Source organism: Emydura macquarii, unplaced genomic scaffold, assembly GCF_026122565.2.
Source record: "Emydura macquarii macquarii isolate MOO-44397 ecotype Brisbane River unplaced genomic scaffold, CSIRO-AGI_Emac_v2 contig_2636, whole genome shotgun sequence".
NCBI classification, from domain to species: domain Eukaryota; kingdom Metazoa; phylum Chordata; order Testudines; family Chelidae; genus Emydura; species Emydura macquarii.
Window position 1 is genome coordinate 1423684 of NW_027132773.1, and position 72089 is coordinate 1495772.

At 42.2% G+C, this 72089-nt stretch overlaps 1 protein-coding gene across 1 annotated transcript; it reads right to left on the reverse strand.

Moving 5' to 3' along the window:
- Positions 1-917: 917 nt before the first annotated feature.
- Positions 918-27018, reverse strand: RAB21 (RAB21, member RAS oncogene family). Its single transcript, XM_067564019.1, has 7 exons — positions 26649-27018; positions 8422-8481; positions 8022-8129; positions 6494-6557; positions 4472-4526; positions 3813-3901; positions 918-2431 (listed from the first exon to the last, which is right to left on the reverse strand). Exons 1-7 carry the CDS (start codon positions 26799-26801, stop codon positions 2292-2294), a joined length of 669 nt encoding a protein of 222 aa, XP_067420120.1. The 5' UTR covers positions 26802-27018; the 3' UTR covers positions 918-2291.
- Between the last annotated feature and the right edge of the window lie 45071 nt (positions 27019-72089).

Consider the following 72089-nt stretch of genomic DNA (forward strand, 5'->3'; position numbering starts at 1 on the left):
AGACTTGATGAAGACCTGTTGGAAACAGACAATGAATAGGAATTCCACATTTGTCTTCCCTAGGACATGTAATATTTGAATCAATTGATTTGTTTCTGGGCCAGCATTTGAAGAAACTAAGATCTGAAGCCAGCATGTACCACCTTTCTTCCTGAGGAAAGGAAAGGATGCTGCAGTCAGACCTCTGTTGATGTTCTATTACACAGCTATATTCTCATTTATGTTTGCTTGTTTCATTAAGGAAATGAAACAAGATGCAGAAAAAGAGCTAGTAACTAGGGAGTTTAAAAAGTTGCTATTTTAAAAGGATCTGTACATTAACCACATTAAATTTATTCCCAACTAACCTGAGGAAAGAACAGGGACAGACCTACAGCAACAGATGTACTAGTATCACAAGTTACATCATGCTAGTATTTTGAGAGTTACTGCTACAGAATTATGTACACTTAATTTCAACATAAGAATATGGTTGTGTAGCAGGTAGTTTACATGGTCCTTTAATATACTGTTCAAGTCCCATGATCAGAATTTTCATTAACATTTTCCATATAGTCATTTATGCAGGCCCAGCATTACTTGTTTTATATTCTCTTGCTCGTTAAGATAGATCAGCCATTTACACAATGTGTGAAGAGTTACCTAAATGGACATTTGTCAGGTTTAAACCAAATGTGGCTAAGTTGGATTGCAGAAATATAGGTTCCTACTATTTAAGTACTTCATGACAAAACTTTTCATTTTGCAGCAGGGGAAAAAGGAATAAACTGAGGCTATTCAGTGTACTCTTTTGTAATACAAATTGATTTGCCATCACCTATAATGTATACTAGATCCTTCCGTACACGCTTCAGTGCATTTGCAATTGCTCAAGTGATTCTGAGTCTGCCTTTCACAAAAAGGAAATCCAAAGAATATTCTATTTTGTCATAGACATCACCTTTACTGTTTTTCCAAGCATGACAAATTATGTAAAAAGTCAGAGCACAACACTTTGAAATTTTAATTGCCACCATTTGTGTTCTGTGTAGTTTTTTTTAAACACCTTAATATTTCCAAAAATCTCTGCCCAAAACCTTAGAGTGGGCTTCAACAAGCCTTACAAAAGAAAAAGCAAAGCAGGAATATAATTTAGTCCTTCCTAGTTCTCCTGTAGTTACACCGCACTTGTAAGTTTTTACATCTTCCACCTATTGTCAATAAACCACACAAATTCAAAAGTAATCCAGGAAAGTTAAGTTTCATTTACTTGTTCACTCAAGCTTTGTAGTATGACCAAACGCTCATTAAAGTTTAAAATGCTGTCTTAGCAGGCAAGGTTAATACAAGTGAAAAACTTTCAACTTGTTTAGTGGCTACCAGATGGACAAGGGCTAATTTAATTAAGTTTAGGCTTCCCTGGGAGAAGATGAAGCAATTGCAGACTTGAGATGGCAATGTGCTCCACTACTCAGCTGGGACACAAATCCCTCTTGGTTAAATGCAGTCTAAGGAAGCATTCCCTCCCTGCCAGCAGAGGCGCTCTGTAGCTACCTGCCAGGAAGAGGCTTTTAAAAGGAGCTCTTTATAACTGAATATACCGAACAAAAAACAAAACAAAAACACCACTGTTAGAAGTCTGCATGAAGAGGGAGTGAATAAATGAGCAATTTGACAAAGTATGAATGAAAAGCTTGCATCTTTTCACCAATTGTTATTCACTTGACATCACTGATGTATTTCTGCACCTGCACTTGTAAAAGCAGATAAAATATTTAATATGTAATTTACAATGTATTTTATCAGATTGGCGTACAGAATGAATATATAGTATATCAAAGTAGTTGACAGTTATGGACTTATATAAGCCCTGCAAAAATAGTAGTTCGGGTATCTGCTAATTAAAAAAAAAGTCAGTTTGCAGTTTAGAAGTGATACAGTTGAATCTACCACAAAATACAAACAGCTGCAAAAATGTATACCATTCCAACAATGTATATAAGTTATTAAATAAATGATCTGATTTAAAAGAATATAAATCAAGCCTTTAAGTAGGTCTTTTCTACATGCATATTATTCCTCATTAAAGAAAAATATGTAAAAAGGCCATTGGTAATTGCTTTGTTAACCACTGTAGAAAATGCCAATTCTCTGGTCACAGACTCCACTAGTTTAGCACTTAAGGTCTCCGCAGTGTTACAAGTGATTATTTTTCAATACCATTAATTCTATTACTCCATTGGTAAAGAATGCATGACTTCAAATATGGCAGTCTTCATGTTAAGGGGGCAATAATCCACAGTTTTATACAGTTATCCAGAAGAACAGCACCCTCCACCGCTCTGCGCTTGTGGCTCATCATCAATAATCTGTACACCTCGCCTTGCAGTTCCTGACTGGCTAGAACCATTGCCTCTTGCTCTTTCATCCACTTGAGCAGTTTCTATCATTCCTGGAAAATAAGAACTCTGATCAGGATGACATTCCATTACAATTTTAAATATTTCAAAGCTTTGAAGACTTCAACAAGCTATTTATCTCAATACACAGAGCTGTTATCAACCTGATTACATTAGCAATACAAGACACTAGCATCAAACTGAAATTTTCAACATTCAAGTGTCTTTTTTGTTTTTTAAGTTATCCATCTGAGACCAACATTTTAAAACATGTTGCTACATTTAAAGTCCTAATCCATATTTAAGCCCCAGAAGTGCAGAACACCCAGCAGCTCTGATTAACTTCAATAGGAGCATATGGGTACTCAGTAGTTGAGTTAGGCCACTTAAAGTCCTTAATACAGTTGAGTTAGTAAGACTGTTTGGGCCTAAATTTATTAACTACTGCACTAAAGCCTATACACACGGGAATAAAGTTACCACTGAAAAATTCTACAAATAAAGGAAAGCAACAGCAGACAGTGAAATGATTCTAAATCTGTTTCCTTCATAGTTTAGCTCCTTTGAGTATTTAAGGGGCATGTGTTCAAAGAATTCATAGATGCAGGGAGTAAGGCACCTATATTCCCATCTATACCACTTGGAATGTGTTTTAGGATCTGTGATGCCTTGCAATGTACTCCAAGTTGAATCTGGGCAGCAAATGAATAGAGAGAATGTCACACCAGAGTTCTGAAGCCAAGTTTCTTCAGGATGGAAGATCAGAAGGTAGCAAGAATAGAAGAAATATAGTCATAGGGAAAATAGGAGACAAGTGTGTGTCTATGTACTTTCCTCCATTTTCAACCAACCAGTACTCACATTGAATGAAGGCGAGACCTTGGACAGAGTGCAGAAATAGAAGAATGTTTAAAATAGCTTACTGTAATTTCAAATACAGTTGAAACTGCTGTTCTGAATAGCCTGTACAAGCCTTTAACTTGAGTTTAAGTTTTTGCTCTGTACACTAGAACCCCTATTTTATTAACTAATTGAGGGCTGAGTTCAGAGTTCATACAACTGAATGTTTCAAAATTATAACAGGTACAACGCACAAGATAATGTAGTAATCATTCAGTGTTGTGCATATAACAAGTGTATACAGTGTGCCTGATTTTTTATCTATGCCACCAAATCTTAATCTTTTCAAACCTGCAGTCCTTGCACCAACGTTCAAGTGGCTGAAGACATTCAGCAACAGAAAGAGGACTTATGTGAATTGATCTTTTGATGCCAAACTGGTTATTCATAAAATAGATGTTTTATTGTACTTTCATTTAGTAAGTTGGAAGATAGGCTTCTCAAATATCTAACATAATCTACAAGGACTTTACTATGAGGAGGTCTCATCAACTTGTTCCAATGTAGGCTCACTACATCAAATGCAATACCTACTTTTACAGAGGTCGAGGAAGAGTTCTTCGATTCCTTTGTTTTGTTTGGCTGAAGTATGATAGTGTTTTGCTCCCACTGATTCTGCATACCTGTATGTAGTGCAAATACAGAAAAAGCTTTTACTTATGAGAACACATGGAATGTTAAAGTCATCAAAAAGTCCTTTCAAGCCTTCATATTTTGATCTGTATAATATTCTTTGTAAAACAAATATCCTCCATATTTTGATTTGTATATTTACCACACTAATTAAACTTTGCTATTTAAATTTGATGCAACTCCTGTATATTGCAAAAACACCTTTTAGTAAATAGTGTAGATTCAGAAGCATCACTGAAAGCAGTTTAAAAAAAAAAAAAAGTCTCCTATTTTAAATGTTTCAGAAGCTAAGTTTACTACAGCAGATACTGTAATTTAAGAGTTTTGTGTAATTTCAAAGTTTTGTAAACCCTTGAATACACATTTGGAGTAGAATATGAATGGAATGTTAGCTATAGCAGTAATTCTGGCAGATAATACAAAAGCTATGGTAGTTAGCTGCAATTGTTCATTAACAGCCTTACTGCACCATTAGTCTTGTGATAAAGGCACTAGTTGTGGCAGAATTGGCTTAACCAATTTAAAGTTAAATAAACTTCAATTGTGTAACAAAAACTTACGTTTCTGCTTCTTGAACTGAAACATGCCTCTCTTTTTCCAAGTCTATTTTGTTACCTGTCAGAGACAGACACCAAGCTTCAGATCTTTGTAGTGAGAGTAGAACAGAATGAAAACATCTCGAGATCGCCACTCTCTCCCTATCGCTTTCCACAGGCTGCCTTCAAACACATTCTAACATCAAGCTGGTGTTCCTTAAAATGTTTTACACTTGTTTAAATGTTATTAGGATTTAAAGATTTCCCCCCCCCCCCCAAATACTTAGATTGGGATCCATAAAAGCACTTCAGCACCCTCAAGTTCCAATTTTAGGCTCCACTATGAAGCACAGAATTCCTGCCAAACTCTGTAGGCACCAAACAAGTACTTAAGTTTTCAGGGTACAACAGTTTTCCTAGGGCCTATTTTCCTGCCTTTGGGCATTCACACTGCCGCCTCCCTCTAGGTGTCCAGACACCTATCTCTAGCCTAAGCTCCAGAGTGTCCAAAGGAAAACCAAGGGAAAAGCATTCACCTGTCTCCTATGCAGGGCCTGATCCTGGAGACCTGCTCAGAAGCTGCCTATTAATCAGGCCCCATTCAAAGTATGACCTCTGGAGGATGTGGTGGTGTCCACCTTATGATATTTAGCCCAGTCGCTAGAGCACTCCCCTGAGTGGTGGGAGACCCAGCTTCAATTCCCCTCACTGTTTAGCAATAAGAAGATATGAACAGGGAAGGGGTCTCCCACCTCTCAGGAGAGTTCTCACATGAGTGTCCCACAGCTCAGTCTTTGGGAGAGAGTCTGTTGAAGCTGTTCCACCGTAGATAAATAATGAAAAATGACTGAAGCAAGGGGACTAAACCCTGGATGTCCCACCTGTCCTAACCACCAGGCTACAGATTCATGCCCATTCTCTGACCCAAACAGTAATTTATCCACAGTGGAATGCTCCAACAGGAGATAAAGGGGAGCCCCACATCTGAGACTCCCATAGCTTAGTGGTTAGAGGTGGGAGACCCCTGTTCAAACCTTCTTGCTCTCTGATAGAGAGGAAAATTGAACCTGAGTCTCCCACACCCTAAGCCAGTGCTCTAAGCACTGGGCTAAAAGTTATAAGGTGAGCAGCACCACCAGCCATTTTATGTGGGATAAGACAGGCATGTAACTCATTCCCATAACAAACACTTAGGCACCTGAGCCACCTGACTCTAGGACACAAGTTCACATTTATGAATCATTAAGCAGAGATAAACACCTCCTAGTGGCTTCAACTTAGGCTGCTATCTCCAAAGGAGGCGCAATGCTTAGAACAGGGGTGGCCAACCCACAGCTCGCGAGCTGCATGTGGCTCTTTGCTCATACAAATGCAGCTCCACGCATGGTATGGGGCACCAAAAAGTTTTTACTTTCAAAATGTGAAATTGACCAGATGCTGCCAAAATTGAGGGATCAGCGGGAATTTTTGGGGAGGGTAAGGTAAATGTGGCTCTTTGCGGTATCTATAGTTATTTTTGGGCTCAGTCTGACTGGTTGGCCACCCCTGACTTAGAACTTCCTCTTCAGCATCTCCCAGTGGCTCTTAGGTGACTCCCCGCCTAACCTGCAGGCTTTTGTGGATTGCATTTGAAGGTAGCCATCTCTGCATTCACTGTATAGGGAGCCTAGGCACCTAACTCAGGCTTATGAATTGCAGTGTTGTTCCGGTGATTTTCCAGGTGCTTAAATGTTAACACTGAGCATCCAGTGCCTATGGATCTTGGCCTTTAGGTACTGAGGGAGTTAAAGTAAATTCCTCTTTCCACACCAAATCTTACCTAAACCTTTTAAGTATATGCCTTATTAATATACAGTATCAGTTTAGAAGTCACATTTGGTAGTAGGCTGATCTGTACAGCAAGCTTATGTTCCATTAACACAAAAGCATGTAATCCTGGCAATGTTTAAATAATTGCATATTTACAATGAAGTAATCAGCAAGCAAGTCTTTCCCATATCCAGTCAAATAGACTGCATTAAGAATAAAAAAAAACAAAAAACTTACCAACTATACATAAACAGATTTCGTTTCCCAACATTTTCCTTAATTCCTTGACCCAGTTTTTTACCTGCATACAAATATCAGAGTTAGATGCACTAATTTTAAGAATCATGTATTACTACTTTAATGATCCATGAGATCCAACTATACAGCTTTAACAGGAGTCATGTTCATTTTGCCAACTGTTTGCATTAAGATCACACATGCCAATGGTAATCTATGTTTTGGAACACTTGGAACAGAAGCTCTTGATGGCAATGTTCAGGAGGCCTTGGGATGCAGATGAAATTCACTGCAAGTGTCTTTAAAGAATTAAAAGGATGAAGTTGGAGAGAGTAATCTGGAATCCAGAGACATTATGCACCTGAGTTGTACTAAAGGTAATCCAGCATCTGTTATCCCAGTCTCCCCCGTCCCCCACACACACCTTGATCAATGACTGGTTGTGTGTTTTACTAGACTAACAGGTACCTTCTTGGAGTGTTTTACAGTCTAATTTAGAAATATAGAGGACTGTTTTGGGAGGAACAGAACCAGACAAGAGTTACTTTTGCAGATATGATTGGAGATTGGCCAATAGAAAATAAGTCTGTACACTCTGTGTACAAAGTATGAACTTCTATTTCATTATGGTTAAGTAATGAAGGAGGGAGTTAACTGCAAGGAAGTCAAAATTAGAATCCTTGATACAGAAGTAAACATGCAAAAAAGCTTCTACATGCAAAAAATCATTTCTCTTTAGACAAAGGCGTCTACATTCATGAAAGAAAAACAAAAATCCTACAGAATCTTACCAGGTAATAGTCTAATAAGTAGATCATTTAGATTTATATGCTAAAAACTCTGGAATATAATCAGCATTAAGTATATGGACAAGATCAGCAGCTCTAAACAGAGAGAAGTTCCAAAACCTTTTCTCTACTTACTATTACAAGGTATTAGTAATTAAGGGGCACATTGTTCCAGGAAACATTTTCTTTAGTGTAGTAACTTGGAAATTATGGAAAAATAGTAACATTTCTAGAAGTACTGCATTCCACAGGCAAGGCAACTAATTGAGATCTATGCTATAGCATGTTTTGTATCAAATGTTATATGCCATGTAGAACAATGAAATTTTCTACCACCACATTTTAAATTTACAAGTACAATGCTTAGAGTAGATTTGACCTAATTATGTCAGAATATAAAGAGTTAAATTCTAATGAGAATGCTATACCAGCATTAATCTTCTTGTTTTACCAGAAGCCCAAAAAAAGTTCCAACAGCACCAAAACCTAAACAAACAGTTAGGGAAGTATTTTCAATTGTATTACATAACGGAAAATAATTTCTATTCTTTTAAGTTGACCAGCTATACAAAAACTGCAGTATAGTCAATTTGTAACAGTTTATAAGGCAGTCATTAGCTAAATTAGAAAATACAGGTTTAGTTCCTGATGAAATGGAAACTTCCAAGTTGAACACTCATATTGTAGGGAAGCTTTTAACCCATTTACTTGTGGGGAGATGGATGAATCTGTCACAGTACCTTCTGAAAAGAGTCTTCATCTGTTATGTCATACACTAAAATAGCTCCATTAGAATCTCTGTAGTAAATTGGACCCAGTGCATGAAATCTTTCTTGACCTGCTGTATCCTGCATGTGGTAGACACACCTGTTAGTGTTCATTAAGACAGAGTTCTGATGACAATATTCAAGGAAATCCAATTATTGAACAATAGTGAAACTAGACATAAGTAAAACTCTTAATCCGTGGTAATAATTCAAACCAGAATCTCAATTAAGTGTGTACTTATTTTGTTCTTAAAATATTAAGCACAAACATTTGCAGTGTTCACTTAAATTTTTCACTTTTAAAATTGAATTTAAGTTTATAAAAGCACAACAAACAGGAACACAAGAGGCAGAGGCACATAAGCAAACATACCCATATTGCAAGGTTTACTCTTTTTCCTCCAATGTTTAGCTTCTTTGTTAGAAAAGATGCCTAGAACAGAAATTAAAATATGAAATAGTTTAGAGATATTTTAAAAGAGGCATTATGGTTAATTTATACACTTGACTAATCCAGAAAGATATATTTGGAATTACTTTTGTATTCCTACCATTTTAAAAGGAAATTCTGAAGCAAAATCTGTTCAGACCACAATTAATAAAGCCACCGGGAGTCACCACCAAGAGACGTGTGAAGGCGATACAGACACAAACATGTAATAATGTCCAAAGCTGCACATTAGCCTAGCTCTGTCTTTTTTTCCAAGAAGCTACTCTGAAAGGCAAACTGAAAATGTATGTCCAGGCAAGTCAAGATGAAATTTGTAACATCTCAATATTGCCTTACCATTTGGGCAGCATCTGAGTTCTAAATTCCATTTATTCAGTCTTGAGTGAGGACAGGTAATAATAAATTCAGGAATCTTTTCCCGCTACTATATTACAAAGTATCTGGCATCCCAAGCCAATTCTCTAGTACTTTAATTGTAAAATCTAATTGTTTAATGAGAAAGAGCAATTGTTCAAATCTTTGTTCAATGTTAACTTGTTTAATGTTTTAACTGTAAATCAAAACACACACTAATTAGGGTTGTGTGACTATCAGCTAGCTATTATCCTTCAATATCCATGTTCACTTCTGATCCTCCATGACAACATCCCTGTCTTCAGAGTAGTTTGTTTTCCTTGGTCTGAACCCTAGGGGATTTTTAGCTATACCACAAGCCAATTGATTTGTAACCATCACCCATCCCCCATTTGGAACATAGCAGAGAAACTGAACTTGTGACTGACATAGCCCAATTTAAGGACATTAAGAGCTCAAGGCATAGCAAGATTGGTGGCACAATGGATTTAGTTACCATAGTGACTGAAATCTTCCTTTGAGGGCATCTCCTTGAGCAGAGGGTCCCCAAACTATGGCTCGTGGGCTGCATCCTGCTCACCAACACATTTTGACCAGCCCACTCCCACCTCCCAACCCCATCCCTCTCCCACGTGGGCCCAGCGGCACCATGGCCAGAGCCATGCTACTCCTGGCCTCAGGCAGTGCTGTGTGGCAGCTGTTCCCCCTCCCGGTCCCACCCCTCTCCCACGTGATGTGGGCCCAGCCTGCCAGCCCACCATAAAAGGAAGAGGGAGGGAGGTGGCCCTGGCAGCTGGAAATTTAGGGACCCCCCCACTTTTGGATAGAGGCTTGGCAAAAGAAATCCTATGTTACAACTTTCCAACATAAAATAGCCTGGCCCTTCTGTTTGAAATATTTTCCTCAGAGTTAGCAAATACAAGGAGGTAAATATTTGTGGGCCTTTAGAGACAAGAGAGTAGAAAAAACTAAGAGTTACAGAATCCAGATTCAGACTATAGCAACCAGCATTCACATGGTTACAATACTGTAACTCCAGATTGTGACCCAGTAAAAATAGATTTTATTATCAAAATGTATGATGTCCAATCTACCAGATCACTTTAGATACTATGAGGAGGTAAAGGTGCCCCCAACAGCTAAAATTACACAAATGCCATCAAGTGACAATACACATGTTTAACAAAGCTTTTAACCACCTCCATTTTCAGGACAGTATTGCTCTTGGGGGAAATTGTGTTCATAGGTTTATAGTATTGCAGTGGTAGAGCACAAAGTTTTCCTACATATAATTTAACCAAAAGGATTGAATGGCCTGAGGCAAAAGCTTGCAGCAGCACACTTTTCTACACCAAATCTGTGGACAGCCTCAGTGAAAACTAGGCCTAGTAAGCAGTGCTAGTACAAAACTAGACCATTGCTGTGTTAGAGGTTCAGATTTAGATTTCAAACCAGATAAGTTAAAAAAAAAGTTTAAATTGAGTAATGTCTAACTCATTTATTAGTCTTGGTTCTAACTGTCTCAGACTGGTAAAAATGGCATTTTAAGTTTATATTAAAGTTAGGGACAAAAACAAAGCTAAAATTAAAGTCTAAAACAATCCAAAAAACATAGCAGAAGTGTGACAGTCACAGGAGCAAATATTTTCATGTAATTTACTTACTATAGCCCAAAAATTGGGACAGCCGTATCTTCTTTGGTGATCAAAGATAAAGTCTTAACTGGCAGTTAAGAAGTGATTGAAAGATTTTTTTACTCAGCCAGAAACTAAGTGAACATGGTCACGCTGGCTGGATTGGGGTGGGGGGCATTTACTACATTATTTAACATCAATATGTCAAAATCATCACATATCTTGCATGAATTACTATGTCAGGTACTGTTAGAAAGGCTGTAATGTGCTAAGTAAGATGATAGTTATGTTGTGTGTGTAATGGAAGTTACAGATATAGCAACCATATCCATATTTTAAACTGTGCTGTGTTTAGGCAACTCCCCAGACAGGATGGCTGCAGCAATAGCCTGCTTAATGGCCCATTAAGAAATTCCCAGGTACAAGGTACTCAGGGGGAGAAGCCAGGGATATACCTGATGAGTCACCAGGACTTACTCGTGTTACTCTGGACTCCATTTTGGTTCCTGTAAAATTCCACAAGCAGCATGGAAAAGACCAAAGGACATAGAAGGCAGCTGCCCGGGATCCATTTGGTCTTTAGTCTGTCTCTCAGTCATCACCTACCTCTGGATCAACTCATTTACTGGAGCTGTGAAACAAAGGACCGAGACCCATCCAGGTACTGGATGTATACCAGAGGGACTATATAAGCCTGCAAACTCCACAATTCTTCTAGAAACCTGATATATATATCTATATATAGATATATATATGGACTTTCAAATCATTTGTATGTATATGATTGCTTTAATCCTTTAACATTTCTCTTATGGTTTATTTCTCTTTTTATAATAAACCTTTAGTTTTAGTTACTAAAGGATTGGCTGGCAGTGTGGTATTTTGGGTAAGATCTAAACTTATATTGATCTGGTACTGTGGCTGATCCTTTGGGTCAGGAGAAACCTTTCGGGTAAAGAGCACAGAGTTTTAAGTAACTGGTCTCTTTACTGGACCTAGTGGTTGATTGGGGGCCGGAGACTGAAATGCAGTAAAAAGGGCTGTGTATATTTTATTTTGGCTTCTTGATAATCGGTGTGGAGAATCAGAAGCAGTTTGTGGCTGGTTTGGGAAGTCTGACTTCAGTGTCACCCACCAGTGCTGGGAGAATCTGCTCTCCTTTTGCAGCCTGCCCTGATCTTGGCATTTGCAGATGGCTACCCTGGGCATGGAAGGGTCACAAATGTAGACTTTAATACATCTTAAAAAATATATAACTTGGACAATGCTAGAGTTACTGTGAACCGCTTTATCCCTTTAATTTCCATGTATGGTTTAAAGAGTTAGGCAGCACAAGTAACTCACCCTGGTTAGTCAGCTTCATTCTTGGGTTAGCAGGCATTTAAGTACATTTTTAAGCAATGTCCCCTATCCACTTAGGATGTCTAGAATTTGTGGCTGTAAATACAACAGTATATTCAGTGTAAGGATGTGTTCTTAGAATGTATACACCAATGCATTTTATTCTTAGGAAAAAAGCTCATCTTTAACCTGTTAGATTTCCAGTTGCATGAAGTCTCTCCACTTATGTTTCATTCAAAATTTCAATAGCTGTAGTTCTGAGAATTAAGCAAGTAACATGGAAGATAATAGATCCTTATTCATTTCAGTCCTTTTGTAGCTTAGGCTAATTTAAATCTTAATGCTTTAAATTCAGGAATCACTCCAGTAAAGTCATGAGTTTTAATTTGCAGTCATTCCTTTCAACATGTTTTGTTTAATTTCTATGGCAATCTTTTGGATGTGGTTTCCAAAACACGAGGCCAGCAAACGTTATCTCCAAATAATCTCAAGCATCTCTGAAATAAGATGCAACTACTATTGCTATATTGAATCTTGTGATATCTTATGACTGATTTCAGTCCTTTGGCATTACAAGCCTTTCATCTGCAGTGACTGCTTCAACCTACAATTTACACCAAGCTAACAGTTACGCTTAACTCATTAATCCCCTACAACTATTAAGAGATGGTCTTTCATCTATGGGGAAATTAAGGGAATGATATTTAACTCGGAGCAAGATTCTCATTCCCACTCTAGTCCTTTTATACTGGGAAAGAGCCTGAACAGCATGAAAAAGGGGATCTAAAAGCCCAGATCTAGTTAGAAGATTCCCTGGAACAGGGACTGAAAAGGAGGTAAGACTGCCTTTGGAGGATCCCCTCAAGCCCTGATGTAGGGGGAATACCAGGAGCATGCTGGGTACAGGGCCAGTGTGCGCAGCACTGGAAATTCCAGGCAGTGTTGCAGCCTATATGACAAATCTAGGGAGACTGTTATAAGTAGCCTTGGGAACAGCCAGGCTAAGTTAAGTTACACCAGGAATGCTCAAGCCTCCAGAGCAACCCAGGATCAGGAGTGCGCAAAGGTTGCTTAAAGCTACATTAGTCCCTCTTCATCTGGGCTCACTTGTGTGCTCTGTCTTTGTATTTACTGTAGTCCAGATTTGAGAAATAAGACAAACAGTCTATTTCAGACAATTTTTTATCACTTCAAATCCAGGCAGCTTATTAGCAACTTTCACCATTTCAGTGGCTTGCTGTGCTTATCACTTCAGCAATAGACATGCATTATTAAACTATTTAAGAGCCAACTTGAAATCAAATATGACTGACATGAATTAATTAGTATATACTCATGTTCCAGCAGCATCCTGGGGAAATTTCATCTAGAACAATAGACTTTTGCCTACCAGAATTATTCCTGTAGTTTCCAATGGAAAAAATAAATTCCTTTCTACTGATCAAGAAAACAAACAAACAAACAAAAAACCTCGCTAAGTTCTGCTAGTGCAGAAAGATTACATTTCAGCATTGAGTGAATTTGTGTACAATATCACTAAGTACTATGGGACTCAGATGGAATTAGCTGGATGCATGCAATGTAATGAATCATACAGGAAGAATATTGTAGTATGCTAGGCTTAGTGATTAGTTTGATGAATTTATAAAGGCTGAATGTTTCTTCCCGCTCTGGGAAGCACTAGCTAGGGAAGAGATTTAAGGAGCCTGTCTTCCCCCAAAAAGACTAGGCACAGCCTATCTTCCATGCTAGGGAGGGAGTTATTTCTGCAAGCAATGCTAGCTGGCCTGGCCCCACTGAAGGAATCTCTGACAGGGCTATAACCTCACCACCCTCTGCCTGCTAGAATGGCTCCAAACTTTTCAAGCGTTTAGCAAGATCCACATTGTGCTGTACTTCTGCTGTCTTACCCCAGGTCAAATGGCAACTTTTAAGGAAAGTGATAGTGCTTCCTGGCCCACAAATCTCCTTCACATGGCTCATCACATGGGCCCTGATTCAACAAGGCACCTAATCTTGATCTTTAAAGGGAACTACTCATGTACTTAGGTACCCTTTGTTGTGCATCATGGCTCCAGTTCAACAAGTCCTTACTGTCTATTAAATTTGACTATAAATACTATACTAAAGATCTGCCTAAGCACAATTTAACCTAAACCATTTTATAGCTTGATCATATGTTTCAGGAGAAATGAGAATATATTCTCAATTTAAAGTCACTGCCAGTTTTAAGCAAGTGTTTCACTGTCAAATCACAACGGGCTGAGCTCGCAAGGCCTTACAGTCAATTTGACACCACACGTGTCTAATGTGATAACTTTTGAACACTGCATCAGATCACCTACAAGACCTCAGAGAACATTCTAGGCATCAGTGGCAAGAGTTCTAATTTGGGCGGAGGAGGGTGGTGTCAGAAAACCAAAAGTGGAAAAACAAGACACAGAGCCCTGCCATCTGGGTCATGCAGTCACACCTTCAAGCAATTCAATTGTCTTCACAAACAGTTTGACAGCACCCATTAGTAGCCCTCATTAGTAGCCTGTTTATCCTTCCAACAACGTTTAACATGTTGACACACTGAATGATTAAGACCTCATCTACACTTTAAAATTTATACCAGTATAGCTATGTCAATCAGGGGGAAAACACAACCCACACCACTGACCAACATTAACTAGGACAATAAAATATCAAGCAGATGAAGCTATGCCAACATGTCGAGGGAGGTGATGTTCCTATAGCTGCAGAGGCTCTCTAGCAATGGTTCTCAAACTTTTGATATTGGTGACCCCTTTCACACAGCAAGCCTCTGAGTGTGACCCCCCGCCTCCCCCTTAGAAATTAAAGAACCCCAAAAAATAGAAAAGCACTTTATATTGAACACTACGTTAAATGCTGTTGCTTAAAATGAATTTACCTTTTCCTCACGGCTTTTAAATTAAGACTAAAACATTTTTATTGAATTGCTAAGCAGAAAAGTTATTTAAGCAAAACTGTATGTAAATACTTGACTGCAATTGCGAGATGCAGCCAAAAAAAAAAAATCAGTAATATGGATGATGCTGTTTATTTGACATAAGGCTTATTCTTGGCATTATTTTAGAAAAGGCACATCTGAGGTCATCCTTCATATCAACCTGGTTTTGAGATTTCGTCTTTATTATGAAAAAGGTTGGAGAATCTACGCTTTCATTCGTAGATAGAGGGAAATGGCAAAAGGACTCCTTGGGCATTTCAGACACCAGTGGGTATTCACTTGAAACTGAGCACCAGAACTGGTTTGGAGGGAGCTGTGTGAATTTTGCTTTCACTTTATCATCAATCATGTCAAACTGTTCCTGTGTGTGAATATGCTCCATAGGTAATTGCTCAGCCATCACACTGAAAATGGTTCTTCACCAGAGAATGAAGTGCTTCTGGTAGCACTGGGAAGTACTTGTGAGAACTTTTTGTGAAGGGCTCTCAGATGTTTACTGATAGCTGACTTGAGAGCACTACCAACATTGACTTCCTCCTCCTCACCCAATGAGGAAAGTTGTCAGAAACATGCCATATCTGTGTGTCCAACTTCCTGCATCACAGATTCAATTTCATCTGGAAAGCTGATTTTATTAGTCAGGTCCATTAATGTTGAATGTTTTCCCTCAAACAGATTGAGGTCCTTAAAGCTATGACGGATATAGAATCATAGAAGATTAGAGTTGGAAGGGACCTCAGGAGGTCATCTACTCCAACCCCTGCTCAAAGCAGGGCTAACCCTCAGCTAAATCATCTCAGCCAGGGCTTTGTCAAGCCACACCCTAAAAACCTCCAAGGATAGGGATTCTACCACCTCCCTAGGTAACCCATTCCAGTGCTTCACCACCCTCCTAGTGAAAAAGATTTTCCTAATGTCCAGTCTAGACCCTCCCCTTGCAACTTGAGATCATTGCTTCTTGTTCTGCCATCTACCACCACTGACAACAGCCTAGTTCCATCCTCCCTAGAACTCCCTTTCAGGTAGTTAAAGGCTGCTATCAAATCCCTCCTCATTCTTCTCTTCTGCAGACTAAACAAGCCTAGTTCCCTCAGCCTCTTCACAAGTCATGTGCTCCAGCCCCCTAATCACTTTTGTTGCCCTCTGCTAAACTATTTCCAATTTGTCCACATCCTTTCTGTAGTGGGGGTCCCAAAACTGGACATGGTGAGGCCTCATTGGTGTACTAATGCTGAATAGAGGGGAATAATTACTTTCCCCGATCTGCTGACAGTGCTCCTACTAATTCAGCCCAATACGCTGTTAGCCTTCTTAGCAAGGAGGGCACACTGACTCGTACCCAGCTTCTTATCCACTAACTCCCAGTTCCTTTTCTGCAGAACTGATGCTTATCCAGTCAGTCCCCAGTTTGTTGCAGTGCTTGGGACTCTTCCATCCCAAGTGCAAGACTCTGCACTTGTTCTTGTTGAACCTCCTCAGATTTCTTTTGGCCCAATCCTCTAAATTTGTTTAAGTTACTGTATTCTCTCCCTGCCCTTCAGCATATTTACCACTCCTCCCAGCTTAGTGTCATCTGCAAACTTGCTGAGGGTGCAATCCACCCCATCATCCAGCTCATTAAGGAAGCTGAACAAAACTGGCCCCAGCACTGACCCCTGGCGCACTCCGCTAGTTGGCAGCTGGTAATAAAGCACTGAAACGTTGATCCCTAACCACTGAGCATGATGATCTAGCCAGCTTTCTATCCATCTTGTAGTCCATTCATCCAACCCATACTTTAATTTACTGATAAAAATACTGTGGGAGACCATATCAAAAAACTTCGCTAAAGTCAAGGTACATCAAAACATCCACCGCTTTCCCCACATCCACAAAGCCAGTCATCTCATCATAGAAAGCAGTCAGGTTGGTCAGACATAACTTGCCCTTGGTGAATCCATGCTGACTGTTCCTGATCACCTTCCTCTCTTCCAAGTGCCTCAAAATGGATTCCTTAAGGACTTGCTCCATGATTTTTCCAGGGACTGAAGTGAGGCGGACTGGTCTGTAGTTCCCCAGATCCTCCTCCTTCCCTTTTTTAAAGTCGGATGATTGGAAATATCATGCCCAAGACCTCCCCCAATCACCATGAATTTTTGAACGATAATGGCCAATGGCTCTGCAATCACATCAGCTAACTCCCTCAGCATCCTCATATGCATTGCATCCAGCCTCATGGACTTGTGAATGTCCAGCCTCTCTTTTAGCACTGAGGGCTACTTACTGCCTCCCCATTCTGTGCTGCCCAATAAAGTAGTCTAGGAGCTGAGTAGTCTGTGAAGAGGCCCCACCCAAAAAAAAAAATGCATTGAGTATTTCAGCTTTTTCCACATCTGTCACTAGGTTGCCTCCCCCATTCTGTAAGGGGCCCACACTTTCCCTGACCACCTTCTTGTTATACCTGTAGAAACCTGTGTTACCCTTCACGTTCCTTGCTAGCTGCAACTCCAATTGTGATTTGGCCTTCCTGATTTCACTCCTGCATGCTTGAGCAGCACTCTTATAACTCCTCCCTAGCCATCTGACCAAGCTTCCACTTCTTGTAAGCTTTCTTTGTGTTTAAGCTCAAAAACTTTAGTTAAGCCAAGCTGGTTGCCTGGCATATTTGCTATTCTTTCTGCACATCAGATGGTTTGTTCCTGTGCCTTCAATAAGATTTCTTTAAAATATCAACTAGGCATGCCAAGCAGAGAAACCATTTCTCAAACTTTGTTCAGTTCTTGTTTCTCTTTTTGAAGAAAAAACTGCTCTCTCTTCATGAAGTATAAAAATGCACTTTAACACATGCCCCCTACAAAGCCACTGGATTCGAATGTGGAAAAGCAGAACTTCAGTTCCTTCTTGTTGATCAGCTCTGACAAGAGGGGTAGGCATGAGCAACATCTCGAAGAACAGTTACAGAAAGTAAGTATCCCCCTTCCCCTGGGTAGGGAGCAGAGATTGCCACCAAGTGCATCTTCACAGATGCAGCTGTCAAACCTAATTGCTTTAAATGCAGAAGGTAGTCCAATATAAAAGGCAGCAGAGCCTGCATTGGAGGAGTGCCCTTCTGCACTGACCACACCAAGAACCTTTTCCATTTGGCTAAGTATGCTGTTCTGGTGGATGGCTTTCTACTACCAAGGAGGACCTCCTGTACTTGCTCCAAGCACTGCCTCCCTAGCGTTCAACCAGGCTGCTTCCACACCTTGAGATGAAGTGACTCTAGGCTAGGGTGACACAGCTGACCGTGGGGTTCTGTGTGATTAGGTCCGGAACCAGCAGCAGGGTGGCTCTCTGAGGTAACTGAATAGGCACCTCTAGACTGCAATTCTTGGGCATGGTGGTATGCCCATGGGGTCCAAAAGGGCTATTGTTAAGGCACCTGCCACTGCACAGGCCAACGTCCAACAGGGGGGGGCACTTGCCCCTTATCCTCCTTGTAGTGTCACCTCCCCGACCTGCACCTACTTCGCTTCAAAGTGCCAGAGCCTGCCTCCAAATCTGATGATCTGGACTTGGACTGCAGAGACCATGGTGGTGCCAATGTCTTCTTCGGCGCCAGGTCTGACGGATGCCATGGCACCACACACTGACGCACCAGGTACCAGGTCCAGAGGTTGCGACCGAAGAGCTGCCTTGATGAGGATCTGCTTGAGGCGCACTCTCCTCTCCTTTTGGCTCCTTGGGCGGAAACTTTTACAGATCCTGCATCGGTCTGTCTGGTGCGACTCCCCTAAGCACTTTAAGCAAGAGTTGTGCAGGTCGCCTTTTGGCATAGGCTTATGGCGGGATCCACAGGGCTTGAAGTCTTGGACCTAAGGCATGCCCCAGTGCCCTGGGGAAGGGAGTCCCAGAGATGGGGGAAACCCCTGAATTAATTCTTAACGCTTATCCATATAACTTTTGTAACTAGAAAACAGTAATTAACTATTTACAGGAACCACAAAGGACACAGGGAATGCTTGCAGAAGCAAGATGACTGAAGCATTAATGACCATCACAGGTGGTAAAGGAGAAGGGGGGGATGTCAGCAGGCCCCTATATACACACTATGGAGGTGCCACTCCACAGAGTGTCTACATCAACACGATGGGTACCACTGGGGGAAAAGCCTTCCAACGACTGTGCACACAGCATGCATGCACCTGCTTGGAATCAACATGAGCAAGTACTGAAGAAGAAGAGTACTATTCAGAGCATATTCTTTAAAGTAGCTCACTGTTCGTGTAACATCCACCACAGCATTAAGGTACATTGGCAACGTCTTTGCAGCTAGGACTTGATTATGGATTCCACAATGAGTGACAATCATACTAGGTGACATGCACTTACTTTCTGCTGAAAGTCAGACTGTGCACTCATCATGGCTGGAGCACCATCAGTACGAATACCATAAAGATTTTTCCACTCAATGCCATTGCTTCCGAAAAAAGTCATTCACCTTATTGAAAATGGCCTGTGCTGTTGTGGTTGTTCAAGTTGTTCACAGAATAAGAACTCATCCTTAACATCTCCAACTTTAAAATACTGTATGAACACTATCAATTGTGCGCAGTTAGTAATATCAATAGTTTCATCAAGATGCAGGCTGAACATACTGATAGTGTTTAATTTCATGCACAACTTGTTTTGATATCTTCAGACATTTTACATTCTGTATTTCACAATATCATTCGACATAGGAAGTAGATTAAGTTTTTTGGTATCATTGCCAAGCATAAGCAACAGTATCTTCACACACTGGCAGAACAAATTTCTCACCTATTGTATGCAGCATTTTGGTACGGGTGACTCGTAGCAACACAATATAAGATGCCTCTAATACGGAGGACATTTGCTGTTGGAAACTTACATCTGCATCAAGCCTGTCTGTCTTTGTTGCTTCTTTTCTAGTCTAGTTTCAAGATGTTGCTGAAGTTTTATATCATTTCATTGATTCAGCAGACAAACTTTGCAGCAAATGACGCATTGCAGGTTTTTAATACCAGAGTAGTAAAACCATGTTTAATGTAAGACTCAAGATAGTTTTGATTTTCAGCAGTAGAGGTGGCAATTATTTTAAAGGAGAAAGTATGCACCCGTCTTTTTTATTTAAAAGTGCTTCAGCTGCTGAACGATCAAGCCTGCTAATGTTGTTTCAGTCCCAGAGCCTGCCATAGGAAAAATGGCACTTCTATAAGGACATTTCTATTTGGCACCCTTTCTTTCAACATGGAGCAGAGCTGGAGGTGGAGTAGAGTTGGGGAGTGAAGCTGGGATGGAGGGGCTTAAGGCGGACAGCCTCTGACTCCCACATAACCAAGTAACAACCCCCTAGGGGTTGTGACCCCCCAGTTTGAGAACCAAGGCTCTGTGGTATAGATATGGCCTTATCAGCAGGACAAATAAGAATGGTCAGACCAATGGTCAACCAAGCCCCATATCCTGTCTGACAGTGGCCAGTGCCAGATGGTTCTGAAGGAGTGAACAGAATGGGGTAATTTATAAAGTGATCCATAATCTATTGTATAATCCCATTTTCTAGTATTAAGAGGTTTAGGGACACCCAGAGCATGGGGTTGCGTCTCTGATCATCTTAGCTAATAGCCACCGATGTGAATTTATCCAATTCTTTTTTTGAGACCAGTTATAATTTTGGCCTTCACAATGAATTCCACAGGTTGACTGTTGGATGAAGTACTTCCTTATGTTTTAAGTCACTTGACTATTAATTTCATAGGGTGCCCCCTGGTTCGTGTGTAATGTTAAACAGTGAACACTTTCTTCTTCACTTTCTCCACACCAGTCAGGATTTTACAGACCTCTATCATATCATGTCTTCTCTTTTCTAAGCTGAGGAGTGTCTTTTTACTCTCTCCTTATATAGAAGCTGTTCTATACAGAATCATTTTTGCTCCCCTCTCTGTACCTTTCAATTCTAATTTTTTTTTTTTTTTTTTTTTTTTTTTTGAGGTTAGGCAACAAGAACTGCACAATATTCAAAGTTTAGTATTTTCTGTCTTGTTACCTACCCATTTCCTAATGGTTTCAAGGAACGTTAGCTTTCTTGACTGCTGCACACTGAGCAGATGTTTTCAGAGAACTATCCACAATGACTGCAAGATCTTTCTCTTGAGTGGTAACAGCTAATTTAGACCATTTTGTATGTTTTCCAATGTTCATTACTTGGCATTTATCAACAATGAATTTCATCAGCCATTTTGTTGCCTACCCAGTTTTGTGACATCACTTTGTGACTCTTCGCAGATTGCTTTGGACTTAACTATTTTGAGTAATCTTGTATCTGCAAATTTTGCCACCTCTCAGTTTACCCCCTTCTCCAGATTATTTATGAATATGTTGATTAGCACTCACCTTAGTACAGATCTTTTGGGAGACCCTGCTATTGACTTCTATCCAATGTGTAAAAAACTGACCATTTATTCCTGCCCCTGATTTCCTATCCTTTAATCAGTTGCTGATCCATGAGAGAACCTTCCCTCTTAACTCATGTTTCCTTAACTTTAACAAGGTCTCTAAGAAAGGCTTTGCTTAAGAGCCTTTGGTGAAAGTCCAAATATACTAGATCTACTGGATGACTTGTCCAAATGTTTGTTGACCCCCTCAAAGAATTCTCAGACTGGTGAGGCATGATTTCCCCTTACAGAAGCCACACTGACTCTTCCTCAACATTGTGTTCATCTGTGTGTCTGATAATTCTGTTCTTTACTATAATTTCAACCAAATTTGCCTGGTATTGAAGTTAGGCTTCATATTAGCTATGTTACATATCATAATTAGTAAATAGTCCTACAATTTCAGATTTGAGTTCCTTCGGAACTCTTGGGTGAATACCATCTGGTCCTGGCAACTTACTACTGTTTAATTTATCAATTTATTCCAAAATCTCCTCTACTGACACTTCAATTTGAGACAGTTCCTCAGACTTGTCACCTAAAATGAATGGCTCAGGTATGGGAATCTCCCTCACATTCTCTGCAGTGAAGACGAAAGCAAAGGATTCATTTAGCTTCTCCACAACAGCCTTGACTTTGAGTGCTTCTTTGGCACCTCAACTGTCCAGTGGCCCCACTGATTATTTGGCAGACTTCCTGTTTCTGATGTACTTAATTTGCAGTTAAGTCTGTCTTTTTGTAGTTGCTCTTCAAATTCCTTTTTTGCCTGCCTAAATATACTTTTACATTTGATTTGCCAGAGTTTGTTCTTTTCTAATTTCGTCAGTAGGATTTGACTCCCAATTTTTAAGGGGTGTATATCTCCAACTGCCTTTTACTCTGCTGTTTAGCCACAGTGGATTTTTTGGTCCACTTACTATTTTTATTTTGGGGTATACATATAGTTTGAGTCTCTATTAGAGTGTGTTTTTAAATTGTTTCCAGGCAGTTTGCAGGCATATCCTTCATGTGACTTTTCCTTTTAATTTCCATTTAACTAGCCTCCTCATTTGTGTGTAGTTTCCCTTTTTGAAATTACATAAGTACAGCCATACTGGATCAGATCAATGATCCATCTAACCCAGTACCCTATCTTCTGACAGTGGCCAATGCTTGGTGCTTTAGGGGGAATGAATAGAACAGGTAATCAAGTGATCCATCCCCAGTTGCCTATTCCTAACTTCTGACAAGTTAAATGCTACTGTGATGGGTTTCTCTGGTATTCCCCACTCCCCGGCTGTTAAGTTCAAATTACGTTATGGTTGCTATTACTGAAAGACTCAGCTATAGTTATCTCTTCAACCAGATCCTATGCATAACTTGGGACTAAAATCAAAATTGCGTCTCCCTTTTGGGTTCTAGGACTAGCTGCTCTAAGAAGCAGTCATTAATGGTGTCCAGAAATTTTATCTCAGCATCCTGTCCTGAGGTGACATTTCCAGAGTCAATATGGAGATAGAAAACCCACTAATGGGGGATTTCAGCTGTTTTTGTAGCCTCTTTAGTCTGCCTAAGCATTTCACAATCACCATCACCATCCTGGTCAATAGATTATTCCTCCTGCTACACGCTTATTCAAGCATGGAATTTTTATCCACGGAGATTCTATAGTACAGTTTGATTAATTAAAAATGTATTATACTTTACACTGTCTTTTGCATATAGTGCTACTCCTCCACCAGTGCAACCTGCTCTCTCATTCCTATAGTAGTGGGGGAAGAAGGATTGGGGACATGTAGGCATGCACGAAGTGCCTGACATGAGGTAGGAGCATAGGAGCACAGGACAGCTGGCACAAAAGTCAGGGGACACTAGTCTGGGGAGGAAGGCCTGGAAATGGGGCACAGACGAGAAATGCTAGAATAGGCAGAGAGAAAATGGAGGTCCAGAACCCCTGGCAGGGGGAGAATGGAGGGAGTTGCAAGGCATCCCTGAAATAGATTATGTAAAGGAGGCACACAGAGAGTTTGTGGGGTGGAATGGAAGAAACAAGGAGGCCCTGGTATATGCAACAAGTTTAGTCTACAGAAGCCAGGAAGTGTGCGACCCCTTAGTTTAATCCACATGTATAGCCATATATGGTAGTAAAAATATACTTTAAAATAGGATATAGAAAAGAAACTACAGTAAGAGAAGTAGTTTTGAAATGTGAACTGTTTGCACAGTAAGTTTCAACACAACTGACCTTGCAGCTTAACGTTTTTAGAACTTGTGGGTAAATACGTTGGGAAGAATGAACCAGGACCTCTGGAGAGAGGGGATATGTAGTAGGATTGACTGAAGATGGTGGTACATTTCTGGTGATCTGCTCTGATGTCTTTGAAAGGTCAAATCAAGTTACAGCCCCTCAATGCTATTTCATTTTTTGTATATCCAAGGATTAAGAATAGAGCTCCATCCTTTTCATGTGGGAAGGAAGTGCATTCTCCCCACATAAGACACTATTCCTAAAGCTTTATAGGAGGTAAAAACCTCTCTTTAAAGCAATAAATCTAGAAAGGACAAATTCATTAGTTTGGTTTTATTTTTAAAATTGAACTGTGGGGGACTGGTAGCTTGCTTCACTCTGTCTCCCAATATCCACAGAGTATTAGTTCTAACTCACTTTTTAACCTCAAGAAGTACCTGAATTTCAATTTTCAAATATAGGTTATACCACCATGTTTGGCTGAAACAGAGATACATCAGATGACAAGACTATATTAATAGTCTTTAATATCAATCTTTGGTTTTACATTGATATCAGAACTTAGTTATCGACTAGAGCCAAGATCCCTGAACTGTGGGGCACAGCTGACTGGGGGACATGGAGGAACATTCAGGGGATCACAGAAGGGCAGGCCAGCACGCAAGGAGGAGAGGGGGAGTAACCCCTGCCTCACCCAGAGCTTTGCTCTGGCCCAGCTGCAGCCCCTTGAGCATAAGAGGCACAGACAGCGAGTGCAGGGTAAAAAGTTTGGGGACCACTGCATTAGAGTTGGGGCTTGTCTATACTTGCAGCACCTCAGTGGCGCAGCTGCAGCGTTGAGTGATGACACTACCAATGCTGATGAGAGAGCTTCTCCTATCAGCGTAGGTACTCCACCTCTCTAAGTGGTGTTAGCTATGTCAACAGGAGAAGCCCTCCCATTGACATAGCATTGTCCACATCAGGAGTTATACTGACCTAACTACATTGCTGTGAATTGTCCACACCTAAGTGATGTAGTTATGTAGACAAATTTGTAGCATAGACTAGGGCACAGTCTGGAGTAGGCCATTTCTGAAACGGTATTTGAACACTTTATTCTTATTACACTTGAAGTGGTGCTAACATTGTTCTGCTACAACTGCATCTGTTACAGACATCTGCTATCAGCAAGCACACAAATACTTAATGAAGAGTTTACAACTGTGACTAACACCAGTTTAGATTGAATGACTAAAAACTTGGGAAGAAATGTTCATTAAAGAATCAACCACAAACCATGCACCTTCAATTAAGGTCAGAGCTCACACCTCAGACCCTCAAGAAGTCCATGGGGGGAGGGGAGGAGACCCCAGAAGATCAGAATTCTACATTAATATTTTCATGGTTGAAACAAGAATGCTTTAAAAGTATTTCAAGCTCACATGATAAGGAAAACCAAAATACTTAATAAATCCTTTAGAAGCCATCTGGTCTCCACTACTGTAGTATCACACAAGTACCAAACATTTAGAAGTGTACATTTTCTTCAGACTAGTTGAGAAAGAAGTTTTTCTTGAAACAGGTAATGTACATCTAGCTTGCAGTTATATCATCCCTAAATAGTTTGTTCTCACTCTAGAATAGTGTATCTGGAACTGTGGTTCATAAAACAGTGGAACACACAACACAAAGTAAAGAGCTGATCCAAGCTTTTATGGTAGGTCTACACAGCAATTAGACACGTACAGCTACGGTTGGCCCATGCCAGCCAACTAAGGCTTGCAGGCTCAGGCCAGGGGTCTCCAAACTTTCAGCTGCAGGGGCCACACCGCTCAGTCTTGCTCTTATGGTGGGCCAGAGCAGCTAGTCCCACATCACATAGGAGAGGGGAGGAGCAGCTGCATGCAGCACTACTGGAGGCTGGGAGCAGCTCCTGGCCAGGGCACTAGGCCTACATCACATGGGTGGGGGGAGTGGCTGCCACACAGCACTGCTTGGGGCTGGGAGCAGAACACTAGGCCCACATAGGAGGGGCCACTATGCAGCGCTGCTTGGGGCCAGGAGCAGCATACTGGGCCCACATGGGAGAGGGGTGGGGCCAGTCAAAGTGTGTCCGCAGGCTGGATGCTGCCCACGGGCTGTAGTTTGGGGACCCCTGGCTCAGACTGTGGGGCTGTTTCATTGCTGTGTAGACTTCTGGAGTTGGGCTCCAGGACCCTGTGAAGGTACTAGAGCTTGCGTTGAGCCTACAGGGCTACATAGCAATGAACAGCAATACAGGCCAAGCCCAAGTTGGCTGGCATGGGCCAGCTGTGGGTGCCTAGTTGCTGTAGACAAACCCTAAGAAGAATCTCTGGTCCTGAGAGTTTATACATAGTGTATAAGTTTGTACATGTACTTCAGTGCATGGGCTGTAAAGTCAAATATATTTACAGTAAATTATAGGGTTCTGATGTTGCATACAAGCCCCTTATCTGAGGCCAATAATTTAATTAGATAGCAAAAATGTTTGTTGAGAATAAATCTGTTATGGGGCTCTTTCAGTAATGTGAATGTTAGCATAACTTTCACTACTTAGAACATTAGCCACAGCAATTAATGATGGAACTTGCAGCTAACACTTAGTCATCAGGCCACTGCTGACTGTAGATGTTGCCTGATTAGTGGGAAGGAACTAAAACACTTTCAGCTCATGTTTCCCCATATCAGGATTGCTAAGGCCCACATACAGAGGACTGAGTGCCTACTCAGTAGGTCATGGAAATCAGAAAAGCCAGATAAAGTATTTAAACCCAAACTGTGACCGTATGGTCTGTAAATGGAACCACAGCACTACCTCAAACCAGGAAGTAACCAACAAGGAACAAGCCCGACCATTTCAAACCAACACTCAGTCACATGTATCACACCAACCATCGCAGAGGTAGGAAGAGGAGGAAAAGAACGACCATGCGTACGCCGTTCTTTATCCAAGGAAAGGGCTGTACTGCCAGGCTGCACCTGACAGCAGCACCAGTACCAGGAAGTGCCAGAGCCACCTCAACAGGACTCAGTCTGGGGAAGAGACGAGGGAGGCAGATGGGGACGGGCACCAAATGGGCATCTTAAAAACCGTGTTGGGAACAGAAAGAGCAACAGCCAGACTGTCCCCAGTACGTGCTCCCCCGTCCCTCCCAGCGCAGGTACACCCCGGCTGCCAGGGCCCGCCCCGCACGCACCTGCAGGGTGGTGATGTGCTTGTCGTTGAACTTGTTCTCGCAGTACCGCAGCACCAGGGAGGTTTTCCCCACGCAGCCCTCCCCGAGCAGCACCACCTTGAAGGAGAAGCTCCGGCCGCCTCCCCCCGCGCCGGAACCTGCCGCCGCCGCCATCCGCAGCGAACTCGCCCGCCGGACCCCGGCCTCACATCAGAGACGTGGCGGCCTCGGGGCGCAGCACGACCTCGAACCCGGCGAGGAGCCGCCGCGAGGAAAGGCCGGACCGAGGGCGCAGCTGCGGGGAGAACGAACCACGGCACTTGTCACGGCCGCTAGGCCTGGCTCTGGCTGCCCCTGCTCCCTCTAATGGCGTCTTCTTCCTCCTACGTCACGCCTCGCTCGGTCACGCGACATATCTCAACCAACGGGAGGGGCCGACGCTGCGGACGCCGAGGCCACGCCCAGAGCGGGGGGGGAGGCGTGGGGGCGGGGCCTATAGATTTTCCCGAGGGGCGGGGCGAGTTAAGATTCTGGAGGGGGAGGGGTGGAGTTTGAGACTTGACCCTGGTGACTGTAGATTATTGCATGACAACCCCCCAAAATAGTCTGCCCAGCCTGGGGCCCAGGTTTGTGTGGTTACCTTCCTGGGTAACAGGCAGATCAGGCGCGCAAGGGCTGTCTGGAGAGGTCAGGGTGACAGCCGGGACAGCGCCAGCGCAAGGGGCACCCCCGATATCCAGCAGTGAGCCTCAGCTGGCTTGGCCGGCTGGGTGCCCCTACGCACTAGTGTTATAGTCTGGATGTGAAAGGCATCGTCATGTCATACAGCATTGGACAACTAATAACTCTCTGATCATTGATGTTCTTTGGGGGGGTGTATGGCCACGATGGGCACAGAAGGAGTGGGTTAGGAATCCATGTGGGACTTATGGCTAACATGTGTGTAAAGCAGGGCAGTTGTTAAACAGGTCTGCCCTAAGCAAAGGAATATGTGTTTTCCTCACATTACATCTACGCAGGCCCATCAAAGTACCAAGGGGGTGGAGGCAAACCTGGCACTAACAAGTGGGGGAAGAGACAGCACAGATTCTTTGCCCCAGCAGGAGAGAGAAACTTGGCCTGGATTTTACTTTTCAGAAGGCTGCATTTCAAAAGTTTACTAGTCTACGAAGACAGGAAGCTGAACCTCAAGTGATAAGCAGCTGAATCAACTGGTTGCATACAATATTACCATATTACAAAAGTGTGGAGAGTGAGATCTTTTCTGAAAGCTAACGACACACTGGTGATTAATATCATTGTGAGATATTTGTATTAACAGTAAGGAATTATGTATACTCATTGATAGTAGGCTGTACAGTTTGCCCAGACAGGAGGGAATGTTGCGGCTATCTGTCTGTCTTCTGTGTAAATTAAGCATGGTGGAATCAGAAACAATGGAAGTTCCATTTACATTGAAATCATACAGGGGGATGGGAAGCCCACAAGAAGGTCATCCTGCCACTTGAAACAAAGTCATTGAACTTTGAAAGATTTAAACAGGACAGAAGCCATCTTTGACATCCATCACTTGACAGACACAATTGGTCAGAGCTCTTGCAAGCTGACAAAGATGGATCCTTTAACAAAGGGAGGTGGGGTTTGAAGTCTCTGGAACTGAATATAGGTGAGAAACCTGTCAAGGCAAAGATTTTCAGACAAGGGAAGCCAGCACCTTGTACTTTGTGGAAGGTCCTAACTGAGAGAAAGTCAGCCATGGCTGGGAAGAAGAATGACTGGGGAGAGAAACCATCTTGAACAAAACCTGTGGCTTCTTAAATTAAGTCTTGGCTATTAGAAGCGTATTTTGTTTTGCTTTACTTGTAATTCTATCTTCAATCCTCATATTTGAACTCACTTAATCCATGCTCTTTTTAAAATAAAATTATTTATATTTACTATACACCAATTCAGGGCTTTGTTTAAGGGGAAGGATATATTTACTTCAATTGAGTTGCTAAGCTGTAATGGGGGGGGGGGGGAGTGTTTGTCTTTTTACAGGAGCAATGAACCTTATTATTTCTCTGAGTGTCCAGGAGTGTGTGGGACACTTCAGGGCACACAGATTTGGGGAAATTCAGGACTGGGAATGTGTTGGGTCACCTTGCTGGTTGTAACCAAGGCTGGTAGAGACAAGGGAGTTGCCAAACCGGGGCTGCAGTTATAAACAGACACTCAGGGTATGACCTGCCTTCTTGTTGCTGATTGTGACCATCCCAGGCAAGGAGTTATAGTAGCAAAGCATTTATAACAGGGTTATAGGGTAGACAGTGACAAAACCCCTCACTGGTCGAATTGCCCTCAAAAGCAGGACACACAAACATTATTTTTCTTGCTTCTAAATGATCACTGAGAATAGTTATACTGTTGTAGTTCTAATTGGTTAGTGTAGATCATTTTTACTTAAGGGATGATGTTCAGTTTGACAAGGCAATAATTTAGTTCCTGAGTGTATACGAACTCTAACAAAGGAAGAGGAATAGCATCAAGGAAACTCTTTAAAAGAAGTTTACTATCATTTTCTCTTGCCTCCTCTCATCCCCATTTTAAACCTTTCCCATTCATAGGGCCTGATCTTGCAAATACTTAAGCATGTGCATAATTTTACCTACCTGAGCAATCTCATTGAATTTAAGTGCAGAAGTGCTTGTGGAATCAGGGCCATGTATTATTTTTGTGTGAATTCCTTAGACACTTAGCCCCGATCCTGCAATGAGCTCTATGTGAGTCCTTTATTGTAGATTGATTTGGAAAAAGAAAGGCCACAGTTTTGTCATGATGCCATTGTTAGGCAAGTTCTGAAGCATACATAAAACTTACATATATATGTTTCCACTGATGTTTTGTTCCAGACATGGTGCAGTTAGCTGTTAAAATTAGGCCCCAGACATTGCTCCAATATATTAGAATAATAGGTTGCAATGTATTATCAAAGACTTTTATTTGTGCCTTTCACTGATGTAAAGGTGTTTTATGTAGAAGGCTTTTTTCTTCTAATTAAACCTCCTGTTGTTGCAATGAGCTTTTTGTGGACAGATCTTGTGTGCCCACACAAAGCCCCATTGGGAACAGGGCTCTGTTCCTGCAAACACATTACAAGATTGGGTCCTAAGTGTGTAGCCAGTTTGAAGCTCTCAGATGCATTTATTGGAACACATTTATTGGAGATGTGCAGCTGGATGGGGTGGGACACTCTAGTCCTACTGTGACAGTCTGGTCAGGGTTTGGGGATACAATCTGGACCAGTGAGGGGTTGTGTCACAACTTGCCCTGCAACGCTGGGTGCCTTACAGTGCCATGTTACTGTTGCTTCCAGCCTGGGATGATCACAATCAGCAAGAAGCATGCATGTCAGATCCTGAGTGTCTGTGTGCTTAGACTGGCCTGGTTCAGCAGCTCTGACCCCAGCAGCCTGTCTACAGCCTCAGATCCCGACTTTCGCTCCCACCAGCCTTGGTTACAACCAGCAAGATGACCCCAACACACTCCTGGTCCTCACCCAGGAGCCTGAACTCTGACACCATCTCCTAGTAATGCAGGATGGGGGAGGGCTGGCTCGGTCCCAGGCATCTGGCTGGAGCAAAGGGCCCATTTAAAGTAATTACTTGCCTTTTTGGTCACTTCTTTGTAGGCTGCAGAATCACTGTTTTAGTTAGCTTGCAAAGCTAATGCTATTTGGTAAAATTTCGGGAAGAGTTTGGTCATTTTCTTTTTATTTTATTCCACTCCCTCTCCCCACGTAAGACCTCAGGTGGTTCCCTTGGTTGCAACACCAAAGTCCGTTTGTGGATCCCACCCAAAGCAACCAGAAAGCCAGAAAAAAGTCAGGGAAAGTGAGCAGAAAGCCAGAGAAGCAGACATACATGTGGCTCTGAGAGGGAGCAGAGACCTAGCTCCTAGGGGCACAGGACTGTCTGGAAAGGCAGGCTTGGAAATTGTGAGCAAGAAAACTGCCTGCTGTTGTTTGTTCCTACGGTGTTTAGAGGAACAAACTTTGTAAATAAACACAGTTGTACCAACAACATACCTGACTCACATTATCAATGTCTCTTCCTAACTGGAACAACTCAGGAAGGCTGTGAATATTGGCTAAATCATTTGGGTCAAGAAGCAACAATATTTATAGTACTTCCTGCATCTGTGTTTTTGTCACTAATCTTCAGTGCCTTATTTTATTGAACATTGTGATAGGGACATAGATTGTCTCCCACTGTGAAAAGAGTTAAACAGCAGTTTTCACTTCCCAAATGCTGAGGGGAGGAGCTATTAGTAGAGTTACTGGAGAGATAGAAGTAATATAATGCCCTTGAGAGAGGTTCCTACATGCAGAGTGGACCTACATTTAAAACTGTTTATGTCATGGATGTGTGAATTATTTTACTGAACTGCATATTCTCATAAGAAACTTTGCCCTGTCTCACTGTGGAAAGATACATACAGCTACAAAAGGCAGCTGGTATTTTACCATTTCCTTTTGCCCTTTCTTGCTGTTTCATGGAACCAGCAATGATTACTTATCTTGTGTGGGAAATCTAATATACTTCAGTACTATCCAAAACCCTAGATATCAATGTTCAATGAAACCAGAAAAATGGTCTTGCTGAGAACAATTTTCTGTCTGAAAGAGCTATAAAAATATCTCTGTTCTGCAATATTCGTGCATTGGTAATTACAACATGCCAAACTCTGTTTAACTATCTGCGATAAATGAAGTACAGAATGATCATGACAAAGCCATTTTTCCAAGTTCCAGTCACTTTATTGGTATTACTGATCCCATCTAGCAAGTTTTTGGCTCATTTTGTTGCCAGCTTATTTCAAAGATAGAATGCATTTTTCACTAATGGTCTGTTTAAATCGGTGTGCTTCGAGTTCTGATGTTTGAATACTTAACAAATATCTTTAGAAATGACTAATATAGCTTTTCTCTTCATTTTTGAATTCTTGAGCACTTGATCACTTTACATGGGCACAGACAACTCTGGCCCCTGTCCCGTCCTCTACAACCCTTCCAAAAATGGAGGGATTGCATTAATAAAGAAAGAAAACACTGAGCTTAGAACAGAAACTCATTTAACTCATTTTATAAAAGTGGACAAATTTAGTCATGGTACAAAACGACTTATCAACAACTATTATTTTATTATTTTTTTAACTTTAGCCTCTCCACCTACCCCCACCCCAGCAGGGGCATAGACAATTTTTTTTATTCATAGTTTTCAAATAAAACAAACAACAAAATAAAACAATCTAATTTGTGAGTATTTTCAAAACAAGTCTTCTGCAGGATGAGTTTTGGAATTATAGCCTCTAATCTTTTCTCTCATCATGGGCTTTCAGATTCATCATGTTTTCTGTTGTTGAGTGTTGGCACCAAATAGGTTTATTAGAATAATGAGCGCCTTGTAACTAACTGCCATTGAGACAGCAATGTTGTGGTAACATGATCTTGACAGATAGGATCATAGGGGAGCATCAAGTACCATTTATGCAGCATGAGTTTTGGAACCATAAACATCTTGCACAGCAAACGTAGACAATTGGGCACAACCACCAGAATCTTTAATATCATACAAGAGACTCCTGGCTCACTTGGTAACATACTTTTTTCTACTCCTTCAATGGGAGGGGGATCACTTGAGTTTTATCCTGTCAGCCATTGTTTCCAATAGATATGAGGATGGAAATGTTCTCTGTGTTACTGATTTCATCATACATGAAAACTGCTTTTTAAGATTAATTTCTTTGTCCATAAATTTCCTGTTAAAATTGATAGAGATGGTAATTTTCCCGATAGTACGCTGCAAGCACTATTGCATCCACTTCCATTTCTTTTCATTGTTTCTTTTCTTTCTTTCTTTCTTTTTTTTTTATAGGACTCTCCTTGTGCGTTGACAGTTGTTATTGACTGCATTTGACTCTGAAAGTTTGCAAATTATTATTATTTTTTTTTTTGGCATGCCTTCGAGCTCCTTATCGAAGTGTTTGAAGGCACCACCTTAAATAGGGCTTCTCATAGTGGTTGTGAAACTCATTCAGTAATCCTGTATTTATTAATTTCTTCACATGGTCTTTCCATACTTTTCAGGTTAACTTTTCCCTACCTTATCCAAGTGCCATATCTGTCATAACAGTATAGTATAGTAACTTTTAAAGATTTAGGGTGGTGTGTTTGTAGGGGCTCCAGCATGCCCTGTATTGTTCATGGTACAGGGAATGTGTGTGACCTTCTAACTCGTTTATAGTTTCACACAAATTGTGATAGTCAGACATACTTTTCTTTTTATGAAGCAGAAAAACTATTGAGGAAGAGTGTCAATTAGCAGAGTAAGGGTTCTTTTTTATAGGCTGGGACATTCAGATTTTTCCAAGGTTAAATATTGCATCTTAAGATAGGAGCTGGCCTAAGGGTGTATTTTGTTTGGACAAAGCAATAACAGCATGATCTTCTTTCATGACATGTGGATGACTACATGAAAATGACATCTGGCATGATTATAAGCATATAAAATACAAGAGTGGCTGCCATTTTGTAGATATTGACAGTTTCATCTTTGCAGATGTGTGGGGGATGGGGTTTCCTTTTCTTTCTGGGAAGTATTTTGCACCTGTTTCAGGTGCACTGGGATGATCAACACCTACATGCTTATCAGAATCATGCAGAAACTCTGTGCCTTGCAAATAATTATTTTTATATATAAGCTTGCATGGGATCTCTGGGATACCACAGCATCTTCCTTTTCTTTGACAGAACTTTTCATGGTTATATCAAAAGGCTTTGAAGTTTTCAGATTATCTTGAAAGTTTTATGAGATCAGTGGACTTTTTTAAGGAGTATATGTCTGGAAAAAATGGAAAGGGGAATCTTTTTTTTTTTCCTTCTTTTGGGTCTTGAAGCTAGTAATATCTTTATGATATAGAGGGAAGACAGGGATGGCTAGAATGGAAATGTGAGCCTTTGTATATCTATCTGTACTGATCAAGGTGAAAGGCAAGCTTAGGAGAGGGGACAGTAAACAAACACTTCTCCTTCTGGCAGTCACAGGTAACACCATTGTTTTACTTTAATGATATAAGCCTATTTATCAAAAAAGGTAGTAGGCACTTTATCAAGAGATCAGTACTTTGGATTGTTTAAAGAAGTTATAATTCTGTGAAGCATGACATTTTCTTTGCAACAAATAAGGACTAATTTAAAAGACTAATTTAGTCTGCTCTAGAAAGGATAGGTGCTTGGCTACCACAAGATGAGCATTGCATAAGATCTTGAACAGAAAAGAACCAATTGTTCAGAAAGGACATTCACCTCCATGGGACTTTTGTGAACAGTTTGTACCCAATCATGCAAAACTAAAAGCCTCAAGGAGCCCTCTGGGACTTATTCTTCAGGTTTAGTCATATGTTTTAAGGGAAGAAATGTTCACAATCTACAAATTAAAGATGGAAAGTGTTTTTAGTGAGGAAACCATATTGACAGATAAAGTATATGTAAAAATGTTTTTCATTATAGAAGGAAAAACAATTTGAAAACTCTTTGTTTATGTCTAAGCTGAAGAGCAAACTTCTCGTAGGCTTATTATACTCTCTAGGATAAGCAGTTCTGAATCCTTCGCCACTCTGTATCATCTCTCCTGGCACACACACTGTGTTTCAAGTTTTACAGCTTAACACTCTGAAGCCCTTTCCCTCGGTTTCCTAGCAACCACCATATTTGACAGCGGTTTTCCTGAGCAATTGCTAATCAAACAAGGAACTATTGCCCCACCACACTTCGTCATCCCCATCAGTCTGCGTTTACAGGTCAAGACCCTGCAGGGAGTGAAGACATTGCTCAGAGTTTCCTTCTCTCCAGCTGCCCCCAGGATAGCATAGACATCTCAGATCCTGTACTTCAGGGGTCTGAAAAGAGACGTGCTGGGGGAAGGAGAAATTGGGAAGCCATGTGTGAGATGAAGGGGAACAGAGGGAGAAGGGTTGAAAATATAGTAAAGGGGATTAGGGGAAAGGACTAAACAGAAAGCATCCCAGTAAACACTGTTTTCTGCCATTCATTTATTGTAACTTGTCTCTGTTTTATAATGAGGGGTGGGGAAGTAAGTGAGTATAAGGTGCTCTTCACTGAAAATAGGAAGGGGCAGGCTGGGCACCAGTTTCACCCCAGCTGCTAAGGCCTTTCAATTCTCCACCAACACTCTCAGCCCTCCTAAACTGTTCCCCTGATAAGTATCTCAGTTTTTCACTTTAAAACTGTGCTCAAACTCTTAGAAAAGTTCCCTTGGCCAGTGTTTGTAAAAGCACTTTGCCCAAATATAGCTTCCCACCCAAAGATCTAGTCTATATAAATACTTCTATCACACTTATCACTGTGTTATCTGAACCCTTTCCAGTAGCTCACAAAGCAACACGACTACACATCTGTCACATGTTGTATGATCTCCAATTCTAATTGTATTATTATTATCAATAATAAATATCAGTTATGCCCCACAGTGGTGTTACTCAAGACAGTCCTCTGGTGTGTATATTTATTACGTGAAATAAAGTATTTAAAAGTTGACTCTTAAATTAGTTAATTATAATTAATTAATTATGTAAGAAGGTACTTGGGTGGGATCTGCATAAGTGAATTTGCAATGCAGCCACCCCAAAGTCACATTATATATAAGTATACCCATACAGTGATTTTTATTGCCTGTAAAGCACAAAGGAGTCTTTCTCCAAGAATCAGGCAGCAGAGACAATACTGAAGAGGTTTATTCATGATACCGGGAAGTCTGATAAATCAGCTTCAACTTCATGGCGTTACAGTGGTCAATTATATACACTTTCTTATCGCTTATATAGTACGTTTTAAATTTTTTATCTAGTCACTTACAAATACAGATATGGTCCCATCTGGAGAGAACAACAGTGATAATGGTTGTGACATACATGCAGAGACATTTTAATCACTCTGCTTACATCAAGGATGCTAGGGTTACACTCAGGATGGGGGGTAGGGTGGAGGAAGAAGGGGGATCCTTACAGATAGGTGGCAGATGAGACAGAAATTCTAAAAGCAAATGTGCTGTTCTCATTGGAATTAGAATCACTAAGAGGACATCTGGCTTCCTGAGCCATCGGATGCTTACACTAGCCATTGTCCTTGAGGATCAGGTATGCTCGTTAGCCATTTACATGAGTTTCGACTTACAACTTGTTAGCTGAAAACAACCTCAAGCCTTACAAGCCCATTGGTAAGGTGTTTAAAATTATTAATATGCAACATGGATAGTTATATATGTTTACTAAAAGACACTGTGCCCAACTTATAATTGACATCTAGAACTTAAAAGAAAATATGCATTATGAGCACACAAGTTAATAGAACAAATATATATGACTATGCTATCTATTTTAAATTGAAGCAATTTATTCTAAAGCAGTTTTAAAAACTAGGAAAAGGACAGATTAGAAACAATCCATTTTCAGTCAGAGGTCTTAAGCAATGGGGACAGAGACATTGTCTGGGGCAAGTCTACATTACAAAATTAAGTTGACCTAAGTTACGTTGATGTACAGCCACTGCAGTAATTAAATGGGTTTTGCATGTCTACACTATGCTCCTTGTGTCGACAGTGCGCATCCTCTCTAGCAGTGTTTGCACTGATGCCAAGAGCTGTGTACTATGGGTAGCTATCTCACTGTGTAACTTGCCGCCATTTAGTGCACGGTGTTTTGGGAAGGGTTTGCAATGCCTCATGGGGACAAACAAGTCATACAGGGTGACTGGGAATGTGGTTTCAATGTCCCATGATAGTTTTCTCCATCCCATAATTTTATCTACATCTCATAATGTTTTGCACCTCTTTTGAAAAGCCCTCCTAACCTGCACATCCACCATCTCTATGAAAAGCATGGATTCTGCACAGCTCTGCACTACTGTGATGAGTGTTGCGAGCACAACATAGCTAATCCTACAGTATTTGCAGAACTTTCATAGGAACTGTGGGGAACAAGACGTTTTCTTGGAAGATAGCTTGTAGTGGGACACAGAAAGAAACAATTCAAGGTTGTTGCCATTCATAGAGCAGCTACAAGTAGTGAAGCGCCGGTTCTGGGTCTAAGAAACAAGCACTGACTGGTGGCATCGCATTGTTATACTGGTATGGAATGATGAGCAGTGGCTGTAGAACTTTCAGATGTGCATGGCCACATTCCTGGAACTGTGTGTGAAGCTCGCTCCAACAAAACCAAAATGAAAGCTGCACTGACAGTGGAGAAGTGTGTGGTGATCGTTATGTGGAAGCTGGCAATGCCAAATTGCTACCTATCAGTCAGGAATCGATTTGGAGTTGGGCAATCCATCATGAGAGTTGCTGTGATGCATGTGTGCAGAGCCATTAACTGCATCCTGCTACAAAGGATTGTGAATCTGGGCAATATGCAGGACATAGTGGATGGTTTTGCAAAAATGGGTTTTGCAAACTGCAATGGGGTGATAGATGGCACGCATATCCCTATTTTGGCACCAGACCACCTTGCCACACAGTACATCAACAGAAATGGCTACCTTTCTATGGTATTGCAAGCGCTGGTGGATCACCTGAGATGTTTTACTGATCAACACGAGATGGTCAGGGAAGATGCCTGATGCACACGTTTAAGAACACAGATCCATTCAGAAAGCTACAATCAGGGACTTTCTTTCCAGACCAGAGGATTAGCATTGGAAATGTGGAAATGCCAATAATGATCTTGGGAGACCCAGTCTTCCCCTTTCACCCACAGCTCATGAAACCCATACACCAGCCACCTTGATATGCAGCAAGGAACGCTTCAACTGCAGGCTCAGCCCATGTAGAATGACAGTTGAATGTGCCTTTGGCCGCTTGAAAGATGGCTGGTGCTGTCTACTCACGAGATTAGACTTCAGTGAAAAAAATATCCCAGTGGTTATAGTTGCCTGCTGAATGCTTCATAGTATTTGTGAAGCAAAGAGAGAAAAGTTCCCACTGAGGTGGAGGGCAGAGGGGGAATGGCTGTCAGCTGATTTTGAGCAATCAGATACCAGGGCTATAAGAAGCTCAGCATAGAGCCATACAGCTCAGGGAGGCTTTGAAAGACTGTTATAATAGTGAGCTACAGTAATGTGTGTTGCTATACGGTACCCTCCTTGGCATTATTTTTTTTTTGCACCCCAGTATGAACCTTGTAATGAGTGTTGATTGTATGTAGTAATATAAATTGCAAATGCGCCTATTGCTATTATCTGTGAATTATGTCAGACCCAGCCAGCACATGTTGTGAACTAATAAAGATGAATTAAGTTTCTATAAATAGACTTTTGTTCCAAACCCATACAAACAAACACATTTATAATGGAATGAAACTTTGTAAATATAGGAAAAAGAACCTTTGAAGGGAAAAAAACAGTCATTTTAATTTCACAAACATACACCAACTGTGTCTCTCACAGGTCAGTGTATGCGGCTATGGTGGTCTGTACTCTCCTCCAGAGTGGAGTGGCAGGGGTAGTGCAGTGGCCATGGATGCCATGTAGAATGTGGGGATGTGAGCAGGGAGGTCCCAGAATGCAATTCTCTATGGGCTGTAGAGGGAGGCAAGCACGGGTCTGTTGAACCTGAAGGTCAACAAGAGTTTACAGCATATCTTTGTGCTGCTTGAGAAGCTTTAGCATCTCCTGCTGTACATCTCTCTCCTTTTCCTGTGCCTTTCTCCTCTCTGCTCTATCCTTGTCCAGGCTGTCTGCAAGCGTGATCCTCCAAGCATTTTGTTCAGTATCTGAATCAGCAGAAGCTTGCAGGATCTCTTGGAACATGTCATCCTGCAGAAAAGGACCTAGGGGTAATAGTGGATAAAAAGCTGGATATGAGTCAGCAGTGTGCCCTGGTTGTCAAGAAGGCTAATGGCATATTGGGCTGCATTAGGAGGGGCATTGCCAGCAGGTCATGGGAAGTGATTATTCCCCTCTATTCGGCATTAGTAAGGCCGCATTTAGAGTATTGTGTCCAGTTTTGGGCCCCCCACTACAAAAAGGATGTGGACAAGTTGGAGAGAGTACATCGGAGGGCAACAAAAATGATTAGGGGGCTGGAGCACAGGACTTATGAGGAGAGGCTGAGGGAACTGGGCTTGTTTAGTCTGCAAAAGAGAAGAATGAGGGGGCATGTGATAGCGGCCTTTAACTACCTGAAGGGGGTTCCAGGGAGGATGGGGCTAGGCTGTTCTTGGTGGTGGTAGATGACAGAACAAGGAGCAACGGTCTCAAGTTGCAGTTTGGAGAGGTCTAGGTTGGACATTAGGAAAAAATTTTTTACTAGGAGAGTGGTGAAGCACTGGAATGGGTTACCTAGAGAGGTGGTGGAATCTCCATCTTTAGGGGTTTTTAAGCTGAGGCTTGACAAAGCCCTGGCTGGGATGATATAGCTGAAGTTAGTCCTGCTTTGAGCAGGGGGTTGGACTAGATGACCTCCTGAGGTCCCTTCCAACTCTATGATTCTATGCTCTTTCTTCTCCTCCTTAAGTGGCTGAGCCACTCCACTGGTGCGGAGGGAGAGACCCTCAAGGCCCCATTTCCAGCTGCAAAAGATACAATGCACAGGGGCACTCTTGTGAATGTATTCACAAGATAAATGGAAACTTGGTATACTGAACTCACTCCCCTTGATCCACACCTGTTGCAAGCAGTACATTCGCACTTCGTCTTGGAATTCGTAGCACACGGCGGCAGTCCCAGCCATGGTAAGTACAACCCAGGGATCAGGGGGCAAGTTGGGACAATAAGAGGGGGAAGCTTATAGGCATGAGTATATGCGGCTAGGACAATTGAACTGAATACTGGCACCGTTTTCCACAGGCGGTGGTGATTTTAGTATCTCACTCCTGAGGGTAGCGGAAGTTGATGTCTGGCTGTGGACCAGGTCCATATGCTGCTAATTTATGTGCTGCTATGGTGCCTGCTAAAGTAATTGCTAAGTATGGTGGGAAAGTGTCCTACTGCGTCAGAAGAAATAAGGCAGCCATCCCCAAAAACCTTTGGTGGAGGATTGCAGACTACCTTCAGGAAAGTTTCCTCAAGATCTCTATGGAGGATTCATGGGACATCCCAGGGCACATAAAAAAAACCTGTTCTGCAAGGCCCTCTCTGCCTAACTGTACAGGGGAATGAGAAACAGATAGCAACTCTACCTCTATTGGGTATTTCACTACCTCTTCCTGATTAAAAAGATTAAATGATTTAAAAAGTGTAAATGAACAGACATGTCCCTGGAATATCAAAGCAATTCACATTCTACCAGAGGTTCCTTGCCCTCCATCAGGCTCGCCTGTGCTGGACTGTAGGGACTGGTTCGACTGCTCTGGATTCAAAAACAGAATCCTGGCTTGTTGCACCACTGGATCTCCCAGTCACCTGTCCCCCATACTCCTCCTCCTCTTCCTCGCCCAACACCTCCCCTTCACTGTTCACTTCAGGGGCCTGTGACTCCAGCTCCCCCGAAGTATCCACGGGGCTCTTGGGAGTGGTGATGGGGTCTCTGCCAACAATGGCATGCAGCTCTTTGTAAAAGTGGTATGCCAGTGGTTCTGCAGCAGATCAACTGTTTGCCTCCCTTGCCTTCTGGAGTGCCTGCTGCAGCTCCTTGACTTTTACACAGCACTGCTGCATGTCCCTGTCATAGCCCTTCTCCACCATGACCTGAATGATCTGGCCATACATGTCAAAGTTCCTAGTGGCTGGATCGGAGCTGTGGCTGCATAGTCTCCTCTCCCCACAGACCCAGGAGATCCACCACCTCTGGTGTACTCCAGGGAGGAGCACGTTTGCTGCGTAGAGCCTGACATGGTCAGCTGGGCAGTTGCTATGTTAGCTCTCCACACTGAGCAAACAGGAAATGGAATTTCAGAAATTTCTGGGGCTTTAAAAGAAGAGGGGTGTGTACCTGTGTACCTTCCACTAGGCAAGTAGAGTTCAAAACAATGACCAGAGCAGCTTGCCTATCTGTAAATTTCAATTATTATTGATGGTAATATTCTTTTGTTGATTTGTGTATGTTGACACCTATATTGACCAGATTTCACTGATAAAAATCTAATCCTTCCAAGCCTATTTATAAAGTTTAAATAAATGGATTCCTTCTGCCCAGATATAAATTATTCAAGTAAATAACATTCTGATACGATAATGCTAATGGATGCAGGTTTATAGATACATTCAGAATCAGAACTTTTCAAGGGGATGGTTACTGTGTTTTAGTAGCATTGCATATTTTCCTCTTCCCTTGGTAAATGTGTGAAGAAGTATTGCTGCCTAATGTGATAGAATGGTCCTTTTTATGCTGTTATGTAAAAAATGAAATTATGAATAACTTTTAAGGACAGGAATAAAATGTTGTGTACACACTTCTAGTGAAATTACACTTATTTTACAAATACTTGGAATGTCTTTTTTTCAGTATTTAGGGGACCCAATCATTGCTATCATATTTATGACTTTCTGGCATCAATAATACTTTCAGCAGCATGACTAGAGCTGTAGGATTGTCATGTTAAATAACAGGAAACATGATGAAAAAATCATGGTAACTAAGAGTGCCACAAAGCTGTGGCACTCATGGCAAAAATTATGTAGTCACACATAGGTTTGTACCAATCAAATTATCTCTAAGCCTCTGTATTACTTTTTTAGATAATTATTAGACTGTATTAGAATGTGCTGCTATTGGGGACTGATGAGATGAAGGGAATGTAGAGCTGTGCAAAAGCACTGGGCTCCAACCCTGCAGGAAGGTTGCTTGAGATGTAAGTCAAAGGAGTGTGTGACCCAAGATGTGTATATTTCCTTAGATAGTGACCTTCAAGAAAACTCAGAATGTTGCAGGAGGTGATATGGGTTATCAAGTAGTTGGCATCCTTTCCTCTGAATCATTACAGAACTGACACCCATGCATAATATTATCAGCCATTATTATGTTAGATGTGACATGTCACTTCTGTAAGATAAGACATAAAACTGATGCCTTGACTTCTGTACTCATTAAACATTCCAAAAACTTCTCACATGATTAGCCATGCTAAACACCAGTACTCTGGCTAAATTCCGGCTTGGCTAAGTACATTCTTCCTGTCTAAACTTCTTTGATTTGTTGGAGTTCTTCTCCATCTAAGAAAGTGTTGTATTAGGTTGTTGTTGTGTTCCACCCAGAGGTGGCAATGTTTCAGTGGTAAGTGAAGTGACCTCTGGACAATACATACAATTTGTTATATGAAGCTAACTACAGTGGAGGTACACAGAATGCAAGTCAAGGCAGAATTCAGCTCACTTTGTTTGTTTAAACAACAAACAGACATGTAATGACAAATCTAGAGAGTGATTAATTAAGAGGCTTCTTGGTACAAATAATTTGTGAAAACAAATCTGTGGCAGATTTCCCCATACAGTGGCAGGAATTTTTCTATTACAGGCAGGGTCAAATTCTGAACCTTTATTCATTCTGAATAGTACCTCACTCCACAAGTAGTCCCAGTGAAGTCAGCGAGAAAGTATGTGGAATGATGTGCTACCCATTATGAGCAAGGACCTCAGAATCTGGCCCACAGAGGTGAAAGGTGCCACCATCACTCAGAACTACAATGCAGTAATTGAAATTCAGGTTACTGTTCAGGAGACTGCAGTAGTCAAAGCATGTCATTATTGGCTGTGGCATTTAAGCCTACCATGGTTGCCCTCTGCTGGACAGGATCAGTTCAAGTATTTTTAAGTCCCTCTCTAGAGTAGAGGATCTCAAACAGGGGGACGTGCCCCTTTGGGACAGGGGAGTGTGGAATGTATTCTGGGGGACGTGAGAAGCTTTAGGGGAAAAAACGTATTGCTCACATTCAGAGTTGGGAGGCCAGAGAGTGGTGACTGCTGGCCAGGTGCCCGGCTTTGAAGGCATGCCATGCCACTCTGACTTCTGCACTGCTGCTGCTAGCGAGAGCGCTGCCTTCAGAGCTGGCTGCCCGGCCTGCAGCCGCCGCTCTCGCTCTGCCGTCAGAACTGGACGGCTGGAGAGCGGCAGCTGCTGTCCTGGTGCCCAGAGGAGCTGAGGTGTAAACTATTACAGACACAAAGGGGGTGGGTGCGATCAAATCAGTTTTTGAGAACCACTGCTCTAGAGGAATGGCCCTACGCAAAAGCCCGTAATTAAAGTGACAGAGGACTGGAATTGGATCTAAAGTTATCAGTTCTGTCCTCTGTGCTGGAGGTGTGCAACTATTTTAGCTCCAAATATGCATCCACATATTTATTACCAGGGCCATTTCAAAAGTTGCAATGGTTCTAGATACTGATCTACGCTGTGCTACAGTTAGATTTTATATTTTCTGTTCATTATCTTGAAAACCTAATGACAATTGTCATAAAGCTATCATTACAAAATGTCTCTCAAAGGAACAACAATCTGTTCAATCTATTTAATTGACCTCATTCTAGTTAGTACAATCAAAACTTAAATATGTCAACATAGCTTCATAAGGCCTTGTCAGAGAAGTCTCTAGGCTTCTCTTTTTTGGAGCATTTCTCAGACTGAAACTTGTCCTTCATTTTGAGGATTGTCTGATGGGAATTTCACTGAAAAGTGCTAAAAGCATGGCTGATGTAACTAGCCTCTTTCCTCTCACCTGACATTTCATCAGTTTTAAAGTCCGTTCTCTTACTGGCGTAAGAAGCTGGTAATACCATACTATTAGCAAATTAAGTTCAGTTAATGTGCAGCTTTTAGGCAAGCACAAGGAGTCATTTTTCTCTGATTTTACACTTGAAAACACTGGTTTTGGTCATAAAATGTTCTTGGGTTTCTTAAAATAATTACCTACAAGTCAGTAGTAAATTACAAGATGATAAAGAAAACAGGTAAGAAAGGAGAGAGAGCACTTGTCAAGAAGGACAAGCAAAGTATTCCCTTAAATAAGCGCCTTGGGGCAGGGACCGTGGCTACAGCACTGGACTGGGACTTAGGAGATCCAGATGCAAGTTCTGCCTTGGCCACCGGCCTACTAAGTGATCTTGGGCAAGTCATGCCACATTCCTGTGCTTCAGTTTCCCCATCTCTAAAATCAGGATAGTAATGCTTCCCACCTTTGTAAAATGCTTTGAGTTCCGCTGCTGAAAAGAGCTAGGTATTATTACTGTGTGTTTGTACAGCACTTACAACCATCGGGTTCCATTTCTTATTGGAGGGCCATTGAGTGGGTACTGCTGTAATAGAAATATTGGATCACATATCAAAGAACTACATGGAAAGAAACATATTTAAATTGCAACATCACACAAGTGAAAGTTCAGCTTCCTTGTGCATATGTAGTATGATGCAGTCTTAATCATGTACTTCCCCCCCCCCCGCCCACGCACGCACGCACGCACACACACACACACACACGCGCACACACACACACACACACACTTTTTCCATTAAACCTACACCTCCGTGTAGAATTACAGTTCTTCAGCTTCATAATTGGCATACGTTTAAGAAATGGGATGAAAAATGAAACACACCATGTTGTGGACAGGACTTACAGAATCCATTGGGAAAGTATAGCAATCGTAGTGACTAGAACCCAGGAGTTAAATGAGAGATGCCACCCTAGTTTGTTATTACATGCTGGGTTCCTGGGAGATGTGCTGATTAAAGCACATTTCCTGGGAAGTCTCCAATACTGTGACTCCCATGGAGCCCTAGCCAGAAGATAGGTTTGCCTCCCACAGTGGAATCCCTGAGGAAGGGTGGCAATGGGAGAAGCTCCTACTTAGCCCTAGGGATGAATCTTGTGCTTGTACAACTGTACCACTTAGGGGTGAACTAAGCCTTTTGTCAGACAGTCTTATGAGATCTCCTTTAATAATAACACTGAGCTCTTTTATGTCTCTTGACTGGTCTCAGATTAATTGGAATACGTGATGCAAGTATAATTACACTCTTTGATAATTGGTGAATGTCTCAGTACTTCCTGGATTTAGGCCAGCCGCTTGTTTGGCTCAGTGACGTACAGGATAACCACTGCTATCATCAGCTGAAGAAGGGAAAGGGAGGAGCTAACTTTTCATGCTATAGGAAGTACCTTCAAACAATATGTTATACTTGTCATTAGAAATTGCTCCTTAATAGTTACGGAAAAATGAATATGTGTAAGAGATTAATTGCACATTAGACTTTTTCTTTGTGCTCTAAAGACAACTGTCAATAATGAATAACAACAGTTCTCCCTTTAATTGTAATTTTTAACCATTGTACATGGCAGCAGTGATGATGGATTCTTAGTGGTTGTTTCTATGGAGACCCTAATGACTGGGAGACATATTACTGTGCTTATTAGAGAACAGTCACATTTGTAAACACATTTTTAACAAACAAAACATCTATGTTTGCCAACTGGAACTGGCAAACTGCAACTGCAGTAGAGAAGATCTGTAGGAATCTGTTTTTCTCAAGTTCAGCCTTACAAGCTATAAAATAGCACAGAATATTTTGTAAATACATTTGCTCCTTCTGATTCCATTAGATGCCCTGAAAAGAGGCACACATTTTGTAACTTCCAATAAACATTGCATAAATAGAGAAGTGGGAAAATGTCGCCACACAGATGAAACTGATAGTGTTTTTGTTCTGCATGTTTTCCTAAGGTCAAAGGTGGTTTTAGCCGATAACAAAGCTACCTTCTTCTTCTTCGAGTACTGTCCCTATGGGTGCTCCATAGTAGGTGCTCCACTGTTGTGTCTGCATTCCTGTGCCTCTGATCAGAGATTTTTGGTAGCAGTGTCCGTTCAGCCCACACATGCGCTCTCCCTCCCTCATGCTCTGCCTAACTAGCACTGCACGGGCAAACCACCCACAGTTCCTTCTCAACTGCCCCTGGCCTGAGATGGAGCGAATAGCTGTCCACTTTCTCTTTACCTCAGAGTTTTTAGAGTGCAGTTTATTAGCTCCTATTAGAGTTTCCCTTCCTTTTTTTAGTTTTATAGGGTTTCCATTAGTTTTTTGCCCCTGTTTAACCCCCGCCCCCCCAAAACCCCCTTTTTTTCTTATCCCTGTTTTTCCACTTTTTCCCCTGTCTGGAGATCACCCCCAGTAAGGAGCACACCCAGCTCCCCTGGGTTACACGGTGCCTCTCCTGCAGAGTGTACCTTCTACCAACAACTGAAGGCAAGATCCTGAAAGAACCGGGAATTAAAGTTTAAACTCTTCCATATGGAGGGTGCTCTTAAACCAACCTCCGACCCTGGTCCCAAATCCACTCCACAGCAAAAAATACTCCCTAGAGCCTTCTATTTCTAAGGAGGGAGAGTCAAGGAGGAAATCTTTGGACTTCCTTTGCAAGGTCTCCAAAAGAGGGCTGCAAGCCTTCAAACTGAGCCCCAGACCATCCAGAGAAGATCCCCAGCGCGACGGGTGGCTCTGAAGCACGGTAGCCATAATGTGAGCCACCCCCAGGAGCTGTGCAAATGAATCAGATGTAAAGTCTTTGGTTTATTGTATAAGTGACAGAGAGGTAGATATAGATTTTTTCCTTTGCTGTTATGATAATGGTATAGTACTGTTCAGTGTGGAATATAAATGAACTCCATCTTGTTAATTTCTTGAAGTAAACGCTTTCCTGAAACTTGTACTATTAAAGATAATTAATCAAGATAGTTGTAGATTCATGTGTGTGATGAAGGAATGTATGTGCAGGGCATAAAGAGATGCCAACCTAAACTGCTCTGACAACAGAAAGGGGAGTGAAGACAACAACTGCCATTCTAACTCTGAAGGCCAAAGAATGCATATCAAGGACCATAAAGTACAGAAGGATCCACCCTGGGAAAGAACAAAGTACAGAAATAAAAGAATAGCCATGCTTACAATTAGCTAGTGATTAACAACCATACTGAACCTAGAGGCAGCATCACACAGCAAGGCCCACAGACTTACATGAGAGCCAGTAACTATAAAAGATGGGGTAAGAACATGGAAACTTTGGGTCTCATTCTGCAATCATCATCTTGGAGGCCCGGCTCTCTCCTCGTGCCCAGCCTATTTCATCACTAGGCTGGCTCGAGCAATGCATTAAAGGACCGGTAATTATATGACGCCAGCTTGCAGAACTTCTTGGGTATGAATGTGTATATGAATGTGACTACTTTTTGATATTCTTACATTTACAAGAAACGTGGCGTATTGCCTTGTCCCCCTGAATAAGATCCTGCTAGTCTTTTCTTTTATAAGTATAACAATAAGACACATGCATCCTCCGGTGCAGACACCGCCTTCGAGCCTAAAGACCGGAAGGGCACAGGCTCTGTCACTGCCTGTCAAAGGCAAGAGCAAAGACTGTACCATCTCTGCGAATACAATACAGACGCAGAAACCCTCGGTACCGACTACTTCCAAACAATCCTCATCAGACCGATCATCTCAGACAAGATCTCAGCTGATTTCCTCAGTACTGGCGAGTCAGCACTGACAAGCCCTGAGGCAGCGATCACAGCTGCACTGCAGGAGTTTTGTTTTACCTGAGATTTCATGGTGGCTGAAACTCCAGAGTCCCTGCTTCTTAGTATCTGGGCCCCAATACTGAGCCCCTCTCCATTGCCAGAATCACAACCCGCACTAAGGTGTTTGCCTCCAGTCTCCTTGTTAGCTCCACCGCTATCCAGCGAGGACAGTGACTAGGATGATATCCTCTCACTATCCTCACACCGTGGCCCATCTCTACATCAACCAGGGCCCTTCCAGTTAAACCCTCGGTCCGAGCCTCAACCTTCTTGTTATGGAGGCCAGACTAGAAGAGGAGGTTATACCATCAACCAATATCTCCTCCTCTCCCAATGAGGCAGTGATGCCCCCTCCACCATCCATGGTGAGTGATTTAAAACTATTTCAGCAACTCTGTGATGGAGTCCCACAGGAAAGGTGTTCTGGAACTACTCAGGGTGAAGCCAGACAGGGCTCTGCTGGGGTGGGTCTCCCCTCAGGGCCCCTCACACAAGTGCAGCCACTTCCTGAATCTGGTCTTGGAGCGTTCAGCACCCTTGTTCCACCAGGAGTTCCCTGCAGTGAATCTCCTTGGATGGGATGCCTGGGGAGCTCTGACACGCCCCAAAGGGACCATGCATCCTGCCTTGCAGTCAGAAGTGATTTGCAGCCAGCATGGAAATCAGAAGGGTTTATTAGTTCTCCGGAACACAGTATAGAATAGACTTTGTTGGCAGATGAATCAGAAAGTTACAGCAATGAGCATCTGGGGAAGTTCCAGAGCCCCATTCTTGGGCTCTGCTCCCTGGGATCCCCCCACAGAGAACTAGCCCTTCCCGCCACCAGCCTCAGACACGTTCCCTTGTCTCTCCCCAGTCTTTTGTCTCTTTCTCAGGCAAGGTGGTCACCTCTCCTTGTTTCTGCCTGCTGCAGCCTGTGACAACCTGTCACAGCCAGTTGGCCAAAGTGAAGAGGGGTCCTGGCCATTGTCTGTATATGTGTAGTTAAAGGAAGATCAACCTGCCCTCTAGAAGTCTCTGCAATGATCACATGTCCTGGTCCCATCACTGAAATAAATGAGAAACAAATAGGGGAAACTGAGGCACATGCACAGTATTCTGAGGAAACATTAAGAATATCTCCACTTCATCACAATCTCACAAAAAGGGTACCAGATACACTACAAATTTCCCTTGAGGAGGTCAAAGATATCCACCACGTGCTGCTAGATATATTGCACACGTTCTCCTCCTCGAGAATCGCCCTCCCAGTTAGCAAGGTGCTTCTGGATCCTGCTAAGGTCATTCGGCAAACACCAGCCTCAATCAAACCAACATGAAAAGGGCCAATAAAAAGTAACATGTGCCTTCAAGGATGCAGAATTCCCTTTTTTATATCCTCCATCTGATGTTGCCTTCAGCTTCTGGGGCACATGGTGGCATGCAAGTTTGTGATATCTCACGTCAGACTACACATGAGGTGCTTACAAGCATAGCTCAGTTCCGTCTACAGAGACAATGTAGTTAAACCTCTGTTGATGCCCTCTAGGATCAGACACTCCTTGGAATGGTGAAAAGATCCTATGCACATCTGTGCGAGGTCCTGTTCACACAACCCCCACGCAACACTTCTCCTAACAATGGACACATCTCTAATAGGCTGAGGAGCCCATCTGAACAACCACAAGGTTCAGGGCAAATGGTCCCCCATGAAGTTGACTCTCCACATCAGTCTCTAAGAACTAAAAGTGCCAGAAATGCCTGTGCACACTTCCTTTCACCGATCAGGGACACTCACACAAAAATCACGACAGACAACATAGTGTGTATGTTTTACATAAATTACCAAGGGGGCATCAGATCATCCTCCCAGTGCACAGAAGTGCTAAAGCTATGGAATTGGTGCATTTGCTGCAATGTTCTCATATCAGCTGCTTACCTGCCAGGAGTACAGAATATAACAGCAGACAGTCTCAGCCTCAAGTTCTCACACAACCACGAATGAGAAATGAGCCCAACAGTGCTCCATTGCATATTCTATCACTGGGGTCTCCCAACAATAGACTTGTTTGCTACTTACTTGAACAGGAAATGCCCATTCTATTGCTCCAGAGCCAGCCTTGGGAAACACTCATTAGAAGACGCTCTCCTTCTCTCCTGGGACAGAGATCTTCTATATGCCTTTCATCCATTCCCTTGGATATTGAAGGTCCTGTTAAAGATAAAGAGAGAAAAAGTAAAGATTATTTTGACATTGCTGAGATTGTTTAAACAGGGCAAAGTGCAAAGAATGGGGCAGGCAAAGTCCTAAATACTGGTGTTTTCTCTTCGATAAGATATACCAAGCCAGCAACAAACAGCTTCTGACCACCTCACTGGTCATTCAGAAGACAAAACACAGTTTCCCTAAAACTATCCAGCCCTTTGGCTAGCACCCAGGCAGCCAAGTCAAATATGATAGAGATTACTGAAAATCTTTATTCATCATATGTAAAAAAGTTCTCCCAATCCCAAGGGATCAGACACATTACCAAACAGGTCAATGAATACTCAGATCTTACCCAAATACACACTTAAAGCCAATGCTTATTAACTAAACTAATATTTATTAGAAAAAACGGAAAGTGTAATAGTTAAAAGCTCAGTATACATACACAGATGAAAATAAACTTCTTAGGTCAGTTTCAAAGTAGAGAAGATAACTGAATTGCAAAGTTCTTAAATTGCAAAGTATCTGAAATTACCCAAATGGCTTGGGGGGGGGGGGTGTCATCAGTTTTTGTTTAGTGCTTCTTTGTTAGAAATCCAGTTCAGAGAAATGAAGACTAAATAGTCCATGTACAGAGTTCATTCCAATTCTCCCATGATAATTAGTAGGGCGATTCCATGCTTGTGCTGGGATCCTGGTCCTGACAAGCTTGGACAGATGTGAGATGAAAAGGATCAGTCCACTAAAGTATTTTATAGATCCGTGCAGGCTTACCCACATCTTCTTGGCAGCAGGTACCTCCTTAAACAATTAATAGGTGATTACTTGTGGCTCTGAATTATCATCTCCAATGTCCTTTGCATACTGGTAACTAGTTAGATTCGCACAAGGTAATTGGCCATTTACAACCATTCACAGGTATTTACTCTTAAACTTCAAAGAGAAAAAAAATAGTATTGTTACTTTCAAGTTCCATCTAAATGTTAATATGTTCCTTTTGAACTCTTAATAGAATAGTAATCGACAGGAAAGCAGTTTATCTATATTGTTAAACTCCAACAAGATATATGTAAACAACGTCAAATAACTACTAACAATACACCTGCATATCAAAACTCTAGTCTATTTATAAGGAATGACTCTCACCACCATTTGTATTTTTCTTTAATATGTCTTTAAAGGTCAGATTTGGGCCATCCAACTTGCAAAATTGCTTTGCCCCTTCTGGCCCAATATCACAATTATACTGATTATTCCCACCTGATCGAGACAGACATGGTTCCCATATCTGCCACAGCTAGCGATGTGCCTACCAGTCCCTCTTCAGCCCACTCCTTACCTCCTTTCCCAGAATGATGGACAAACTCTCCATCCCAGCCTACAGATTCCCTGGCTCCAGGCTTGGCTCCTGCATGGTTCCAGTACAAGAAGTGTTATTACACAGTAGAAAACCGGCCACCCGCCACACTTATCTGCAAAAATGGAAAAGATTCCAGGGTTAGTGTAATTCCAAACAAATTACCCCAGTATCTTCCTCCCTCCCTATCATGCTAGACTACATTCTAGGTCTCAAGAGGACAGGGCTATCTCTCAGCTCAATCAAGGCACATCTTGAGGCCATAATGGCTCTCCACTAACAAATAGAAGGATATTTGGTTTTTGCCCACCCAATGACAAGGAGATTCCTCAAGGGCATAGGAAACCTCTTTCCTCAAACCAGGCACCATGCTCCAAAATGGGACCTAAATCTAGTTCCAAAGATCTTAAGTAGGCCTCCCTTTGGACCCCATGGCATTTATTCTCTTATGCCTCTCTCAATTAAGATGGCGTTCCTAGTTGCTATCACATTGGCACGGAGAATAGAGGAAATAGTGGCATTAATGGCATATCCCCCTTCGCAATTTTCTTTACAAGGTCACTCTGAGGCTGCATCCATCATTCATCCCTAAAGTGGCCTTGTCTTTTCACATGAACCAGCTCATTTACCTTCCCATATTTTCCCAAAACCTCACCGTGATAACAGGGAGGCTATACTATATGTGCTAGATGTTAGGAGAGCCTTGGCCTTTTATCTGGACAGGATGAAGGCCTTTAGGAAATCTTTTAAGTTCTTCCTCTCAAACATGGCAAGGTCAAAAGGTGCAGTGATATCAGATAAGAGACTCTCCAAATGGGTCTTGAATTGTATTAACTACTGTTCTCATACTCATAGCTTGCTACCTCCACCTGGATCCATACACATTTCACAAGAGCAGTTTCCACTTCTGTCGCCATTATTAAAAATATTCCCATCTCAGAAATCTGCAGGGCAGCAATTTGGGCATCTGCTCATACTTTTGCAGAACGCTATGCGATTACTACAGACTCAGCTTCCGAGACCATCTTCGACACCACAATATTGTCATCCATAATAGACTCAACTCCGAAGCGCCAACCCTCCATCAGGGATACTGCTCAGAAGTCACCTACAGTTGAGCATGCATAGGGACACTACTCGAAGAAGAAGGGGATGTTATTCACTTTGTGCAGTAACAATGTTTCTTTGAGATGTGTCTCCCTATGGGTGCTCCACAACCTGCCCTCCTCCCCCTCTATTTTGGAGTTCTCAATAGGGGCTCTGCAGTAGAGAAGTAACTGAGGGTGGATTGCTCACACTGCACTAGTTAGCTTTGAGGCAGAGTATAAGGGAGGGAGAACACATGTGCAGGCTGAACGGACACTGCAACCAAAAATCTCCAATTAGAAGCACAGGGACGCAGATACAATTACAGTAGAGCACTTACAATGGACAACCCATAGGGACACACATCTCAAAGAACCATCATTACTGCACAAAGTGAGTAATTTCCTCTTTTCACGTAGTGGAGGAGTTATGCAAGATAAAGATCAAAATTGAGGCTGCAGGCAATTCTGGTAGCCACTGAGCATAGTGTAGTCATCTTTATTCTAGGCATGGTACTAGACAGAAAGATACCACTAGGTACCCTGCAGGCTCACTAGGCAAACAATTTGCCAAGGTTGACCTACATCCCCCTGCCCAACCCTGAGTTTTTTTCTAAAATTGTCTCTAGTTTGGGGCCTAAAAATCCTGGGTCTCATGTAGTTTTTCAGATGGTCTTTGGAAAGCAATGTTAGTAGATATCTGTGATGAGTTGTTCATCCCACACTAGCCAGGAAAGGGTTAATATGGCTCAGGAGGGGCCTGATAGGCCACACCTGAGGGGACTGCAGGGAGGAGCTTTGCAGTCACTCTTTGGGCAGAGAGAGGTGGGTTGGAAGAAACCCAAGGGGAGCATGAGCTCTGGGAGACAGAAAGTGTTTACCCAGAGGATGTGTAGGGAAGAAAGCCTGTAGAAGGCAGAGAAGGAAGAAGCCCAGGGAAAGAGAAGTGATAGTTGAAAGTGTGTAGACCTTGGCTGCCGATAATAGAGTCCCTTGGCTGGAAGCTGGATTAGAAGGTGGGCCCAGGTTCCCCTCCTGGCCACTAGAGAAGTGGCACAGAATAGAAATTGGCATGGAAGACTGCCTGGGCCAGTGTATGGACAGTTGGTCCGGAGAGACTTAATACCATGGGAGAGGGAAAACAGTGACCTAGCTGGAGGACCAAGCCATGAAGAGAGGGAACCCGAGTCATGAAGAGGAAGTACTGTAACTCTTGGAGTGTGAGAGGAGACACAGCACAAACTAGAGACTGGAAGGGGAGTCAGACTGGGCAGAGCTTTTCCCCAGATTCAGTCACAAGGAGGCACCCCAATGATGAGTAGAGCTCCCTCTTACAATATCCTGGAGCTCTAGATCCTTTTGTGAGCATCTACAATACAAGTGTATTTTCCCTCTGCTGGGAGGGGCAGAAGGTGTGTGTGTGACAAGATTTATAATCCCCATAAACTTTTAATAGTGAAGGGATTAGATTCCTACCCTAGTGAAATAAAAGGGAACTTTTATTTCCCTCAAAGGTAATGCATCAGCTTCTAGGAATGGAGGCCCCCATGTGCAATGGGACTGCTCCCCTGGGTGATACTTGCTAGTAGGCAGATTGACTTAACCAAGCTCTTTTCCTTGGTGGTTTGTCATGCTTGGTATGGATCCAACTTGCTGAATTAGTAACAAGTGTTGTGAGCAAGAAGAGACTTCTGTTATGAACCTGGGAACAGGCTAACTTACGCATTTCATCTTGATCTACATATTGTTTTATGGACTGAAAACAAACCACCAGAAATACATTCAAAGCCCTGAACTTTTTTCACAGTGACTTACGCCAACTGATCTAGAGCCAACCAGTTGATTGTATCTAATATAATGCAGACAAACCACTTCTGGTGTGCTTAAAGGGAAGCCTATTAATAAAAGTGTTACTCTTAATGATGCAGTCAAACTAGTTTAAGCTTGCTCAGCCAGTTATTTGAAATATGCATGCTAGTTACAGGACAGAATGTGCCTCTTTCTAAATTAATACTTACATGTGTGAACAACATGTTTGTTTTAAAGATTCTTCAGTAGCCCTTCTTCTTGGCCAAGACTTTTGGAGTCAAAATGGACATAGGAAGTATTTCCTCAATAAAAGTAAAAATACCAGAGGGTCCAGATCTCCTACCCCTACTCACCTTGAGTAATACCTTGCACCATCAGCAGTGGCATTGACAGTAATGACATTTTTTCTCCAACCAGATTATTTTCTAGATTTCATGCCTTTGGTTGACATCAGTGGAGCTACTTGTGGAGTAAGGTACTATACTCAAGGTAAATAAGGGTGGCAAAACTGGGCCCAATGTGATTATAGGTTTCCAAATTTGCTTGTGTGATAGTCACCATTTTGGCCAACGTCAGAGATTGTATGGGGGATCTTTAGAGCTAACAGCATCAGTCTCTGAAGTTGGAGTGAGAGAGACCCAGGATCTCAAGCTGAGATATAACAGACCCATCTCCTCTTGTGACCAGGCACAGAAGAGGATGGGTAACACACATTGACCAATGGAACCTCATCCTGAGCATCTGAGATCCACAGTAGCTTGAATCCCTGATAAGGTTCCACAAGGGCTTGTCAACATTTTCTGTCAAAAAACAGTTTTGACAGAAAATTGAACTTTTGACTAAACAAAATCTTCATGAAAAGTACCTGCTTTCCATGGAAAACTTCACAAACATCACAAATCCATGTTCTTTGGATTACACGTGCAAAAAAGTCAAGACTTTCTCTGCAGCCTGTAGGCAGAAATACATTTACTTGTTTGCTCAAATAAGCTCATATATAAGGCCCCTACTCTATCTGCTTAAATGCCTGTCTATATACGGAAATTTCCTTGACATAATTATACTGGTGTAATTCCCAGTATGGACATTCTTATTTTAGAATAAGAATGCCTTTTCTGATTTAACTTGTTTCTTAGGAAGCAGTATATGCTAAACTGGAAAAAGGCACCTTTCTTCTGGAATAAGTGTCCACATAGGGAATCATACCCATGTAATTTCTACAGTTTAATTATGCTGGTAAATTTTCCTCATGTGGACAAACATTTAATCTGGCTCTCTCTCTCTCTCTCTCTCTCAAAAAAACCCTCTTCTTCTGTACTGCTTACAGTGAATAGAGTTGATTTGTATATAAATTGCCAATTGTCATTCCCCTTCCCTCAACCTCTGTGTTCTTGTCTGCCTGGTCTTTGACTGTGATTTCCCACCACTCATTTAGTGATTGGAAAGCATCTAAACACATTGCAGGAGGTACGGCTAGTTAGCAATAATAGCAGTCACAGAACAGCAGTCACTCACCACCCACCCAGAGCCAGATTTAGGGGCAGGTGACCCAGACAACCACCTGGGGTGTTGGACTTGGAGGGCATTAGGCGTGGGGTGCTGTTTTTGTTGTTAGCAACTGTGGACGTACCCCTGGAACCGGGGAGCAGCGTCCGGGTTTTCCCCTCTCTGGGTCCTCCTCAGAGGGGGGCCACCCCTCCCGGCTACCTCCCACCGGGAGCAGTCTACGGCCAGGCCCTCGGGCAGGGCTGGCCGGGCAAACAGTCTACGGCCAGGCCCTCGGGCAGGGCTGGCAGGCGAGCAAGCCGCTCTCTGGAACGGCATGGCAGGGAAGGCTTCCTCGTGGAGGATAGGGAAGTGGGGAGAGGGACACAGGCCCGCCCATCTCCACTGCATCCCAGCCCAGGGCCCTTGCAGTGGCAACGGCGTTTGCCACTGGGTCGGCGGGGCTCCGGCCGCAACACGCCGCCCGGGTTGCCCCTGACTCAGCCACTAACGTGTGGCGATCCCTGGGCTTCTTCCTCCCCGAAACCCCCAGTACCTGCCTCCTCTGGGTCGCTGAGGTTTGATAGACCTGCTAGGCCCTCCTCGTCCACAGGCGGCAGCTCGGGTAGCTCCATGGGCTCATCTTCGGAGGGTAGCTCCTCCAGGTCCTGCAGTCTCCAGGCCTCGGGCAGGACCGGTAGGTTCTCGGGGTCCCAGGCTCGGCACTGCTCTGGCAGGTCTGCTTCCAGCTCCCAAGCCCCAGGTGTCTCCGGGGGGTTCTCCTCAGGCTCATAGTCCACGGGGAGCCCCGACAGGCCTTCTTCCGGCTCCCAGGCCGTGGGGGTCTCTGGTGGACCCTCCAACTCCCAGGCCATAGGGTACCTGGGGGAGGCCTCGGTCGATCCCCAGGCTGGGTTTAAGGCCGGCCACTCTCTCTCAGCACAGCTCCCCCGCCCGGCCTTCGCCAGGAGCTCCAGAGAGACACATCCTTCCCCTTCAGCCATCTCCCACCAACTGAGCTCACCAGCCTGGCTCTTAAAGGCCTAGCTCCGCCCCCCTGCTTCCGGTCAGGTGGGGCCACTGGGGCCTTTAAAGGCCTAGACCCGCCCCCTTGCTTCCAGTCAGGGGTTTCCCTGGGGCAGGCCTCTATCAGCCAGGGTGGGTCTGGCTCCCTCTCTGGGTCCTCCTCAGAGGGGGACCACCCCTCCCGACTACAGCAACAAAAGGGAAAATAGAATGTTTGAAGTAAAATGTTTCAGGTACTTCTTAAGTGGATTCATTTTTCACTAACCTCCTTGAATGTTCTGGACCTTTGTAGAATCTTGTGGAACTTTCCAGACATTCTGAGAACTACATTTTCCTTGAATCTCCTAGAATGTTGTCAGCCATGTCTTTGCAGGTCTATAAAGGGCGGGGCATTGCCAGTCAGTCAGTGGGATATAAGAACGAACTGAAGTGAAGTGAGTGCCCAGCTGTATCCAAGTAAAGGAATACTGTATCTGTTTCTGGTTTGTGGATGACTTTACTGGAAATAGCCTAACAGAACTGTTTATGGATATTTTGGATGAGAATAAAATAAAGCTTCAGGACTGCCGTGGCTAAGGCTATAACAACGGCACAAACATGAAGGGAAGAAACATTGGCATCCAGGGAAGGATCCTTGCTCTGAATCCAAGAGATTTCTTCATGCCTTGTGGCTGCCATTCTGTCAGTCTGGTTGTGTCAGATGCAGTGTCATCTTCTTTAGATTCAGTATCTTTTTTCAGAGTACTGCAAAGGATATATGTCCTGTTTTCAGTATCAGCTATCAGGTGGAAGATCCTCACAGACAATATTACCAATCTTATCGTGAAGCTGCTAAGTGACACTCGCTGGGAGAGCCGCATTTACAGCATAAGGCCAGTGAGGTACCAAGTGACTGAGGTTTATGACGCCCTGATGGAACTGGCACAGATGAGTAAAGCCAAAGCTGGAATCTGACACAAGGCGCAAAGCCTGGCAAACCAGATCACTGACTTCAAATTTCTGGTCTCAATTGTGGTTTATCATGATATCCTGTTCCAAGTAAAGCAAAGCATTACAAACTCAATTGATAGACATTGTGACTGCTACTACTTTGATGAGAGGCTGCCTTCACTTCGTTGTGGCCTACAGAGACAATGGATCTGAAGGTGCCATTACTGCTGCCAAAGAAATGGTGGAAAACTTAGGAATTGAGCCTGTCTTCAGGGAAACTCGTATTCACTGGAAGAAGAGACAGTCTGGTTAGGGGGGCAGAGATGAGGTGATGGGAAGCTCAGAAGAAAAATTTAAGAGGGAGTTATTGTGCTCACTTGTTGACACTGCTCAAGTGTCCACTGAAGAAAGATTCAGACAAATGAAGCACCATGAAAAGACCTGGGAGGGGGGTTGTATGACCTTATTAAACTGCCAGCAGAGAGGAAAACACTTTTGAACAATGTCTGGCCCTTCACTGGATGCTGACATATGGGGAATGTTCAGATGTCAATGATAAAGACCTCTATGTCGAATTGGACAACATCCATCACATTTTGCCACATGGGAATCACTCTCCACTCCAAGTTCTCCAGTTCATTCATGATGCAGAGCTGAGGGACACTTTTCCTAATGTGTGGACAGCTTTGAGGGTTCTGCTCATGCTGCCAGTCACAGTCGCGAGTGGTGAGCGCAACTTTTCGAAGCTGAGGCTCATTAAAACATATCTTCAATAGACGATGGATGATGAGAGACTGACATCGCTTGCTATTTTATCACTTGAAAATTCCAGTGGCCAGTCTTTGGATCTCTCTGACGCTGTGCTTCAGTTTGCCAGGGCAAAGGCGAGAAAGGCAACCTTTTGAACTAAAGGACTAGGGTTACCATTCTAAGGCTGTCACCTATTGTAACACTATTTAATACTGGTCCACCCAATGTTGGTGCATAGTTCAGTTTCTTGAAGTTAGTACATTTCAGTTATTCTTAAAATTAAAAAGTTTCTATAAGCTTAGAGGAAATTAATTTTTATTTGCTTATATATGGCATGAATAAATATAAATTTACAGATATTAGTGTGCAAATTTATCATCTTATATAACAGGGATAAATCGTGCATCAAAGTCGTGAAATGGGCTACAAATACAATAAAAAATAAGGTATTCAAAAGTTTAACAAATGGAGGGGGGGCACTGAAGAAGCTCCTTGCCTGGGGCGTCATTTGGTCAAGGGCTGGCCCTGCCACTCACATACACACAGAAGTCCATCACTGCTCCTTGCTACATTTACAGATGCAGCCACTACCAAATATCCTATACTTTGCAAGACAGCAAGGGCACATGACAGTTGAAAGACAATAATATAAAGACAAGGTTTAGTATGTGAAACCTGGAATTGATCATTGAGGCAGGGTTTGGTTGGAGAAAAGCTATATTCTCTCCTTTTTGTCTTACGTGTCTGACTTTCTTAAGACAGGGCTGTAGCGGTAAGAAGTTATTATCTGGTGGCTACTCAATGGCCTGTGTGTAGTGAGTTGGTAGACTACGTCCAGATCCTAATCAGCACTACTGCCACTAGTTTTGCTTTTGTCTTTTGAGTGACCGTGACAGAGGACTGAAGTAAAGTGGTGTTGCCGCTGCTCTTAAAAGTGATGGTAAAGATGTACCACGTGGATGGTACTAGGATGACAAAGGAGAACCAGTGCCACACAGCTTTCCTCAGACAGGCGCAGTTGGCATAGTAGGTGAGGTAAAGGCTTAGGCTACACAAGGCTGCTTGTATTGCTAAAACTGGAGCACACTTGTTATGCAATAGACAGGACGCTTACTGCAGGGATGATTCAGTTAAGAAACGGTTGCCAGGTGTTTGTGGAATTTTTATGACATCTGATTCCACTTGTGTTTTACATGTAGCTTGTTTGGTAGAATGATGCAGTTGGAATGATGGTGAAAATGCTGCCAAAGCACACTGCTGAGTTTCAGCTCTCAAATGCGTGCACACACACACCATGTAACTAGTTCTTTTTGTACCTGGTACCGTTACTTCTATGCTTTGTTATCCCATACTACCTGTAGCTGCTACTGCTGGCCGTGGTATGACTTTCTAACCGACTCTGTCCTTATCAAAGGGGTGGATTGCTTAGTTATTCCAAGGGAGATGGCTTACAATTCAGCTGCTGTTCACCCTTACTCAGAAGAATTCACCACTCCTCAGATGGTGAAATAATTGTGGAGGTTTCAAAAGGGAATGGAGTGGGACGGCCAGTGTTTTTCAGGACTGTAACGGAGAGAGATGGGGTCAGGAGGGAATTAGAAATATTTTAAAGAACAAGAGGTAACAGGACTTCAAGACACAAATAGTTCCGGGGTCAAGAATGAAGCACATGTAAACTTATATTTTACTTTAAAATCATCATCAGTTCAGAAGCAAATTTAGGGACAAATCAATCCCCAGTGTATACTCCTTTGGAAATAAGGAATTGCCATTTGATTGATAGATCCACTTGTTGGAATTAATAATTGAAATGATTAATATTAGTATGGGAAAACACCAGACACTAACTTAACCATAAATTTCTATATTAAATCCAAAGGCTGAATGGTATTTATACAACTGCTCTAAACATGCCTAAATAATAAACAATTTACTATAGTAACAAAACATTTATAAGCATTTGATCAAGATACTTACAACTGGGCCAAACCTTAGACCCATATTGGTTGGCTTGAACATCGTCAGGCAGGTATGAACAATGAACCCTTTAAAAGTTCACTTTTTATATCCTTTAACAAACAAGTGATGTCACTGCCAATTACTGACTTCAGCTAAAAATCAATTGGAGACAATTCACCCTTATTTTCAGTCTTAAACCACATAAGATTTACAATCTCCTGTCTTCCCAAGGCCTTTCCTCCCCTCCTTCTTGCTGCCCAACAATTTTTTTCGTTTGCATCTAGGTTCACATAGACTTTAACACTGGTATGTGGGTTGGGAAGGGCCATGTTGGCTCATTTTAAGACAGATTCTCTTTGTTTTACTTAAAACCATCTGCAGTCACCACTATTGGTCAGAAGTCTTCTTTTTAGAAACTTCCCATTATCTCTTTAGTTACTCTTTGAACCAGACATCCTTCCTACTTTTTTCCTTTTGGTATCATCACTTATTATTTTCAAGGCCTTCCTTCTACTTGCTAGTTAGGGCCTTTCTTTACAACACTTGTATTTTCTTAAGCTAACACTAATTCTTTAACTTCATATTTATCCTACATGACTCAGACATATCTATAGAAGAAACAAATAAGAAGGGACATAGTGGAAAGATGCAAAATGAAGAGTGATAAAGAACTCCTTGCACAAGATGTGAGGGAAAAGAGCTTACTAGAATTCCCAAATGTATTGGACATGTATATGAATCATAGGAGCATCCTATGATTAAAGGAAAGGATTAAAGAAACCAGATAAACTCTCATGTTTTGGGGAATAGTTCAGCCACTAATCGATTGGTGTTATTAGTAAACTTCCTGTATGAACAGATTACCCCCTAAAGCCCATATTTTTAAAGGTATTTAAGGAGTTGTAGGCACTATGACTGTAAATGGGATTTTGGTTCCTAAGTGCCTAAATCCCTTTTGAAAATGAGACTTAGGTTCCTAAGTCAGTTAAGTGTTGCAATACCTAAATACCTTTTAAAAATATGGGCTCTATTGCCCAGTGAAGAGTCTCTTGCACCTTCCTCTGAAGCATCTGGTACTGCCTGTCTCCAAGACAGGATTCTGTACAAGATGGATCACTGATCTAATCTCATATTATGCAATTATTACGTTCCTAGAAAAGTTGGTATAATGCCTACAGTATGTTTAATAAAGGAGCTCTAAAAGATCCAAAAAGCAAAAAATGGTAGCTGAGTAATTCTATATGTGAGAGGCAAGGGAGTTATAGGTACTCAGCCAGCGCCTTCCAGCATCAAAACCATTATGATGCTCTGAATGTGGTTGCTAGGGGGGCTATACTGATATGCTCAGTCAGGGCAAACTGCAAGGAATAGGGCAAAGGATCCCCCAAACAGGTGGTTTATTCTGTAATTAGATTCACCAAGCCAGTAACAAAATGGCTTCTGTAATACCTTACTGGGTATTAAGAATGCCAGAATACAGTTCCCTTTAAACGATCCAGCTTTTGACTCCCACCCAGCCAGCCAAGTCTATATAGTGAGGTTTGTGTAAAACCTTCTTCACTAAAATAAAGCTCTATCAATCCCAAGAGATTGGACACATTATTCACCTGATCAATGTATATTTCAGATCTTACCCAAATACATGCTTACAGACAATTCTTATTAACTAATCTAAAATGTATTTGAAAATATAAGAAAGCAAGTTACTGTGGTTAAAAGATTACTATACATACAGATATGAATAAAATTCTTAGGTCAGTTTCAAAGCAGAGATGGTGAGGCTGATTATTTGTAAAAGTCCTTCTAGAATCAGTTCCATATGTTATAGTCCAATAAGTAGTCCATGTGCAGAGATCAAATTCTTCCAAAGGAAATTGCAGGGATGGTCCAGGGTCAACCTGGAGACCTCAGTCCTTAAGGCTTAGAACTTTCCCTGGCAAAGTTTAAGCAGATCTGAAATAAAACAGGATCAGGCACAAAGCTTCCTTTATGGTTCTCTAGCTGGCTAATAGCTTCAAAGCAACAATATATACTGCCTATTCTTTATCCAGGAAGGCCTCTGCTGTGATGTCTGCTGTCAAGAGGCTATTTCCTATGTATATATTGGTAAACTAATAGCATTAATTAACATAAGACAATTAGCCATTCAAACTGTCAAGGCATTCCATTGTGGCATAGACAATTTAAGCTGAACACAATGTAAGTAATATTACTTCCTGTAATATCTTACATCTTTGATCGTAAGGTTAACTGAACCATCTGCATACATAATATAATGTAATTAAGACATGATAGGGAATTAGCATCCACTAACTAATCTGGTTACATTGTTAATTTCTAACAAGATATAAGTAAACACAGACAAATACAATTAGTCTCTATTCTTAATCCTCTAACAACAACAGGCCTGTATTTTAAGAACTCTAGTCTATTTAACATGGTTTTGCTAACTATCTACAAGGAATGGCCCTGTTTGCCATTTCAGTACTTTTCTAATATGTCCTTAAAGGTTGATTTTGGGTCACTTGGCCTGCTGATTGCTTAACCTTCGCTGGCTCAGATGCTCTGCCCCAGTTTTGGGATAACTGACCCCTCTATGGTCTTCTCAGGATATGCTCTGTTACATCTCAAGATGTCTCTTCTGTGAAGAGACCTACATCCCTCTCCCTCCCAAAGGGGGTTTAGATTTGCAGTCCTGCCATTCATTATGATTTCCTAGCAGGTCTGACCTAACTCAGCACCTGTAACTTCACTCTCTTTCTCCAGGGAGAATCACAGTGGTTTTCCTTTGACTAAACTGCCTTCACAAGCCAAAGTACATTTATTTTAGACAATGACATTACAGAGAAAATGTAAAACAATAAAAGGTCCGAACACATACTTAAACTTATTAGAGATCCTTCATCTTTCCTAGGGAGACCCAGGCAGGCTCCAGTTTTTCAAACCCTCCTAGTAGTATTTGCCCCCTTGGTCAGTTTGTTGGATCAAAGTGAGGGCCCGTGAGTCCACTTAAACTCAGTCTCTATATTCCAACACTTCTCTTCTTCCTAGTCTCCCGAAACAGGTAAAGCCAGTCACTACCTCTGTCCCCAAGGGTGACACTTCGGAGACTGGGTAGCTGCATAACAGGCATTGGGATTTTGCATTAATTACCCTTTAATAATTGCATAAATAATTGCAGATTCCACAGGAACACACAAATACATATGTAACCCTTTCTTACTCAGTGTCACACTCTGTTCCCCTCTAGAAGTGGCTAAACCAGCGAAAGATTGATGAGCCTACTACAGCCTCAAGTAAGAGAGAGGTGTCTTTTAGCTTACACAGTAGAGGTTCATGCATTGAGCTCAAGAAGTCCCAGGTTTGATCTCTGCCAATAGCACCTGAAGTGGTTGGTATTACACACATAAAATGTATTGATACAAATTTTATGAATATTCTACAGCCTATATAGTCTGACACATCTCAATATAATAGCCTTTGGAGTTTTCATGCTTTTGAGGTCTGACTCACAAACATGCAGATAACATTTATACAGTAGAAACAATAGCCTCAAACCTATGCCTCTGTTCATATCTGACAGGCTCCATGTTTAGCTAAAACAGAGTGATTAGTCTTAGGGGAAGAGATGCCAGGATGCAGAGAATGATTCCATTTCAATTTGCCAGATTTGGACTACTCTAGAAACTCAGAGCCCCAAGGCACTGAGTGATGTCTGGGTCTCTCCACTGAACTAGGGGTTTTGGATTCTCCAATAGAATATGAACAATTTCTTGGCTTCCTTTTTTCAGACAATCTGATAACTTTTTAAAGGCAGATGGAGTTGGGCCCCATCAGTGTCAACAACTAATTTAAAAGGCAAGTGCTGAAACTGGTTCAACCCCTAGATGGGCTGCTTTTTCTTTGACTGTATGCATCAAAGTGACAGGATTACTCTTAGTTACAAGTATATTTTAATTTCACTGACTTTCAACAAGTCTCCTCTGAGTTCCCTGAAATCTTAGAACATATTTTTTCACCACACACAGGCAGTTTTCAAGTTCCTGTGTTTCCAGCAAGCAATATTAATACCATATCCTAATCAGCAATGGTGCAGGACCTCAGGGAAGTGGCTCGCCGGGGGAGCTCAAGTACAGGAACTCTGATTCAGTAGACTGGAATGGTAACTATACAAAAAGTTCTGCAAACCCCACTGGTTGTGGTTTTTGCAGAATAAAGAAAGAAATCCCTCTATGCAACTTTTCAGGAGACAGTTTATACTTCAGATAATACTTAGAATAGTTTTTCATCATTGTACAGGCTGGGCTTGAAAACAGAATGACTGATATTATAATAAGCTAGCAGATGCACTGAAGTGTGAGCATTCAAGTTTGGAGGATCAACGGCCTAGAGCAGCAAGAAGCCAGAGGATTCCAGGACAGCTGAAAGCAGTGGGAGAACACCATCTTGGCAGGGGTGGTCAGGCCTTGGTGGAAGAAAGAAGCACTCCTGTTGCTATGGGTGTGGCCATGTGTGAACCCAGGGGAAAGGAATGTGATGGGCACTGCTAGCCTGGGGCTGGTGGTGAAGACTTTGGACTCAGACTTGCATGTGTCCCAAGGGCAGGTGAAAGCCAAGTAGCCAAGGAACAACGTGCCCCACCAGGTGGAGCTCCAGACTGAGCAGGATAGTGCATCTCAGCTCTGTGTGCACCACTGGTGGGATTAGAGCCCTCAGGGATGAAGGGGTAAAAGATTTTGGGCACCTCCAGAGGTGGGGGAAGGGATTGTGCTTTGTTTTTTAAAAAACACTGTTTCACGGTTGCTGTGAATTCCCTTCAGTCTCCCATCCCCTTTCGGCCCATTGGTCTGTACCATTCCCTTGCTTAATATTCTTTTATATAAATGGTCTCGGAACTCCTCTGTGTGCATTCAGGTCTTTGTGTCAGGAGCTTCTGGCTCCATGTAAGCAAAGAGGAAGGAGGCTGTGCCCACTCCAAAGAGAAAGTGTAGGCTGTTGTTCTATGAGCCTGAGGAAAATCCCCTGTGTTGTTAATTTGTTTCAATACGTTTACTAAAATGTTGTTGGTTTGTATGAATGAAAGGATCTATAGTATTAGTGTCGTGCGCAATCTTGAAGGCCAAGTGCAGAGATTTAGTGTACTGAGTGCAAAAAGACTTAGCGTGTGGAGTGCAAATTGAGTTCTGTGTGTACATATAGAAGTACCGTGTGCAGAGGTGGGAAAGTGACACCATCTGATTGGCTAGAACGGGACTACTTAAGACTTGGTACAAGTCCCACCTGCTGCTGTCCGTCCCAGAAGCAGCATTGTCCTCTGTCGATATGGAGTGTGGTCCAAGAGTGACAGTGACAGCCACACCTGTGTCATCGGCCTATTGCTAGAAGAAGCTTTCACTTACCGTTCCTGTCTGTCCTCACTTTTGTTGTTCCTGCCTTCTCTCGTGTCCATTGCTGCTTCCCACCTGGTTTCGTCAGTCTGCACTTGGTTTGCTTCCTGACTGCCGATCGGTGCTAAATACCATTGAAGGGAGAAACAAAATGGTGATGTACCGGACTTTTCCCCTTGTGGCCTAGGGTTGTGTTCTTAGGTATGGGACCTAGGTTTTAACCCTATTTTGCTTAACCCCCAAGCACATTATTGTTTACGTTGGCTCTTAATAACATTTACATGTTTACTTATACATGCTGTCTGACTGATTGTTGCAACTAAATCTGTACTGGTGACTAGATACAGTAGGGGTCCAGGCCTGTAGATTGTTTGGGATTTAACCTATCCCCAGATTCCTTTAACCTTATTCAGACTATTCCTCTGCTTTGGTTAACAAAAGAGGCGCAAGCTCGCAACCTTAGGACATCTACCAGCAGCTGTGTCAGCATGGGGGGGGGGAGGGGCGGGGGCAGAAGGGGGTTGGTACAATATTCATTTAGTCCATTTCACTAAAGAGCCTAAAGCTGTCTAGTGTATTAGATTTACACTTCTTTACGAAAATCATGTACATTAACCAATTTGTTTATCAGTGAAATTCAGACACCACTATGGCATAATAGCTGTTAGTCCCAGTTTAATATTCCACACCACTAACTAATTACAAAAAAGTTTAGGATGAAAAATGAATAACACTGCCACAAGTTCAAAGTCTGGGAACAATTTTTAGGAAGGCAGAAGTTAATTATCCAACTGAAATTTGCTCTTTTCATAAAGTACTGTGGGATCTCTAATTACAACAATTTGCATATAACATCAATACAAGATATTACATAATACATCACTCTGTTGTGTGCAACTCTCCCATGTCCATGGTCCACTCCGTATAGCAGAATGAAGGGACTATCACAAAACTACTCATGGCAGCAGTCCTGTCTGGGTCTTAGCATCAGTTAGAGCAGCCCACCCTAGTGAGAATCAGCATAGCAGAGCTCAGCTTTGCCATGTCCCTGGCCTGCTCCCTCCTTCAGCATGCCCTTTATACTAGGAGGGTCACCTGGCATAGGAGCCACTTCCACCAGGTTTACTGCAGTGACAGCTCCCCTCTGGGAGGGGAATTCTCTAATGGTCATTTACAGCCAGAACATGGTGCAGAGTGGCCAGAGAGTAAAAAAGGAATTTGGCCCTTATTGTTTAAATTCCACCCATCAAATAAATAAACAAAACCATTATGGATGGTCAAGCTACTTGAGCTAAAACAAGGAAGCAAAGATCTTCACCTAAACTTCAAATGAAAACTTTTGAGGTTCAGGAAAGTTTGTATAACTTTTGCCCCCCATTATTTAATTTTCACTCTGCATTTCCTGATGCCTGCAGGACCAGAAACAAAAGTCTCTAAACTGTTCTGAGAAAAGTTGCTCTCAGTTTGACCTGAAGCAGGAAGGAAGTTGGAATCAAAACAGACCTATTGTAACTGTGTGTCCCCAAACTCAGCTAGATAACACTGAATGGGATCACATTCAAGTAGTTTTCTTTGTGACCAGAATTAGATGGTATGCTTCTCAGGACAGACTGTCTTATTTATTCTGTCAACAGCTAGCCTTGTAAAAATAGAAACTTTTAAAAAACACAAGCGTACATCTGGCAAAAATCAATGGGTTCACCACAGAAAGGCAGACACAGCACAGATCTATCCCAGTTTATAAAACTGGTGTGATATATATATATAAACTCTTCAGCTTGGGGAAAAAAAAACCCTCAGTTTTTGAAGATAGATGGTTAGAAAAAGTTTAGCATATGTTGGTGGGAGAAGGGAGGCAAAGTGCTATCAGCAACAAAATGCAGATGTTTCCCATCTGTCACACACTAAAACAACCTGTGGCAGATTTGCATTTTTTGAAGGTCAATAAATATAAACTATGATGTCACTTTGCTGCAGAATGGGTTGGGTGGTAATATTAAGAGAGGCCACTGCTTTGAAAAAATGGTGGTTGGGTGGGATATTTCTCTCTACTAGTTATTCATTTGGAATGGGATCATCCTTTTTTCAGGATGAAAGGATAATCTTGCTGTGTTAGCCAACATTTCCTTGATCAATAGAACAACTTCCGATACTACCGTGCACTTAGTGGCTATTTCTCCACTTACCCTGATCTCCTTAGAAGGTGTGAGTTATCTATGACAATGATATTGTACAATATTTTCCTGTACTATTGTTTCATGTCAACTAATTCCATGTTTAAAATAAAAAAACAAACAAACTTTAAACAGGAAAGCAGCAATATCAGACCAAATTCTGTCATTTTCTACCACCCCACTGTAGGGGCAAAACAGAACCAAAGCACTTAATATTCCAGATATTTGGACACTTTAGTTTTTACTGAAGACTAAATCACTTACTGAAATCAGGTGTGCCTTGCCAGCCATTGCCAGGAAACCCCCACAGGCCAAGTTCAGGTGCTTCAGAAAGTTACTTGTGTAGAATATTAAATTGGAGAGGTTGAGGGGCTATTTGAAGATCACAGAATATGCTCTGAGGAGGAAGTTTGGAACATACCTTAACATGCTTAAAACCACCTTCACCAAACAAGGATACTACACCAGAGAAAAAGACTTCAGCATGGAACAGGCCATGCAAATACCTGAGAGAACCTGCTTCAATACACAAATAAAACCCCTCTGACCACACACTCCTAGTTGTCACCTGCCACTGCACACTGGAGCCCATACAGGGTATCATAAAACAACTACAACCCATGCTTGATGGGGACCCCATCCTGAAGGAAATCTTTCCTGAACCCTCACTTCAAAAAATCCCCCAAACTCTCCAAGCTCATTATCAGAAGGAAGCTCCTCGCAGATCAGGACACACCAACTCAAAGCGGCATCAGACCCTGCCAAAACAACAGATGCAAAATCTGCAGACATATCTCCACTGCTACAATGATCTACACCCCCAATGCACCTTTCAAGATCCATGAATCCTACACATGCCTATCACAACAAGTGGTGTACCTCATCCAGTGAACTAAATGCCCCAGTAACAATTATGTGGGTGAAAGCAGAAAATCACTATGTTTTTGAATGAACTCACACAGGGAAATGATAAAAAACAAAAACAACCTATCACGTGTGGGTGAACACCTTTCACAAAGTCATCACTATATTTGACTTATCAGTCCTCATCCTCAAAAGAAATCTGCACAACACTTTCAAAAGATGAGCCTGGGAGTGTAAATACATTACTTTGCCAAACACCAAAACTCATGGACTGAACAGACACTGGATTTATGATTTATTACAACAATCTGTAACCCACTTAACCCCCTCTTTTTGTCCTATGACTGCAGAGACGTTAACGGCCCACTCTACTTTGAATGATCCCCTTACAATATGTACTAACTACTTAGGCTAAACAAATTGTTCCACCTTGCATTTTGCTGTGATGCTCGGAGTTCTTTTCTCAGGCCTGAGGAAGAGCTCTGTGTGGCATGAAAGCTTGTGTCTCTCACCAACAGAAGTTGGTCCAATAAAAGATATTATCTCACTCACCTTGACTCTGTAATATACTTAGGCTTGGAAGGATTTGATTTTTAATCAGTAAATGTTGATGAAGGTTGATGTCGCCATACACACACAAGTGGGTGAAACAATATTTCCATTGATAATAATCAAAATTTACAGATAGGTAAAGTAAGAAAAATGCTGCTTGCAAACGAAGAGTTTGATTTAAGCCTAACAACTTTGTATATTTTGACATATGATATGGACCATTTGTTTTTTAACTGTTTTATAACTTCAACTTTTTTAGTCTTAACATCTACTATTATTAAACTATTATTAAATAATTATGGTCTTACCCCCCATAATTTCCTGTGACTGTGAAAATTTAAATTAGTAAAAATTTCAAAAATGTTTCAATCCCATAATTTTGCAAAACTGTGAAAATTTAATTTGATAAAAATGCTTAAAAATAAACTGATATTATCCATCAAAATAATTTTAAAAATTAATATGGAATTCTGCCAAACCTACATATACTATATGTGTTTGCCACAAAATGTCTCCCCAGCCAGAATACTACCTTGTGACTAGATGCAGTATTGCGGTGGTTTTTTTCTTTGTAGTCCAGCCAACCAGGTCCACTGGTAGTCCCCTTTTGCCTTGTGATTTGGCCCTCCAGCTAAGTCACCTTTTGTCTCACCCTTTTTGGAGTAAACCAGGGCTTTCAGCCAGTTGTTGCAGGATCTCACAGCAGATTAACCTTCTCCTAAGATCTATTCCTGCTTTCAAAGTCACAAAACGTGAGTCAACAAGACATTTTATACATTTATTACATCCAAAAATGTATGTTAAAGGAACATCAAGGTTACAAAGTCAAGCACTCAAAAGTTGGGAAATGTCAGAATTAAGGTGGCCCATGCACCTTTAATTTGGCCCCTTTGGACATATGCATTACAATACAGTCTTTAATACCACTATTTTTTACCCACAGGCTTCCTGCCACATTTAGTGCACAGGTAGTTATTCAATATTTCTTGTTATCCTTCATATTCAATGTGTCACCACAGTCCTTATTTACTGTACACCATTCAAACTCTGCACTTGAATACAAAATTATTAATTCCCTCTTGGGCATTTCTGTGGTGCTCCCACCATAGTATCTGAGTGTCATGTTCTGGGGTGCAAGCCAGACCCGGGTGGGGTTTTGTCATCACCTGCCTTCAACTGCTTTGCTTCTGTAGCTCTCTTGTCTGGATGCTCCCAGTCAGAATACAGAATACAGAATACAGAATACAGCATGCAGTGAGTGTCTATGTGATAAACATCCCTGGATCAGCAACTCTGACTCCATCAGTCTGCTTGTTACACCACAGACACACTCTGGCCTCCACCAGCCTTGGTTACCCATGGCAAGATGACCCCAAACACAGCCCAGTCCCAAATTTTCCCAAAACCGGGTGCACTGCAATGTCCAGCCTTTTCCTGGACCATTCAGAGGAATAATAAGGTTTGATTACTCAGCTAAAGAGACAGACTGCATAGCTTATCACTTCAACTGGAGTTAACAATCACTTTAATTCAAGCACAGCTGAACTGAACTGGGTTGGTTTAGATTAAAACAAGTTTATTAACAAAAGGAGATAAGATTTTAAGTGAGTCCTAGCATAAAGAATAGAGATAGAAATGCTTACAAGCAAATAAAAGTGAAAAATGCTTTCCAGAGACTAAAACTTAACAAAACTAGTCTTGGTTCATGGTAAGATCCTTACCACACTATCATCCAGCAAGATGGCTGACCATCCCACTGGTCAGGATCTCCCACAAAGTCTAAAGTACTTTGTTTCTTTGTTGTCTTAGGTGAAAGACAACGTGAGGTTCTTTGCCCCTCTCTTTTACAGTCTAGTGAACTTTTGAAATGTATTCTTCTGAAAAAAAGCGAGAGTCTTGTGGCACCTTAAAGACTAACAAATTTATTTGGGCATAAGCTTTCGTGGGCAGAAACCCACTTTGTCGGATGCATGAAGTGGAAACTTCAGTTTTGTAGGTATATATACACATGCATGGATGCAAACTGAGACACCTAGGGCCTAAGTCTGCAGAGTACTTAGCATTTTTATAACACGTTATATGTTTAACCACCTCCACTCCCCTGATTCAATTGACTTCAGTTGTACTGTAAGCATTCATCACTTCTTCAGAACTGACTCCATATGCTCACGTGGGGCACCCAGAAAATAAGGAACACACAATTGGTGGCCAACTGTGGCCATCTGGGCTGAAGTGACTAACCCGGCATCCATAGGAATTCTGTGGCTTGAGGCAGAGAGAGAATCCAATTTTCTTGGGCAGACTTTAACCTCCCTAATCATGAAACCATCTTTTCTCTTTGTGCAAGCCCCTGCTTTGATCACTACACAACTCTGAAATATTTCCTGAGCACCATCCATCTTGTGCACTGAATGAGGCAGAAGTCTTACAGAAAAAATAGTTTGTGATTATGTAATTAAAGGCTATCATAATGAACAGATATAAGAGACCCAAATTAAGATTACAAGGGCAACTTGCATTCTGGATTTCCTAACTTTTGAGTACTTGACTTTGAAACCTTAATGTATTTTTTAATGTAATTTCTGCATTTAAAAAAAAAACAAAGTGGAAAAAATTCTACCATGTGGAACCATATTAAGCCATGAGCAGGATCTGAACCTTTAGATTCATAGCACAGATGGCTATCTCTTGAGCTAATGGAATAACTAAAGGAGTAGTAGGTTGTTATTCTCTATGCATATGAGGCATTAGAGGACATGGGCGCCAGGTCCATAGAATGTTTGGTGGTGCCCAATCCCAAAACAGGTCCTGGCCAGGGCACTGGGCCCACGTGGGAGAGGGGCAGGGAGGAAGGGGCGGGGTTGGGAAGGGGGAGCAGCTGCTGCCACCACACTGCACATGCTGTGTGCGATGCTTGGGGTCGGGGCCGGCTCCTATCCATTCCCTCACTCTGACTCCTGTCCCCTTTTCCCTCTGCTTCTGTCCATCTCTCTATTCCTCAGCTCCTGCCCTTGCCTTCTCTGATCCTATCCACCAGCTCCTATCCAACCTCTGTCCCTGGCTCCTGCCCCCCCATCCATCATCCTCAGCCCAGATCCTGCCCCTTTCCCTTCTGCTCCTATCTAAACTGCTCCCCTCAGCTTCTGCTCCCTTCCCCTTTTGCCCTTATCCACCTCCATACCCCCAATTCCTGCTCCCCCTTCCCACCCATTCCTCTGCATTCACATCTTGCAGCTTCATCCTTCTCCTCCACATGCCAGCAGGGTGAATGTTGATAGCACAGGAGAGATAATCACCCTGTTCTCAGTTCCTGGGCCCAGTGTCACAGCAGCCTCTGGTCCC

What these genes read in the sequence shown, in the direction of transcription:
- RAB21 (XM_067564019.1), bottom strand. Translation starts at nt 26,801, where the DNA reads ATGGCGGCGGCGGCAGGTTCCGGCGCGGGGGGAGGCGGCCGGAGCTTC. An exon ending in AGCACATCACCACCCTGCAG is followed by an intron (nt 8,482 to 26,648) that starts GTGCGTGCGGGG and finishes TTTCTGTTCTAG; the next exon opens with GCATCTTTTCTAACAAAGAA. An exon ending in GAGTAAACCTTGCAATATGG is followed by an intron (nt 8,130 to 8,421) that starts GTATGTTTGCTT and finishes TACCACATGCAG; the next exon opens with GATACAGCAGGTCAAGAAAG.